Source organism: Spermophilus citellus (assembly GCF_964194105.1).
Source record: "Spermophilus citellus genome assembly, chromosome: 6".
Lineage (NCBI taxonomy): Eukaryota > Metazoa > Chordata > Mammalia > Rodentia > Sciuridae > Spermophilus > Spermophilus citellus.
In genome coordinates, this window is record NC_138187.1 from 102,959,086 (window position 1) to 103,031,174 (window position 72,089).

A 72,089-nucleotide genomic window follows, 5' to 3' on the forward strand; every position below is an offset into this window, starting at 1 on the left:
CATCCAAAGCCAAATTCGCACAAAAGCAGTCATTGTGGATGAAGTCTCTCGCCTTCCTCTGTAAGGTTCCTGACCTCCATCAAGTGAGAATAGGGATCCTTTGTGTCCAAGGAGTTCTTCAAAGCCCTGCAGAGGCTAGCCCATAGGTGCTTGGGTTTTCTCATGACTCCAGTTCACATAAAGAATCTATAGCCGGCAGTCACTAGGCCTCCAATTGGAGAAGTAGAGCAGTATTAACGGCAGGCCTATTTGATCACTCCAGGTTCACAGGAAGGGTGTCCAGTCCACCCTGACATTAGGCAAATGAGAGGCAAGGGAGCTTATTGTGGACACTGTCTTGGGCTGTGCCCCTCATGGAAACCTCCAGCCAGAGGTTATGATGAGTGTCTATATGGAAGAAGATGAGGGCCATGTGGCAGTGTTTTGGTTTGAATTGTGGTCATTGGTGTGGCAGTGGGAAGAGATGACTGGGTCCACCTGGGCTTGAACTCTGGTGTGATTCCCCTTGGAGACTGAGTTCTGGAACTGACCTCAGAGAAGTATTGCCGTGAATTGTGTTGGGATTTTAGGAGGCCACGCATGAGAGTCGCCCTTGGAAACCGAGATCTAGGCCCAGGCTGGCTTTCCACAGAGCACTGGGAATCTCAGCCCGGATATCACATGATTTTATTCTTAAAGACCTGGCAGCCCTAGTTGAGAGGCCAAACACACGTGGACCTCACAGTGTAGACCTCAAAGGGCCTGGCTTCATGTGACCTTTTGGCCACTCTTTGGGAAGCCTTGTTTGTGAGAGTTCTCCAGAGCTTTCATTGAAATGAGCTTCCTCACCATTTAATGGTTCCTGAAGGAATGGAAACCCACAGTGCCTCCAACTTCATCCTTTAAAAATGGCTAGCTAGATAAATACCATGAAAGTTTTGAAATTCGCATGACCAGGGGGCACTGGAGAACCTTTGGATGTCCTGTTGCTTATCATGAGTGTACCAGACAGTGCCTTGATTGACTGGGTTTCATGAAAATGGTGTAAAACAGAGATGCCAGTAAGTTGGGGCCTGCTGAGTAGTGGGCCTAGAGCAGTGGTGTGCAGGTGTGTGATAAAACATGTGTGGTGGGGCCATGTGGATCTGCCATTGGCTTCCAAATGGCTTGTGACTGACATGGTGCAGTGAGCAGACCCTTCTATGTAAAGGCATCTTGTTATATGGAGAGGTTTCAGGGCAATGTTCAGAATCAGGTTGCTATGGTCAAGGGGGCAAGCTCTGTGTGATAGAAGCCTGGCTGGTGCATTATCCTAGGACCCTGACCCACCACACGTGACAGAACTCCCTCCAGCACTGTGTCCCAGTTGAACTCCTTGTATTTCCTGAAGCAAATTCCAAACTCCCAGTGCAGCAGCAAGAAACACCACGAAAAGTGGAGGATGACCAAATGGCATCACAGTCCACACAGGGAGACACTTAGACCCCAGTGGCCACAGTTTACCTGCAAAGAGAGAATTCAGCACTTCTGCCTCATGTTCATTGGAAAATCAGAAACCATGTCCTCCAGGTCACACAGATGCAGACCAGGTTTGATGGTCTCACTACAAAGGAAGCTAAAGCTCCTGACAACAACATATATTTCAAGTGCTCAACCTCAGAGGCATTCTCTCACAGTCTTAGGACAGCAGAGCTCCATGTTTGTGGAGTGTTTACCCTGTCCCTTACTCATGGAAACTCCTCTACCACCTCCAAGGTTGTGAACTCCTGAGCATTTTCCATTCCACATATGTATTCACAGCTTTTCTAACTCTTCTCCTCAAATTGTGTCTTACTTATTGCGAAGGTAATGTCAAGGCATTGTTCTGGATGAGAGTGGGAAGATTTTTGTGTAGCACATACTTGCCTACACATTGGATTCATTTTCCTATTTTCCGTTCGAAAGACTGAATCCCTGACACTAACCCATAGCCTACTAGATTGTGACTACGAATGCTAATATGATGGAGAAAAATAACTCAAACAGAATAGAAATGCAGGCAGTTCAGAGGAGGCCTGGTGTATAGTTGGACTTGCCTTTTGCATTATAAAGAGTAGGTGTTATAAATCTAGTCCAATTTAATAGAAATAGTTCTCCATATGTTTTGAAAGGTAACAAATATGTGAATTCCTGTCTCCCTTTCTCTGTAGCCTATTCAGCAACGTGCATTTTTAATGCACATATAGAATCCTACCTCCTATCCCACGTACATTCTTGTGAGGTGGCTGACTTGGCAGATACAAATTGTGAGAAGAGATCACTCCTCCTAAACGCTGTTGGAACTGAAAATTCAACCTCCAGGTGAGCTTCCTACTTGAACAACATGATACATAAATACATGTTCAGTAAAATAAATATTTTTGGATCTCTGGATGATAAATATTTCATGATGAATTTCGATTGGCATATATATTTCTACTCTTTAATGTCTGTGTGTGTGTTTTGTGTGTGTGTGTGTGTGTGTGTGTGTATATATATACACATACATATATATATATATATATATATATATATATATATATATATACACACACACACACACACTCTCCAGATTTTTCAAAATCTGAAATGTATGTGTCTTATTATACACTCCCTAAATTCATTCATGTTCATATATGTGGATTTATAATCAACTTTTCACAAGATTATTCTCAGAAATATTCATCCACCTGAAATACATATTTGTTTCCTAGTGCTGAAATCCTAATATTTCTACACTAACTGACCCAGTTTAACATCAATGCAAGTAGATTCCTATGGGACATGATGTGTATCTTGACATTCATTTTTATTCAACACTGGTACATTACTATTTCTTCATTGATGCACATCATAGGATATGTATTTCATCCTCAAGTTCACAAATTTCTAGGCATTTGGTTCCCTTTCAATCACTTCCTGCTTCAGAACACATGTATTCCTCCACGTTTCTTGACTGGTCTTTTCATGAGACTTCTTTCCAAACACATTCTTTTCCATTTCCATAATCCCTTGTGAAGCAAAACTCACACCCCCTTCATGGTAAACCATAACCCTAATATCACCATTAGATGTATAACTGGTTGGAATGAATGGTTGTGTATCAATATTAGATTTCCTATATATTTTCAGATATCAATTCAATCCATTATTTAAATTGGAACCTGTTATAATATTTATTCACAGTATGGTCTGTTCATGCATTATCTCTATATTCATAGACCCAGGGTACACCTATTTGTACCCCCAAAGGCTAATTTATATGTCTTCGACATATTACTCCCAGAAATGGTGGAAGAAATACTCATGTCACCTGATCTCCATATACATTTTATCACAGTGATATTCTGGACACAAAATGCAAAGGTCACACTTATGATTGTACCAAAGCCTCATTGGAAAGTGAGCATGGATTACTGAAAACATCCTTGTCCAGGTTGCCTAATGCTCTCAAATGTCAATCCTATTGGAGACTACACATTTGTTTCTTCCTAAGATGATATATTCAACCGCAACCCTGTTGAAAATGTCTAATCCTCTCACTCACTTTATACTTTGCCTGATTTCCTCATGTCTCTATTGATATCTGCTTTCCTACATATCTTCCCCAGTTCATCATTGTGACTGACTCTTCACATGTGCTGACATTTACATTCACTCTCTAACCGACACCCTATTGCTAAAGAACTTTTGGTCCAAATTGTATACTCACTCTTCTTCCTAAACCTACCAACTATCTTCCTAATCCTACCTACTATCCCTTTTTGACTGGATGTTCTCTTCTACATTCAACCATCCAAGGTACAAGGTCGTATGCCATTGTATATCGATTTATCTGAGACATCTGTGCAGAAAGTCCTTCAAAGCTAAGTATCCCAATCAAGGGCCCAATGCCCTTCTGGCCTTCAAATCTTACTTGGATTTCTCTTTTCATCCATATATTTCACCTATATATTATTATAAATATCGCAGGTTCCCAATACCATTCTGCATCCAGCAGAGTGATTCCTCACCCAAATCAAACAGGTTCTTAACCCTAACCATACACTGTTCCCTCAATCTAACTTTACAGAAGAGCAGGGGCAGAGTTGGTCTTACAATACAGGAATGTGGGGGATCTTCCACCTGCTGAGAACCTCAAAGGTCCATGCAGAAATGATCCGTGGAGAAGATGTAGGCAGCTATGAAGGACCTGAGAGAGCAGAAGTCATCTTCCATGGCAAACAACCTGGTCAGGATGAAGGGATGTGTCTGAATGAGCCTCTCTCTTCTTAATGTAGACAAGATGGACCAAAGCAGGCCTGTGTGGAGAGCTGTTCCTTGGTGCCTATGTTTGATATTCCATTCTAACTTGTGAAAGTGTCACAGGAAGGAGGGGCAGCCTCCATCTCATGGGAGCCTTGGAAGCAACTGTTAGGACACAGTGGTTGCCAAGGCAGTGACCTCATTCAGTTCCTGAAGGAAGTGACCTCACCTCACTTCCTTGGTGATGGAACTCTCTGAACTTGGGATCCAGGAAGCCAGGCACCCAGAGCCAGTCCCAGTCCCAGTCCCAGTGGGCTCACTTGTTTGGATTTACCGAGGACAGAGTCAGTCTTTCTTGGTACCTACTGATGTGAGGATGGCCAAATGCCAGGAGAGCTCTGCAGAGGGGCCTTTCCTGAGAAAGCAGGTAGTGGCTCACCGCTGGCTCCTGACAACTTCACAGAGTTGGCCAAGGAGGCCAGATGTGAGACAGGACAGGCCCTTTCGGGGGAACATAGTATGGCCCACCAGTCAGATGACACTCTGGGTAGTCACAGACCAACTTGGAAGGAGGTGCCCTTGTGGGTGTGGGTGTGAGTTTGTGGTTTTGTCTCATGTTCTGAGAATAGGTAGGAAAGGCGGTTTGTTTGGTTTGGAGTGGACTGTTTCTAGTAAGGCTTTTGACAAGGCGAGTGTTTCTATGTTTGTGTATCCCACTGTGTCCCTGGTCGTAGACATTAGAAAAGAGAATGCCTCGATGGATGTGTCCTGTCTAGTAGAAAGCTTCCCAGCATTCATCCTGCCCAATTTATGAATGGACTGCGGCTTGCCTTATGGATGGGCAACACCTACTATCTTCCTAAGTTCCTGTTTTCTTCCTGAATTCTGGCCACTCTCCACAATAGGCTCATGGTTTTGTGTCCAAGATATGTACCACCTCCAAGCTCAGTGACATGGCCATGTACAAAATAGGTGAAAGGAATGGTGAGCATCTCAGAAAACTCAGATATCAGTGTGACCAGTAAAGTCTCCCTGGAGAAACCCTGCTTTGGGCCTTTGGCTTACCTATTGTACTGTTGCCCTGAATGTCAGGAAGGCCTTTGCCTCAGGGCACCCCTTTGTGAAGCCTGAAGAAAACAGTTTTCAAATGGAAATGAATGGGCATCACCTGTGGCTCTTTGCTTCATTGCTTTGCAAAGGGATGTGTCTGAATCAGCCTCTTGGCCCCGTGTGAGGCTGTGGCTTAGATTGTCAGCACCTGATGGAGCCAAAGAAAGATCCCATGTGTGCATCCAAAGCCAAATTCGCACAAAAGCAGTCATTGTGGATGAAGTCTCTCGCCTTCCTCTGTAAGGTTCCTGACCTCCATCAAGTGAGAATAGGGATCCTTTGTGTCAAAGGAGTTCTTCAAAGCCCTGCAGAGGCTAGCCCATAGGTGCTTGGGTTTTCTCATGACTCCAGTTCACACAAAGAATCTATACCCGGCAGTCAGTAGGCCTCCAATTGGAGAAGTAGAGCAGTATTAACGGCAGGCCTATTTGATCACTCCAGGTTCACAGGAAGGGTGTCCAGTCCACCCTGACATTAGGCAAATGAGAGGCAAGGGAGCTTATTGTGGACACTGTTTTGTTCTGTGCCCCTCATGGAAACCTCCAGCCAGAGGTTATGATGAGTGTCTATATGGAAGAAGATGAGGGCCATGTGGCAGTGTTTTGGTTTGAATTGTGGTCATTGGTGTGGCAGTGGGAAGAGATGACTGGGTCCACCTGGGCTTGAACTCTGGTGTGATTCCCCTTGGAGACTGAGTTCTGGAACTGACCTCAGAGAAGTATTGCCGTGAATTGTGTTGGGATTTTAGGAGGCCACGCATGAGAGTCGCCCTTGGAAACCGAGATCTAGGCCCAGGCTGGCTTTCCACAGAGCACTGGGAATCTCAGCCCGGATATCACATGATTTTATTCTCAAAGACCTGGCAGCCCTAGTTGAGAGGCCAAACACACGTGGACCTCACAGTGTAGACCTCAAAGGGCCTGGCTTCATGTGACCTTTTGGCCACTCTTTGGGAAGCCTTGTTTGTGAGAGTTCTCCAGAGCTTTCATTGAAATGAGCTTCCTCACCATTTAATGGTTCCTGAAGGAATGGAAACCCACAGTGCCTCCAACTTCATCCTTTAAAAATGGCTAGCTAGATAAATACCATGAAAATTTTGAAATTCGCATGACCAGGGGGCACTGGAGAACCTTTGGATGTCCTGTTGCTGATCATGAGTGTACCAGACAGTGCCTTGATTGACTGGGTTTCATGAAAATGGTGTAAAACAGAGATGCCAGTAAGTTGGGGCCTGCTGAGTAGTGGGCCTAGAGCAGTGGTGTGCAGGTGTGTGATAAAACATGTGTGGTGGGGCCATGTGGATCTGCCATTGGCTTCCAAATGGCTTGTGACTGACATGGTGCAGTGAGCAGACCCTTCTATGTAAAGGCATCTTGTTATATGGAGAGGTTTCAGGGCAATGTTCAGAATCAGGTTGCTATGGTCAAGGGGGCAAGCTCTGTGGGTTAGAAGCCTGGCTGGTGCATTCTCCTAGGACCCTGACCCACCACACGTGACAGAACTCCCTCCAGCACTGTGTCCCAGTTGAACTCCTTGTATTTCCTGAAGCAAATTCCAAACTCCCAGTGCAGCAGCAAGAAACACCACGAAAAGTGGAGGATGACCAAATGGATTCACAGTCCACACAGGGAGACACTTAGACCCCAGTGGCCACAGTTCACCTGCAAAGAGAGAATTCAGCACTTCTGCCTCATGTTCATTGGAAAATCAGAAACCATGTCCTCCAGGTCACACAGATGCAGACCAGGTTTGATGGTCTCACTACAAAGGAAGCTAAAGCTCCTGACAACAACATATATTTCAAGTGCTCAACCTCAGAGGCAGTCTCTCACAAAGTCTTAGGACAGCAGAGCTCCATGTTTGTGGAGTGTTTACCCTGTCCCTTACTCATGGAAACTCCTCTACCACCTCCAAGGTTGTGAACTCCTGAGCATTTTCCATTCCACATATGTATTCACAGCTTTTCTAACTCTTCTCCTCAAATTGTGTCTTACTTATTGCGAAGGTAATGTCAAGGCATTGTTCTGGATGAGAGTGGGAAGATTTTTGTGTAGCACATACTTGCCTACACATTGGATTCATTTTCCTATTTTCCGTTCGAAAGACTGAATCCCTGACACTAACCCATAGCCTACTAGATTGTGACTACGAATGCTAATATGATGGAGAAAAATAACTCAAACAGAATAGAAATGCAGGCAGTTCAGAGGAGGCCTGGTGTATAGTTGGACTTGCCTTTTGCATTATAAAGGGTAGGTGTTATAAATCTAGTCCAATTTAATAGAAATAGTTTTCCATGTGTTTGAAAGTTAACAAATATGTGAATTCCTGTCTCCCTTTCTCTGTAGCCTATTCAGCAACGTGCATTTTTAATGCACATATAGAATCCTACCTCCTATCCCACGTACATTCTTGTGAGGTGGCTGACTTGGCAGATACAAATTGTGAGAAGAGATCACTCCTCCTAAACGCTGTTGGAACTGAAAATTCAACCTCCAGGTGAGCTTCCTACTTGAACAACATGATACATAAATACATGTTCAGTAAAATAAATATTTTTGGATCTGTGGATGATAAATATTTCATGATGAATTTCGATTGGCATATATATTTCTACTCTTTAATGTCTGTGTGTGTGTTTTGTGTGTGTGTGTGTGTGTGTGTGTATATACACATACATACATACATACATACACACTATATATATATATATATATATATATATATATATATATATATATATATACACACACACACACACACTCTCCAGATTTTTCAAAATCTGAAATGTATGTGTCTTATTATACACTCCCTAAATTCATTCATGTTCATATATGTGGATTTATAATCAACTTTTCACAAGATTATTCTCAGAAATATTCATCCACCTGAAATACATATTTGTTTCCTAGTGCTGAAATCCTAATATTTCTACAGTAACTGACCCAGTTTAACATCAATGCAAGTAGATTCCTATGGGACATGATGTGTATCTTGACATTCATTTTTATTCAACACTGGTACATTACTATTTCTTCATTGATGCACATCATAGGATATGTATTTCATCCTCAAGTTCACAAATTTCTAGGCATTTGGTTCCCTCTCAATCACTTCCTTCTTCAGAACACATGTATTCCTCCACGTTTCTTGACTGGTCTTTTCATGAGACTTCTTTCCAAACACATTCTTTTCCATTTCCATAATCCCTTGTGAAGCAAAACTCACACCCCCTTCATGGTAAACCATAACCCTAATATCACCATTAGATGTATAACTGGTTGGAATGAATGGTTGTGTATCAATATTAGATTTCCTATATATTTTCAGATATCAATTCAGTCCATTATTTAAATTGGAACCTGTTATAATATTTATTCACAGTATGGTCTATTCATGCATTATCTCTATATTCATAGACCCAGGGTACACCTATTTGTACCCCCAAAGGCTAATTTATATGTCTTTGACATATTACTCCCAGAAATGGTGGAAGAAATACTCATGTCACCTGATCTCCATATACATTTTATCACAGTGATATTCTGGACACAAAATGCAAAGGTCACACTTATGATTGTACCAAAGCCTCATTGGAAAGTGAGCATGGATTACTAAAAACATCCTTGTCCAGGTTGCCTAATGCTCTCAAATGTCAATCCTATTGGAGACTACACATTTGTTTCTTCCTAAGATGATATATTCAACCGCAACCCTGTTGAAAATGTCTAATCCTCTCACTCACTTTATACTTTGCCTGATTTCCTCATGTCTCTATTGATATCTGCTTTCGTACATATCTTCCCCAGTTCATCATTGTGACTGACTCTTCACATGTGCTGACATTTACATTCACTCTCTAACCGACACCCTATTGCTAAAGAACTTTTGGTCCAAATTGTATACTCACTCTTCTTCCTAAACCTACCAACTATCTTCCTAATCCTACCTACTATCCCTTTTTGACTGGATGTTCTCTTCTACATTCAATCATCCAAGGTACAAGGTCCTATGCCATTGTATATCGATTTATCTGAGACATCTGTGCAGAAAGTCCTTCAAAGCTAAGTATCCCAATCAAGGGCCCAATGCCCTTCTGGCCTTCAAATCTTACTTGGATTTCTCTTTTCATCCATATATTTCTCCTATATATTATTATAAATATCACAGGTTCCCAATACCATTCTGCATCCAGCAGAGTGATTCCTCACCCAAATCAAACAGGTTCTTAACCCTAACCATACACTGTTCCCTCAATCTAACTTTACAGAAGAGCAGGGGCAGAGTTGGTCTTACAATACAGGAATGTGGGGGATCTTCCACCTGCTGAGAACCTCAAAGGTCCATGCAGAAATGATCCCTGGAGAAGATGTAGGCAGCTATGAAGGACCTGAGAGAGCAGAAGTCATCTTCCATGGCAAACAACCTGGTCAGGATGAAGGGATGTGTCTGAATGAGCCTCTCTCTTCTTAATGTAGACAAGATGGACCAAAGCAGGCCTGTGTGGAGAGCTGTTCCTTGGTGCCTATGGTTGATATTCCATTCTAACTTGTGAAAGTGTCACAGGAAGGAGGGGCAGCCTCCATCTCATGGGAGCCTTGGAAGCAACTGTTAGGACACAGTGGTTGCCAAGGCAGTGACCTCATTCAGTTCCTGAAGGAAGTGACCTCACCTCACTTCCTTGGTGATGGAACTCTCTGAACTTGGGATCCAGGAAGCCAGGCACCCAGAGCCAGTCCCAGTCCCAGTCCCAGTGGGCTCACTTGTTTGGATTTACCGAGGACAGAGTCAGTCTTTCTTGGTACCTACTGATGTGAGGATGGCCAAATGGCAGGAGAGCTCTGCAGAGGGGCCTTTCCTGAGAAAGCAGGTAGTGGCTCACCGCTGGCTCCTGACAACTTCACAGAGTTGGCCAAGGAGGCCAGATGTGAGACAGGACAGGCCCTTTCGGGGGAACATAGTATGGCCCACCAGTCAGATGACACTCTGGGTAGTCACAGACCAACTTGGAAGGAGGTGCCCTTGTGGGTGTGGGTGTGAGTTTGTGGTTTTGTCTCATGTTCTGAGAATAGGTAGGAAAGGCGGTTTGTTTGGTTTGGAGTGGACTGTTTCTAGTAAGGCTTTTGACAAGGCGAGTGTTTCTATGTTTGTGTATCCCACTGTGTCCCTGGTCGTAGACATTAGAAAAGAGAATGCCTCGATGGATGTGTCCTGTCTAGTAGAAAGCTTCCCAGCATTCATCCTGCCCAATTTATGAATGGACTGCGGCTTGCCTTATGGATGGGCAACACCTACTATCTTCCTAAGTTCCTGTTTTCTTCCTGAATTCTGGCCACTCTCCAGAATAGGCTCATGGTTTTGTGTCCAAGATATGTACCACCTCCAAGCTCGGTGACATGGCCATGTACTGGATAGTTGAAAGGAATGGTGAGCATCTCAGAAAACTCAGATATCAGTGTGACCAGTAAAGTCTCCCTGGAGAAACCCTGCTTTGGGCCTTTGGCTTACCTATTGTGCTGTTGCCCTGAATGTCAGGAAGGCCTTTGCCTCAGGGCACCCCTTTGTGAAGCCTGAAGAAAACAGTTTTCAAATGGAAATGAATGGGCATCACCTGTGGCTCTTTGCTTCATTGCTTTGCAAAGGGATGTGTCTGAATCAGCCTCTTGGCCCCGTGTGAGGCTGTGGCTTAGATTGTCAGCACCTGATGGATCCAAAGAAAGATCCCATGTGTGCATCCAAAGCCAAATTGGCCCAAAAGCAGTCATTGTGGATGAAGTCTCTCGCCTTCCTCTGTAAGGTTCCTGACCTCCATCAAGTGAGAATAGGGATCCTTTGTGTCAAAGGAGTTCTTCAAAGCCCTGCAGAGGCTAGCCCATAGGTGCTTGGGTTTTCTCATGACTCCAGTTCACACAAAGAATCTATAGCCGGCAGTCAGTAGGCCTCCAATTGGAGAAGTAGAGCAGTATTAACGGCAGGCCTATTTGATCACTCCAGGTTCACAGGAAGGGTGTCCAGTCCACCCTGACATTAGGCAAATGAGAGGCAAGGGAGCTTATTGTGGACACTGTCTTGGGCTGTGCCCCTCATGGAAACCTCCAGCCAGAGGTTATGATGAGTGTCTCTATGGAAGAAGATGAGGGCCATGTGGCAGTGTTTTGGTTTGAATTGTGGTCATTGGTGTGGCAGTGGGAAGAGATGACTGGGTCCACCTGGGCTTGAACTCTGGTGTGATTCCCCTTGGAGACTGAGTTCTGGAACTGACCTCAGAGAAGTATTGCCGTGAATTGTGTTGGGATTTTAGGAGGCCACGCATGAGAGTCGCCCTTGGAAACCGAGACCTAGGCCCAGGCTGGCTTTCCACAGAGCACTGGGAATCTCAGCCCGGATATCACATGATTTTATTCTTAAAGACCTGGCAGCCCTAGTTGAGAGGCCAAACACACGTGGACCTCACAGTGTAGACCTCAATGGGCCTGGCTTCATGTGACCTTTTGGCCACTCTTTGGGAAGCCTTTTTTGTGAGAGTTCTCCAGAGCTTTCATTGAAATGAGCTTCCTCACCATTTAATGGTTCCTGAAGGAATGGAAACCCACAGTGCCTCCAACTTCATCCTTTAAAAATGTCTAGCTAGATAAATACCATGAAATTTTTGAAATTCGCATGACCAGGGGGCACTGGAGAACCTTTTGATGTCCTGTTGCTGATCATGAGTGTACCAGACAGTGCCTTGATTGACTGGGTTTCATGGAAATGGTGTAAAACAGAGATGCCAGTAAGTTGGGGCCTGCTGAGTAGTGGGCCTAGAGCAGTGGTGTGCAGGTGTGTGATAAAACATGTGTGGTGGGGCCATGTGGATCTGCCATTGGCTTCCAAATGGCTTGTGACTGACATGGTGCAGTGAGCAGACCCTTCTATGTAAAGGCATCTTGTTATATGGAGAGGTTTCAGGGCAATGTTCAGAATCAGGTTGCTGTGGTCAAGGGGGCAAGCTCTGTGGGATAGAAGCCTGGCTGGTGCATTCTCCTAGGACCCTGACCCACCACACGTGACAGAACTCCCTCCAGCACTGTGTCCCAGTTGAACTCCTTGTATTTCCTGAAGCAAATTCCAAACTCCCAGTGCAGCAGCAAGAAACACCACGAAAAGTGGAGGATGACCAAATGGCTTCACAGTCCACACAGGGAGACACTTAGACCCCAGTGGCCACAGTTTACCTGCAAAGAGAGAATTCAGCACTTCTGCCTCATGTTCATTGGAAAATCAGAAACCATGTCCTCCAGGTCACACAGATGCAGACCAGGTTTGATGGTCTCACTACAAAGGAAGCTAAAGCTCCTGACAACAACATATATTTCAAGTGCTCAACCTCAGAGGCAGTCTCTCACAAAGTCTTAGGACAGCAGAGCTCCATGTTTATGGAGTGTTTACCCTGTCCCTTACTCATGGAAACTCCTCTACCACCTCCAAGGTTGTGAACTCCTGAGCATTTTCCATTCCACATATGTATTCACAGCTTTTCTAACTCTTCTCCTCAAATTGTGTCTTACTTATTGCGAAGGTAATGTCAAGGCATTGTTCTGGATGAGAGTGGGAAGATTTTTGTGTAGCATATATTTGCCTACACATTGGATTCATTTTCCTATTTTCCGTTCGAAATACTGAATCCCTGACACTAACCCATAGCCTACTAGATTGTGACTACGAATGCTAATATGATGGAGAAAAATAACTCAAACAGAATAGAAATGCAGGCAGTTCAGAGGAGGCCTGGTGTATAGTTGGACTTGCCTTTTGCATTATAAAGGGTAGGTGTTATAAATCTAGTCCAATTTAATAGAAATAGTTCTCCATGTGTTTTGAAAGTTAACAAATATGTGAATTCCTGTCTCCCTTTCTCTGTAGCCTATTCAGCAACGTGCATTTTTACGTGCACATATAGAATCCTACCTCCTATCCCACGTACATTCTTGTGAGGTGGCTGACTTGGCAGATACAAATTGTGAGAAGAGATCACTCCTCCTAAACGCTGTTGGAACCTAAAATTCAACCTCCAGGTGAGCTTCCTACTTGAACAACATGATACATAAATACATGTTCAGTAAAATAAATATTTTTGGATCTGTGGATGATAAATATTTCATGATGAATTTCGATTGGCATATATATTTCTACTCTTTAATGTCTGTGTGTGTGTTTTGTGTGTGTGTGTGTGTGTGTGTGTATATATACACATACATACATATATACACACTATATATATATATATATATATATATATATACACACACACACACACACACACACACACACTCTCCAGATTTTTCAAAATCTGAAATGTATGTGTCTTATTATACACTCCCTAAATTCATTCATGTTCATATATGTGGATTTATAATCAACTTTTCACAAGATTATTCTCAGAAATATTCATCCACCTGAAATACATATTTGTTTCCTAGTGCTGAAATCCTAATATTTCTACAGTAACTGACCCAGTTTAACATCAATGCAAGTAGATTCCTATGGGACATGATGTGTATCTTGATATTCATTTTTATTCAACACTGGTACATTACTATTTCTTCATTGATGCACATCATAGGATATGTATTTCATCCTCAAGTTCACAAATTTGTAGGCATTTGGTTCCCTCTCAATCACTTTCTGCTTCAGAACACATGTATTCCTCCACGTTTCTTGACTGGTCTTTTCATGAGACTTCTTTCCAAACACATTCTTTTCCATTTCCATAATCCCTTGTGAAGCAAAACTCACACCCCCTTCATGGTAAACCATAACCCTAATATCACCATTAGATGTATAACTGGTTGGAATGAATGGTTGTGTATCAATATTAGTTTTCCTATATATTTTCAGATATCAATTCAATCCATTATTTAAATTGGAACCTGTTATAATATTTATTCACAGTATGGTCTATTCATGCATTATCTCTATATTCATAGACCCAGGGTACACCTATTTGTACCCCCAAAGGCTAATTTATATGTCTTCGACATATTACTCCCAGAAATGGTGGAAGAAATACTCATGTCACCTGATCTCCATATACATTTCATCACAGTGATATTCTGGACACAAAATGCAAAGGTCACACTTATGATTGTACCAAAGCCTCATTGGAAAGTGAGCATGGATTACTAAAAACATCCTTGTCCAGGTTGCCTAATGCTCTCAAATGTCAATCCTATTGGAGACTACACATTTGTTTCTTCCTAAGATGATATATTCAACCGCAACCCTGTTGAAAATGTCTAATCCTCTCACTCACTTTATACTTTGCCTGATTTCCTCATGTCTCTATTGATATCTGCTTTCGTACATATCTTCCCCAGTTCATCATTGTGACTGACTCTTCACATGTGCTGACATTTACATTCACTCTCTAACCGACACCCTATTGCTAAAGAACTTTTGGTCCAAATTGTATACTCACTCTTCTTCCTAAACCTACCAACTATCTTCCTAATCCTACCTACTATCACTTTTTGACTGGATGTTCTCTTCTACATTCAATCATCCAAGGTACAAGGTCCTATGCCATTGTATATCGATTTATCTGAGACATCTGTGCAGAAAGTCCTTCAAAGCTAAGTATCCCAATCAAGGGCCCAATGCCCTTCTGGCCTTCAAATCTTACTTGGATTTCTCTTTTCATCCATATATTTCACCTATGTATTATTATAAATATCGCAGGTTCCCAATACCATTCTGCATCCAGCAGAGTGATTCCTCACCCAAATCAAACAGGTTCTTAACCCTAACCATACACTGTTCCCTCAATCTAACTTTACAGAAGAGCAGGGGCAGAGTTGGTCTTACAATACAGGAATGTGGGGGATCTTCCACCTGCTGAGAACCTCAAAGGTCCATGCAGAAATGATCCCTGGAGAAGATGTAGGCAGCTATGAAGGACCTGAGAGAGCAGAAGTCATCTTCCATGGCAAACAACCTGGTCAGGATGAAGGGATGTGTCTGAATGAGCCTCTCTCTTCTTAATGTAGACAAGATGGACCAAAGCAGGCCTGTGTGGAGAGCTGTTCCTTGGTGCCTATGGTTGATATTCCATTCTAACTTGTGAAAGTGTCACAGGAAGGAGGGGCAGCCTCCATCTCATGGGAGCCTTGGAAGCAACTGTTAGGACACAGTGGTTGCCAAGGCAGTGACCTCATTCAGTTCCAGAAGGAAGTGACCTCACCTCACTTCCTTGGTGATGGAACTCTCTGAACTTGGGATCCAGGAAGCCAGGCACCCAGAGCCAGTCCCAGTCCCAGTCCCAGTGGGCTCACTTGTTTGGATTTACCGAGGACAGAGTCAGTCTTTCTTGGTACCTACTGATGTGAGGATGGCCAAATGCCAGGAGAGCTCTGCAGAGGGGCCTTTCCTGAGAAAGCAGGTAGTGGCTCACCGCTGGCTCCTGACAACTTCACAGAGTTGGCCAAGGAGGCCAGATGTGAGACAGGACAGGCCCTTTCGGGGGAACATAGTATGGCCCACCAGTCAGATGACACTCTGGGTAGTCACAGACCAACTTGGAAGGAGGTGCCCTTGTGGGTGTGGTTGTGAGTTTGTGGTTTTTTCTCATGTTCTGAGAATAGGTAGGAAAGGCGGTTTGTTTGGTTTGGAGTGGACTGTTTCTAGTAAGGCTTTTGACAAGGCGAGTGTTTCTATGTTTGTGTATCCCACTGTGTCCCTGGTCGTAGACATTAGAAAAGAGAATGCCTCGATGGATGTGTCCTGTCTAGTAGAAAGCTTCCCAGCATTCATCCTGCCCAATTTATGAATGGACTGCGGCTTGCCTTATGGATGGGCAACACCTACTATCTTCCTAAGTTCCTGTTTTCTTCCTGAATTCTGGCCACTCTCCAGAATAGGCTCATGGTTTTGTGTCCAAGATATGTACCACCTCCAAGCTCAGTGACATGGCCATGTACTGGATAGTTGAAAGGAATGGTGAGCATCTCAGAAAACTCAGATATCAGTGTGACCAGTAAAGTCTCCCTGGAGAAACACTGCTTTGGGCCTTTGGCTTACCTATTGTGCTGTTGCCCTGAATGTCAGGAAGGCCTTTGCCTCAGGGCACCCCTTTGTGAAGCCTGAAGAAAACAGTTTTCAAATGGAAATGAATGGGCATCACCTGTGGCTCTTTGCTTCATTGCTTTGCAAAGGGATGTGTCTGAATCAGCCTCTTGGCCCCGTGTGAGGCTGTGGCTTAGATTGTCAGCACCTGATGGAGCCAAAGAAAGATCCCATGTGTGCATCCAAAGCCAAATTCGCACAAAAGCAGTCATTGTGGATGAAGTCTCTCGCCTTCCTCTGTAAGGTTCCTGACCTCCATCAAGTGAGAATAGGGATCCTTTGTGTCAAAGGAGTTCTTCAAAGCCCTGCAGAGGCTAGCCCATAGGTGCTTGGGTTTTCTCATGACTCCAGTTCACACAAAGAATCTATACCCGGCAGTCAGTAGGCCTCCAATTGGAGAAGTAGAGCAGTATTAACGGCAGGCCTATTTGATCACTCCAGGTTCACAGGAAGGGTGTCCAGTCCACCCTGACATTAGGCAAATGAGAGGCAAGGGAGCTTATTGTGGACACTGTTTTGTTCTGTGCCCCTCATGGAAACCTCCAGCCAGAGGTTATGATGAGTGTCTATATGGAAGAAGATGAGGGCCATGTGGCAGTGTTTTGGTTTGAATTGTGGTCATTGGTGTGGCAGTGGGAAGAGATGACTGGGTCCACCTGGGCTTGAACTCTGGTGTGATTCCCCTTGGAGACTGAGTTCTGGAACTGACCTCAGAGAAGTATTGCCGTGAATTGTGTTGGGATTTTAGGAGGCCACGCATGAGAGTCGCCCTTGGAAACCGAGATCTAGGCCCAGGCTGGCTTTCCACAGAGCACTGGGAATCTCAGCCCGGATATCACATGATTTTATTCTCAAAGACCTGGCAGCCCTAGTTGAGAGGCCAAACACACGTGGACCTCACAGTGTAGACCTCAAAGGGCCTGGCTTCATGTGACCTTTTGGCCACTCTTTGGGAAGCCTTGTTTGTGAGAGTTCTCCAGAGCTTTCATTGAAATGAGCTTCCTCACCATTTAATGGTTCCTGAAGGAATGGAAACCCACAGTGCCTCCAACTTCATCCTTTAAAAATGGCTAGCTAGATAAATACCATGAAAATTTTGAAATTCGCATGACCAGGGGGCACTGGAGAACCTTTTGATGTCCTGTTGCTGATCATGAGTGTACCAGACAGTGCCTTGATTGACTGGGTTTCATGAAAATGGTGTAAAACAGAGATGCCAGTAAGTTGGGGCCTGCTGAGTAGTGGGCCTAGAGCAGTGGTGTGCAGGTGTGTGATAAAACATGTGTGGTGGGGCCATGTGGATCTGCCATTGGCTTCCAAATGGCTTGTGACTGACATGGTGCAGTGAGCAGACCCTTCTATGTAAAGGCATCTTGTTATATGGAGAGGTTTCAGGGCAATGTTCAGAATCAGGTTGCTATGGTCAAGGGGGCAAGCTCTGTGGGATAGAAGCCTGGCTGGTGCATTCTCCTAGGACCCTGACCCACCACACGTGACAGAACTCCCTCCAGCACTGTGTCCCAGTTGAACTCCTTGTATTTCCTGAAGCAAATTCCAAACTCCCAGTGCAGCAGCAAGAAACACCACGAAAAGTGGAGGATGACCAAATGGATTCACAGTCCACACAGGGAGACACTTAGACCCCAGTGGCCACAGTTCACCTGCAAAGAGAGAATTCAGCACTTCTGCCTCATGTTCATTGGAAAATCAGAAACCATGTCCTCCAGGTCACACAGATGCAGACCAGGTTTGATGGTCTCACTACAAAGGAAGCTAAAGCTCCTGACAACAACATATATTTCAAGTGCTCAACCTCAGAGGCAGTCTCTCACAAAGTCTTAGGACAGCAGAGCTCCATGTTTGTGGAGTGTTTACCCTGTCCCTTACTCATGGAAACTCCTCTACCACCACCAAGGTTGTGAACTCCTGAGCATTTTCCATTCCACATATGTATTCACAGCTTTTCTAACTCTTCTCCTCAAATTGTGTCTTACTTATTGCGAAGGTAATGTCAAGGCATTGTTCTGGATGAGAGTGGGAAGATTTTTGTGTAGCACATACTTGCCTACACATTGGATTCATTTTCCTATTTTCCGTTCGAAAGACTGAATCCCTGACACTAACCCATAGCCTACTAGATTGTGACTACGAATGCTAATATGATGGAGAAAAATAACTCAAACAGAATAGAAATGCAGGCAGTTCAGAGGAGGCCTGGTGTATAGTTGGACTTGCCTTTTGCATTATAAAGGGTAGGTGTTATAAATCTAGTCCAATTTAATAGAAATAGTTTTCCATGTGTTTGAAAGTTAACAAATATGTGAATTCCTGTCTCCCTTTCTCTGTAGCCTATTCAGCAACGTGCATTTTTAATGCACATATAGAATCCTACCTCCTATCCCACGTACATTCTTGTGAGGTGGCTGACTTGGCAGATACAAATTGTGAGAAGAGATCACTCCTCCTAAACGCTGTTGGAACTGAAAATTCAACCTCCAGGTGAGCTTCCTACTTGAACAACATGATACATAAATACATGTTCAGTAAAATAAATATTTTTGGATCTGTGGATGATAAATATTTCATGATGAATTTCGATTGGCATATATATTTCTACTCTTTAATGTCTGTGTGTGTGTTTTGTGTGTGTGTGTGTGTGTGTGTGTGTATATACACATACATACATACATACATACACACTATATATATATATATATATATATATATATATATATATATATATATATATATATACACACACACACACACACACACTCTCCAGATTTTTCAAAATCTGAAATGTATGTGTCTTATTATACACTCCCTAAATTCATTCATGTTCATATATGTGGATTTATAATCAACTTTTCACAAGATTATTCTCAGAAATATTCATCCACCTGAAATACATATTTGTTTCCTAGTGCTGAAATCCTAATATTTCTACAGTAACTGACCCAGTTTAACATCAATGCAAGTAGATTCCTATGGGACATGATGTGTATCTTGACATTCATTTTTATTCAACACTGGTACATTACTATTTCTTCATTGATGCACATCATAGGATATGTATTTCATCCTCAAGTTCACAAATTTCTAGGCATTTGGTTCCCTCTCAATCACTTCCTTCTTCAGAACACATGTATTCCTCCACGTTTCTTGACTGGTCTTTTCATGAGACTTCTTTCCAAACACATTCTTTTCCATTTCCATAATCCCTTGTGAAGCAAAACTCACACCCCCTTCATGGTAAACCATAACCCTAATATCACCATTAGATGTATAACTGGTTGGAATGAATGGTTGTGTATCAATATTAGATTTCCTATATATTTTCAGATATCAATTCAGTCCATTATTTAAATTGGAACCTGTTATAATATTTATTCACAGTATGGTCTATTCATGCATTATCTCTATATTCATAGACCCAGGGTACACCTATTTGTACCCCCAAAGGCTAATTTATATGTCTTTGACATATTACTCCCAGAAATGGTGGAAGAAATACTCATGTCACCTGATCTCCATATACATTTTATCACAGTGATATTCTGGACACAAAATGCAAAGGTCACACTTATGATTGTACCAAAGCCTCATTGGAAAGTGAGCATGGATTACTAAAAACATCCTTTTCCAGGTTGCCTAATGCTCTCAAATGTCAATCCTATTGGAGACTACACATTTGTTTCTTCCTAAGATGATATATTCAACCGCAACCCTGTTGAAAATGTCTAATCCTCTCACTCACTTTATACTTTGCCTGATTTCCTCATGTCTCTATTGATATCTGCTTTCGTACATATCTTCCCCAGTTCATCATTGTGACTGACTCTTCACATGTGCTGACATTTACATTCACTCTCTAACCGACACCCTATTGCTAAAGAACTTTTGGTCCAAATTGTATACTCACTCTTCTTCCTAAACCTACCAACTATCTTCCTAATCCTACCTACTATCCCTTTTTGACTGGATGTTCTCTTCTACATTCAATCATCCAAGGTACAAGGTCCTATGCCATTGTATATCGATTTATCTGAGACATCTGTGCAGAAAGTCCTTCAAAGCTAAGTATCCCAATCAAGGGCCCAATGCCCTTCTGGCCTTCAAATCTTACTTGGATTTCTCTTTTCATCCATATATTTCACCTATATATTATTATAAATATCACAGGTTCCCAATACCATTCTGCATCCAGCAGAGTGATTCCTCACCCAAATCAAACAGGTTCTTAACCCTAACCATACACTGTTCCCTCAATCTAACTTTACAGAAGAGCAGGGGCAGAGTTGGTCTTACAATACAGGAATGTGGGGGATCTTCCACCTGCTGAGAACCTCAAAGGTCCATGCAGAAATGATCCCTGGAGAAGATGTAGGCAGCTATGAAGGACCTGAGAGAGCAGAAGTCATCTTCCATGGCAAACAACCTGGTCAGGATGAAGGGATGTGTCTGAATGAGCCTCTCTCTTCTTAATGTAGACAAGATGGACCAAAGCAGGCCTGTGTGGAGAGCTGTTCCTTGGTGCCTATGGTTGATATTCCATTCTAACTTGTGAAAGTGTCACAGGAAGGAGGGGCAGCCTCCATCTCATGGGAGCCTTGGAAGCAACTGTTAGGACACAGTGGTTGCCAAGGCAGTGACCTCATTCAGTTCCTGAAGGAAGTGACCTCACCTCACTTCCTTGGTGATGGAACTCTCTGAACTTGGGATCCAGGAAGCCAGGCACCCAGAGCCAGTCCCAGTCCCAGTCCCAGTGGGCTCACTTGTTTGGATTTACCGAGGACAGAGTCAGTCTTTCTTGGTACCTACTGATGTGAGGATGGCCAAATGGCAGGAGAGCTCTGCAGAGGGGCCTTTCCTGAGAAAGCAGGTAGTGGCTCACCGCTGGCTCCTGACAACTTCACAGAGTTGGCCAAGGAGGCCAGATGTGAGACAGGACAGGCCCTTTCGGGGGAACATAGTATGGCCCACCAGTCAGATGACACTCTGGGTAGTCACAGACCAACTTGGAAGGAGGTGCCCTTGTGGGTGTGGGTGTGAGTTTGTGGTTTTGTCTCATGTTCTGAGAATAGGTAGGAAAGGCGGTTTGTTTGGTTTGGAGTGGACTGTTTCTAGTAAGGCTTTTGACAAGGCGAGTGTTTCTATGTTTGTGTATCCCACTGTGTCCCTGGTCGTAGACATTAGAAAAGAGAATGCCTCGATGGATGTGTCCTGTCTAGTAGAAAGCTTCCCAGCATTCATCCTGCCCAATTTATGAATGGACTGTGGCTTGCCTTATGGATGGGCAACACCTACTATCTTCCTAAGTTCCTGTTTTCTTCCTGAATTCTGGCCACTCTCCAGAATAGGCTCATGGTTTTGTGTCCAAGATATATACCACCTCCAAGCTCGGTGACATGGCCATGTACTGGATAGTTGAAAGGAATGGTGAGCATCTCAGAAAACTCAGATATCAGTGTGACCAGTAAAGTCTCCCTGGAGAAACCCTGCTTTGGGCCTTTGGCTTACCTATTGTGCTGTTGCCCTGAATGTCAGGAAGGCCTTTGCCTCAGGGCACCCCTTTGTGAAGCCTGAAGAAAACAGTTTTCAAATGGAAATGAATGGGCATCACCTGTGGCTCTTTGCTTCATTGCTTTGCAAAGGGATGTGTCTGAATCAGCCTCTTGGCCCCGTGTGAGGCTGTGGCTTAGATTGTCAGCACCTGATGGATCCAAAGAAAGATTCCATGTGTGCATCCAAAGCCAAATTGGCCCAAAAGCAGTCATTGTGGATGAAGTCTCTCGCCTTCCTCTGTAAGGTTCCTGACCTCCATCAAGTGAGAATAGGGATCCTTTGTGTCAAAGGAGTTCTTCAAAGCCCTGCAGAGGCTAGCCCATAGGTGCTTGGGTTTTCTCATGACTCCAGTTCACACAAAGAATCTATACCTGGCAGTCAGTAGGCCTCCAATTGGAGAAGTTGAGCAGTATTAACGGCAGGCCTATTTGATCACTCCAGGTTCACAGGAAGGGTGTCCAGTCCACCCTGACATTAGGCAAATGAGAGGCAAGGGAGCTTATTGTGGACACTGTCTTGGGCTGTGCCCCTCATGGAAACCTCCAGCCAGAGGTTATGATGAGTGTCTATATGGAAGAAGATGAGGGCCATGTGGCAGTGTTTTGGTTTGAATTGTGGTCATTGGTGTGGCAGTGGGAAGAGATGACTGGGTCCACCTGGGCTTGAACTCTGGTGTGATTCCCCTTGGAGACTGAGTTCTGGAACTGACCTCAGAGAAGTATTGCCGTGAATTGTGTTGGGATTTTAGGAGGCCACACATGAGAGTCGCCCTTGGAAACCGAGATCTAGGCCCAGGCTGGTTTTCCACAGAGCACTGGGAATCTCAGCCCGGATATCACATGATTTTATTCTTAAAGACCTGGCAGCCCTAGTTGAGAGTCCAAACACACGTGGACCTCACAGTGTAGACCTCAATGGGCCTGGCTTCATGTGACCTTTTGGCCACTCTTTGGGAAGCCTTGTTTGTGAGAGTTCTCCAGAGCTTTCATTGAAATGAGCTTCCTCACCATTTAATGGTTCCTGAAGGAATGGAAACCCACAGTGCCTCCAACTTCATCATTTAAAAATGGCTAGCTAGATAAATACCATGAAATTTTTTGAAATTCGCATGACCAGGGGGCACTGGAGAACCTTTGGATGTCCTGTTGCTGATCATGAGTATACCAGACAGTGCCTTGATTGACTGGGTTTCATGAAAATGGTGTAAAACAGAGATGCCAGTAAGTTGGGGCCTGCTGAGTAGTGGGCCTAGAGCAGTGGTGTGCAGGTGTGTGATAAAACATGTGTGGTGGGGCCATGTGGATCTGCCATTGGCTTCCAAATGGCTTGTGACTGACATGGTGCAGAGAGCAGACCCTTCTATGTAAAGGCATCTTGTTATATGGAGAGGTTTCAGGGCAATGTTCAGAATCAGGTTGCTGTGGTCAAGGGGGCAAGCTCTGTGGGATAGAAGCCTGGCTGGTGCATTCTCCTAGGACCCTGACCCACCACACGTGACAGAACTCCCTCCAGCACTGTGTCCCAGTTGAACTCCTTGTATTTCCTGAAGCAAATTCCAAACTCCCAGTGCAGCAGCAAGAAACACCACGAAAAGTGGAGGATGACCAAATGGCTTCACAGTCCACACAGGGAGACACTTAGACCCCAGTGGCCACAGTTTACCTGCAAAGAGAGAATTCAGCACTTCTGCCTCATGTTCATTGGAAAATCAGAAACCATGTCCTCCAGGACACACAGATGCAGACCAGGTTTGATGGTCTCACTACAAAGGAAGCTAAAGCTCCTGACAACAACATATATTTCAAGTGCTCAACCTCAGAGGCAGTCTCTCACAAAGTCTTAGGACAGCAGAGCTCCATGTTTGTGGAGTGTTTACCCTGTCCCTTACTCATGGAAACTCCTCTACCACCTCCAAGGTTGTGAACTCCTGAGCATTTTCCATTCCACATATGTATTCACAGCTTTTCTAACTCTTCTCCTCAAATTGTGTCTTACTTATTGCGAAGGTAAAGTCAAGGCATTGTACTAGATGAGAGTGGGAAGATTTTTGTGTAGCACATATTTGCCTACACATTGGATTCATTTTCCTATTTTCCGTTCGAAAGACTGAATCCCTGACACTAACCCATAGCCTACTAGATTGTGACTACGAATGCTAATATGATGGAGAAAAATAACTCAAACAGAATAGAAATGCAGGCAGTTCAGAGGAGGCCTGGTGTATAGTTGGACTTGCCTTTTGCATTATAAAGGGTAGGTGTTATAAATCTAGTCCAATTTAATAGAAATAGTTCTCCATGTGTTTTGAAAGTTAACAAATATGTGATTTCCTGTCTCCCTTTCTCTGTAGCCTATTCAGCAACGTGCATTTTTACATGCACATATAGAATCCTACCTCCTATCCCACGTACATTCTTGTGAGGTGGCTGAATTGGCAGATACAAATTGTGAGAAGAGATCACTCCTCCTAAAAGCTGTTGGAACTGAAAATTCAACCTCCAGGTGAGCTTCCTACTTGAACAACACGATACATAAATACATGTTCAGTAAAATAAATATTTTTGGATCTGTGGATGATAAATATTTCATGATGAATTTCGATTGGCATATATATTTCTACTCTTTAATGTCTGTGTGTGTGTTTTGTGTGTGTGTGTGTCTGTGTGTGTGTATATATATACACATACATACATACATACACACTATATATATATACATATATATATATATATACACACACACACACACACACACACACACACTCTCCAGATTTTTCAAAATCTGAAATGTATGTGTCTTATTATACACTCAATAAATTCATTCATGTTCATATATGTGGATTTATAATCAACTTTTCACAAGATTATTCTCCGAAATATTCATCCACCTGAAATACATATTTGTTTCCTAGTGCTGAAATCCTAATATTTCTACAGTAACTGACCCAGTTTAACATCAATGCAAGTAGATTCCTATGGGACATGATGTGTATCTTGACATTCATTTTTATTCAACACTGGTACATTACTATTTCTTCATTGATGCACATCATAGGATATGTATTTCATCCTCAAGTTCACAAATTTCTAGGCATTTGGTTCCCTTTCAATCACTTCCTGCTTCAGAACACATGTATTCCTCCACGTTTCTTGACTGGTCTTTTCATGAGACTTCTTTCCAAACACATTCTTTTCCATTTCCATAATCCCTTGTGAAGCAAAACTCACACCCCCTTCATGGTAAACCATAACCCTAATATCACCATTAGATGTATAACTGGTTGGAATGAATGGTTGTGTATCAATATTAGATTTCCTATATATTTTCAGATATCAATTCAATCCATTATTTAAATTGGAACCTGTTATAATATTTATTCACAGTATGGTCTATTCATGCATTATCTCTATATTCATAGACCCAGGGTACACCTATTTGTACCCACAAAGGCTAATTTATATGTCTTCGACATATTACTCCCAGAAATGTTGGAAGAAATACTCATGTCACCTGATCTCCATATCCATTTTATCACAGTGATATTCTGGACACAAAATGCAAAGGTCACACTTATGATTGTACCAAAGCCTCATTGGAAAGTGAGCATGGATTACTAAAAACATCCTTGTCCAGGTTGCCTAATGCTCTCAAATGTCAATCCTATTGGAGACTACACATTTGTTTCTTCCTAAGATGATATATTCAACCACAACCCTGTTGAAAATGTCTAATCCTCTCACTCACTTTATACTTTGCCTGATTTCCTCATGTCTCTATTGATATCTGCTTTCCTACATATCTTCCCCAGTTCATCATTGTGACTGACTCTTCCATGTGCTGACATTTACATTCACTCTCTAACCGACACCCTATTGCTAAAGAACTTTTGGTCCAAATTGTATACTCACTCTTCTTCCTAAACCTACCAACTATCTTCCTAATCCTACCTACTATCCCTTTTTGACTGGATGTTCTCTTCTACATTCAATCATCCAAGGTACAAGGTCCTATGCCATTGTATATCGATTTATCTGAGACATCTGTGCAGAAAGTCCTTCAAAGTTAAGTATCCCAATCAAGGGCCCAATGCCCTTCTGGACTTCAAATCTTACTTGGATTTCTCTTTTCATCCATATATTTCACCTATATATTATTATAAATATCACAGGTTCCCAATACCATTCTGCATCCAGCAGAGTGATTCCTCACCCAAATCAAACAGGTTCTTAACCCTAACCATACACTGTTCCCTCAATCTAACTTTACAGAAGAGCAGGGGCAGAGTTGGTCTTACAATACAGGAATGTGGGGGATCTTTCACCTGCTGAGAACCTGAAAGGTCCATGCAGAAATGATCCCTGGAGAAGATGTAGGCAGCTATGAAGGACCTGAGAGAGCAGAAGTCATCTTCCATGGCAAACAACCTGGTCAGGATGAAGGGATGTGTCTGAATGAGCCTCTCTCTTCTTAATGTAGACAAGATGGACCAAAGCAGGCCTGTGTGGAGAGCTGTTCCTTGGTGCCTATGGTTGATATTCCATTCTAACTTGTGAAAGTGTCACAGGAAGGAGGGGCAGCCTCCATCTCATGGGAGCCTTGGAAGCAACTGTTAGGACACAGTGGTTGCCAAGGCAGTGACCTCATTCAGTTCCTGAAGGAAGTGACCTCACCTCACTTCCTTGGTGATGGAACTCTCTGAACTTGGGATCCAGGAAGCCAGGCACCCAGAGCCAGTCCCAGTCCCAGTCCCAGTGGGCTCACTTGTTTGGATTTACCGAGGACAGAGTCAGTCTTTCTTGGTACCTACTGATGTGAGGATGGCCAAATGCCAGGAGAGCTCTGCAGAGGGGCCTTTCCTGAGAAAGCAGGTAGTGGCTCACCGCTGGCTCCTGACAACTTCACAGAGTTGGCCAAGGAGGCCAGATGTGAGACAGGACAGGCCCTTTCGGGGGAACATAGTATGGCCCACCAGTCAGATGACACTCTGGGTAGTCACAGACCAACTTGGAAGGAGGTGCCCTTGTGGGTGTGGGTGTGAGTTTGTGGTTTTGTCTCATGTTCTGAGAATAGGTAGGAAAGGCGGTTTGTTTGGTTTGGAGTGGACTGTTTCTAGTAAGGCTTTTGACAAGGCGAGTGTTTCTATGTTTGTGTATCCCACTGTGTCCCTGGTCGTAGACATTAGAAAAGAGAATGCCTCGATGGATGTGTCCTGTCTAGTAGAAAGCTTCCCAGCATTCATCCTGCCCAATTTATGAATGGACTGCGGCTTGCCTTATGGATGGGCAACACCTACTATCTTCCTAAGTTCCTGTTTTCTTCCTGAATTCTGGCCACTCTCCAGAATAGGCTCATGGTTTTGTGTCCAAGATATGTACCACCTCCAAGCTCGGTGACATGGCCATGTACTGGATAGTTGAAAGGAATGGTGAGCATCTCAGAAAACTCAGATATCAGTGTGACCAGTAAAGTCTCCCTGGAGAAACCCTGCTTTGGGCCTTTGGCTTACCTATTGTGCTGTTGCCCTGAATGTCAGGAAGGCCTTTGCCTCAGGGCACCCCTTTGTGAAGCCTGAAGAAAACAGTTTTCAAATGGAAATGAATGGGCATCACCTGTGGCTCTTTGCTTCATTGCTTTGCAAAGGGATGTGTCTGAATCAGCCTCTTGGCCCCGTGTGAGGCTGTGGCTTAGATTGTCAGCACCTGATGGATCCAAAGAAAGATCCCATGTGTGCATCCAAAGCCAAATTGGCACAAAAGCAGTCATTGTGGATGAAGTCTCTCGCCTTCCTCTGTAAGGTTCCTGACCTCCATCAAGTGAGAATAGGGATCCTTTGTGTCAAAGGAGTTCTTCAAAGCCCTGCAGAGGCTAGCCCATAGGTGCTTGGGTTTTCTCATGACTCCAGTTCACACAAAGAATCTATACCCGGCAGTCAGTAGGCCTCCAATTGGAGAAGTTGAGCAGTATTAACGGCAGGCCTATTTGATCACTCCAGGTTCACAGGAAGGGTGTCCAGTCCACCCTGACATTAGGCAAATGAGAGGCAAGGGAGCTTATTGTGGACACTGTCTTGGGCTGTGCCCCTCATGGAAACCTCCAGCCAGAGGTTATGATGAGTGTCTATATGGAAGAAGATGAGGGCCATGTGGCAGTGTTTTGGTTTGAATTGTGGTCATTGGTGTGGCAGTGGGAAGAGATGACTGGGTCCACCTGGGCTTGAACTCTGGTGTGATTCCCCTTGGAGACTGAGTTCTGGAACTGACCTCAGAGAAGTATTGCCGTGAATTGTGTTGGGATTTTAGGAGGCCACGCATGAGAGTCGCCCTTGGAAACCGAGATCTAGGCCCAGGCTGGTTTTCCACAGAGCACTGGGAATCTCAGCCCGGATATCACATGATTTTATTCTTAAAGACCTGGAAGCCCTAGTTGAGAGTCCAAACACACGTGGACCTCACAGTGTAGACCTCAATGGGCCTGGCTTCATGTGACCTTTTGGCCAATCTTTGGGAAGCCTTGTTTGTGAGAGTTCTCCAGAGCTTTCATTGAAATGAGCTTCCTCACCATTTAATGGTTCCTGAAGGAATGGAAACCCACAGTGCCTCCAACTTCATCCTTTAAAAATGGCTAGCTAGATAAATACCATGAAAGATTTGAAATTCGCATGACCAGGTGGCACTGGAGAACCTTTGGATGTCCTGTTGCTGATCATGAGTGTACCAGACAGTGCCTTGATTGACTGGGTTTCATGAAAATGGTGTAAAACAGAGATGCCAGTAAGTTGGGGCCTGCTGAGTAGTGGGCCTAGAGCAGTGGTGTGCAGGTGTGTGATAAAACATGTGTGGTGGGGCCATGTGGATCTGCCATTGGCTTCCAAATGGCTTGTGACTGACATGGTGCAGAGAGCAGACCCTTCTATGTAAAGGCATCTTGTTATATGGAGAGGTTTCAGGGCAATGTTCAGAATCAGGTTGCTGTGGTCAAGGGGGCAAGCTCTGTGGGATAGAAGCCTGGCTGGTGCATTCTCCTAGGACCCTGACCCACCACACGTGACAGAACTCCCTCCAGCACTGTGTCCCAGTTGAACTCCTTGTATTTCCTGAAGCAAATTCCAAACTCCCAGTGCAGCAGCAAGAAACACCACGAAAAGTGGAGGATGACCAAATGGCTTCACAGTCCACACAGGGAGACACTTAGACCCCAGTGGCCGCAGTTTACCTGCAAAGAGAGAATTCAGCACTTCTGCCTCATGTTCATTGGAAAATCAGAAACCATGTCCTCCAGGTCACACAGATGCAGACCAGGTTTGATGGTCTCACTACAAAGGAAGCTAAAGCTCCTGACAACAACATATATTTCAAGTGCTCAACCTCAGAGGCAGTCTCTCACAAAGTCTTAGGACAGCAGAGCTCCATGTTTGTGGAGTGTTTACCCTGTCCCTTACTCATGGAAACTCCTCTACCACCTCCAAGGTTGTGAACTCCTGAGCATTTTCCATTCCACATATGTATTCACAGCTTTTCTAACTATTCTCCTCAAATTGTGTCTTACTTATTGCGAAGGTAATGTCAAGGCATTGTTCTGGATGAGAGTGGGAAGATTTTTGTGTAGCACATATTTGCCTACACATTGGATTCATTTTCCTATTTTCCGTTCGAAATACTGAATCCCTGACACTAACCCATAGCCTACTAGATTGTGACTACGAATGCTAATATGATGGAGAAAAATAACTCAAACAGAATAGAAATGCAGGCAGTTCAGAGGAGGCCTGGTGTATAGTTGGACTTGCCTTTTGCATTATAAACGGTAGGTGTTATAAATCTAGTCCAATTTAATAGAAATAGTTCTCCATGTGTTTTGAAAGTTAACAAATATGTGAATTCCTGTCTCCCTTTCTCTGTAGCCTATTCAGCAACGTGCATTTTTAATGCACATATAGAATCCTACCTCCTATCCCACGTACATTCTCGTGAGGTGGCTGACTTGGCAGATACAAATTGTGAGAAGAGATCACTCCTCCTAAACGCTGTTGGAACTGAAAATTCAACCTCCAGGTGAGCTTCCTACTTGAACAACATGATACATAAATACATGTTCAGTAAAATAAATATTTTTGGATCTGTGGATGATAAATATTTCATGATGAATTTCGATTGGCATATATATTTCTACTCTTTAATGTCTGTGTGTGTATTTTGTGTGTGTGTGTGTGTGTGTGTGTATATACACATACATATATACACACTATATATATATATATATATATATATATATATATATATATATATACACACACACACACACACACACACACACACACTCTCCAGATTTTTCAAAATCTGAAATGTATGTGTCTTATTATACACTCACTAAATTCATTCATGTTCATATATGTGGATTTATAATCAACTTTTCACAAGATTATTCTCTGAAATATTCACCCACCTGAAATACATATTTGTTTCCCTAGTGCTGAAATTCTAATATTTCTACAGTAACTGACCCAGTTTAACATCAATGCAAGTAGATTCCTATGGGACATGATGTGTATCTTGACATTCATTTTTATTCAACACTGGTACATTACTATTTCTTCATTGATGCACATCATAGGATATGTATTTCATCCTCAAGTTCACAAATTTCTAGGCATTTGGTTCCCTTTCAATCACTTCCTGCTTCAGAACACATGTATTCCTCCACGTTTCTTGACTGGTCTTTTCATGAGACTTCTTTCCAAACACATTCTTTTCCATTTCCATAATCCCTTGTGAAGCAAACCTCACACCCCCTTCATGGTAAACCATAACCCTAATATCACCATTAGATGTATAACTGGTTGGAATGAATGGTTGTGTATCAATATTAGATTTCCTATATATTTTCAGATATCAATTCAATCCATTATTTAAATTGGAACCTGTTATAATATTTATTCACAGTATGGTCTATTCATGCATTATCTCTATATTCATAGACCCAGGGTACACCTATTTGTACCCCCAAAGGCTAATTTATATGTCTTCGACATATTACTCCCAGAAATGGTGGAAGAAATACTCATGTCACCTGATCTCCATATACATTTCATCACAGTGATATTCTGGACACAAAATGCAAAGGTCACACTTATGATTGTACCAAAGCCTCATTGGAAAGTGAGCATGGATTACTAAAAACATCCTTGTCCAGGTTGCCTAATGCTCTCAAATGTCAATCCTATTGGAGACTACACATTTGTTTCTTCCTAAGATGATATATTCAACCGCAACCCTGTTGAAAATGTCTAATCCTCTCACTCACTTTATACTTTGCCTGATTTCCTCATGTCTCTATTGATATCTGCTTTCCTACATATCTTCCCCAGTTCATCATTGTGACTGACTCTTCACATGTGCTGACATTTACATTCACTCTCTAACCGACACCCTATTGCTAAAGAACTTTTGGTCCAAATTGTATACTCACTCTTCTTCCTAAACCTACCAACTATCTTCCTAATCCTACCTACTATCACTTTTTGACTGGATGTTCTCTTCTACATTCAATCATCCAAGGTACAAGGTCCTATGCCATTGTATATCGATTTATCTGAGACATCTGTGCAGAAAATCCTTCAAAGCTAAGTATCCCAATCAAGGGCCCAACGCCCTTCTGGCCTTCAAATCTTACTTGGATTTCTCTTTTCATCCATATATTTCACCTATATATTATTATAAATATCGCAGGTTCCCAATACCATTCTGCATCCAGCAGAGTGATTCCTCACCCAAATCAAACAGGTTCTTAACCCTAACCATACACTGTTCCCTCAATCTAACTTTACAGAAGAGCAGGGGCAGAGTTGGTCTTACAATACAGGAATGTGGGGGATCTTCCACCTGCTGAGAACCTCAAAGGTCCATGCAGAAATGATCCCTGGAGAAGATGTAGGCAGCTATGAAGGACCTGAGAGAGCAGAAGTCATCTTCCATGGCAAACAACCTGGTCAGGATGAAGGGATGTGCCAGAATGAGCCTCTCTCTTCTTAATGTAGACAAGATGGACCAAAGCAGGCCTGTGTGGAGAGCTGTTCCTTGGTGCCTATGGTTGATATTCCATTCTAACTTGTGAAAGTGTCACAGGAAGGAGGGGCAGCCTCCATCTCATGGGAGCCTTGGAAGCAACTGTTAGGACACAGTGGTTGCCAAGGCAGTGACCTCATTCAGTTCCTGAAGGAAGTGACCTCACCTCACTTCCTTGGTGATGGAACTCTCTGAACTTGGGATCCAGGAAGCCAGGCACCCAGAGCCAGTCCCAGTCCCAGTCCCAGTGGGCTCACTTGTTTGGATTTACCGAGGACAGAGTCAGTCTTTCTTGGTACCTACTGATGTGAGGATGGCCAAATGCCAGGAGAGCTCTGCAGAGGGGCCTTTCCTGAGAAAGCAGGTAGTGGCTCACCGCTGGCTCCTGACAACTTCACAGAGTTGGCCAAGGAGGCCAGATGTGAGACAGGACAGGCCCTTTCGGGGGAACATAGTATGGCCCACCAGTCAGATGACACTCTGGGTAGTCACAGACCAACTTGGAAGGAGGTGCCCTTGTGGGTGTGGGTGTGAGTTTGTGGTTTTGTCTCATGTTCTGAGAATAGGTAGGAAAGGCGGTTTGTTTGGTTTGGAGTGGACTGTTTCTAGTAAGGCTTTTGACAAGGCGAGTGTTTCTATGTTTGTGTATCCCACTGTGTCCCTGGTCGTAGACATTAGAAAAGAGAATGCCTCGATGGATGTGTCCTGTCTAGTAGAAAGCTTCCCAGCATTCATCCTGCCCAATTTATGAATGGACTGCGGCTTGCCTTATGGATGGGCAACACCTACTATCTTCCTAAGTTCCTGTTTTCTTCCTGAATTCTGGCCACTCTCCAGAATAGGCTCATGGTTTTGTGTCCAAGATATGTACCACCTCCAAGCTCGGTGACATGGCCATGTACTGGATAGTTGAAAGGAGTGGTGAGCATCTCAGAAAACTCAGATATCAGTGTGACCAGTAAAGTCTCCCTGGAGAAACCCTGCTTTGGGCCTTTGGCTTACCTATTGTGCTGTTGCCCTGAATGTCAGGAAGGCCTTTGCCTCAGGGCACCCCTTTGTGAAGCCTGAAGAAAACAGTTTTCAAATGGAAATGAATGGGCATCACCTGTGGCTCTTTGCTTCATTGCTTTGCAAAGGGATGTGTCTGAATCAGCCTCTTGGCCCCGTGTGAGGCTGTGGCTTAGATTGTCAGCACCTGATGGATCCAAAGAAAGATCCCATGTGTGCATCCAAAGCCAAATTGGCACAAAAGCAGTCATTGTGGATGAAGTCTCTCGCCTTCCTCTGTAAGGTTCCTGACCTCCATCAAGTGAGAATAGGGATCCTTTGTGTCAAAGGAGTTCTTCAAAGCCCTGCAGAGGCTAGCCCATAGGTGCTTGGGTTTTCTCATGACTCCAGTTCACACAAAGAATCTATACCCGGCAGTCAGTAGGCCTCCAATTGGAGAAGTAGAGCAGTATTAACGGCAGGCCTATTTGATCACTCCAGGTTCACAGGAAGGGTGTCCAGTCCACCCTGACATTAGGCAAATGAGAGGCAAGGGAGCTTATTGTGGACACTGTCTTGGGCTGTGCCCCTCATGGAAACCTCCAGCCAGAGGTTATGATGAGTGTCTCTATGGAAGAAGATGAGGGCCATGTGGCAGTGTTTTGGTTTGAATTGTGGTCATTGGTGTGGCAGTGGGAAGAGATGACTGGGTCCACCTGGGCTTGAACTCTGGTGTGATTCCCCTTGGAGACTGAGTTCTGGAACTGACCTCAGAGAAGTATTGCCGTGAATTGTGTTGGGATTTTAGGAGGCCACGCATGAGAGTCGCCCTTGGAAACCGAGATCTAGGCCCAGGCTGGCTTTCCACAGAGCACTGGGAATCTCAGCCCGGATATCACATGATTTTATTCCTAAAGACCTGGCAGCCCTAGTTGAGAGGCCAAACACACGTGGACCTCACAGTGTAGACCTCAATGGGCCTGGCTTCATGTGACCTTTTGGCCACTCTTTGGGAAGCCTTGTTTGTGAGAGTTCTCCAGAGCTTTCATTGAAATGAGCTTCCTCACCATTTAATGGTTCCTGAAGGAATGGAAACCCACAGTGCCTCCAACTTCATCCTTTAAAAATGGCTAGCTAGATAAATACCATGAAATATTTGAAATTCGCATGACCAGGGGGCACTGGAGAACCTTTGGATGTCCTGTTGCTGATCATGAGTGTACCAGACTGTGCCTTGATTGACTGGGTTTCATGGAAATGGTGTAAAACAGAGATGCCAGTAAGTTGGGGCCTGCTGAGTAGTGGGCCTAGAGCAGTGGTGTGCAGGTGTGTGATAAAACATGTGTGGTGGGGCCATGTGGATCTGCCATTGGCTTCCAAATGGCTTGTGACTGACATGGTGCAGTGAGCAGACCCTTCTATGTAAAGGCATCTTGTTATATGGAGAGGTTTCAGGGCAATGTTCAGAATCAGGTTGCTGTGGTCAAGGGGGCAAGCTCTGTGGGATAGAAGCCTGGCTGGTGCATTCTCCTAGGACCCTGACCCACCACACATGACAGAACTCCCTCCAGCACTGTGTCCCAGTTGAACTCCTTGTATTTCCTGAAGCAAATTCCAAACTCCCAGTGCAGCAGCAAGAAACACCACGAAAAGTGGAGGATGACCAAATGGCTTCACAGTCCACACAGGGAGACACTTAGACCCCAGTGGCCACAGTTTACCTGCAAAGAGAGAATTCAGCACTTCTGCCTCATGTTCATTGGAAAATCAGAAACCATGTCCTCCAGGTCACACAGATGCAGACCAGTTTTGATGGTCTCACTACAAAGGAAGCTAAAGCTCCTGACAACAACATATATTTCAAGTGCTCAACCTCAGAGGCAGTCTCTCACAAAGTCTTAGGACAGCAGAGCTCCATGTTTGTGGAGTGTTTACCCTGTCCCTTACTCATGGAAACTCCTCTACCACCTCCAAGGTTGTGAACTCCTGAGCATTTTCCATTCCACATATGTATTCACAGCTTTTCTAACTCTTCTCCTCAAATTGTGTCTTACTTATTGCGAAGGTAATGTCAAGGCATTGTTCTGGATGAGAGTGGGAAGATTTTTGTGTAGCACATATTTGCATACACATTGGATTCATTTTCCTATTTTCCGTTCGAAAGACTGAATCCCTGACACTAACCCATAGCCTACTAGATTGTGACTACGAATGCTAATATGATGGAGAAAAATAACTCAAACAGAATAGAAATGCAGGCAGTTCAGAGGAGGCCTGGTGTATAGTGGGACTTGCCTTTTGCATTATAAAGGGTAGGTGTTATAAATCTAGTCCAATTTAATAGAAATAGTTCTCCATGTGTTTTGAAAGTTAACAAATATGTGAATTCCTGTCTCCCTTTCTCTGTAGCCTATTCAGCAACGTGCATTTTTAATGCACATATAGAATCCTACCTCCTATCCCACGTACATTCTTGTGAGGTGGCTGACTTGGCAGATACAAATTGTGAGAAGAGATCACTCCTCCTAAACGCTGTTGGAACTGAAATTTCAACCTCCAGGTGAGCTTCCTACTTCAACAACATGATACATAAATACATGTTCAGTAAAATAAATATTTTTGGATCTGTGGATGATAAATATTTCATGATGAATTTCGATTGGCATATATATTTCTACTCTTTAATGTCTGTGTGTGTGTTTTGTGTATGTGTGTGTGTGTGTGTGTGTGTATACACATACATACATATATACACACTATATATATATATATATATATATATATATACACACACACACACACACACACACACACACACACTCTCCAGATTTTTCAAAATCTGAAATGTATGTGTCTTATTATACACTCACTAAATTCATTCATGTTCATATATGTGGATTTATAATCAACTTTTCACAAGATTATTCTCTGAAATATTCATCCACCTGAAATACATATTTGTTTCCCTAGTGCTGAAATTCTAATATTTCTACAGTAACTGACCCTGTTTAACATCAATGCAAGTAGATTCCTATGGGACATGATGTGTATCTTGACATTCATTTTTATTCAACACTGGTACATTACTATTTCTTCATTGATGCACATCATAGGATATGTATTTCATCCTCGAGTTCACAAATTTCTAGGCATTTGGTTCCCTTTCAATCACTTCCTGCTTCAGAACACATGTATTCCTCCACGTTTCTTGACTGGTCTTTTCATGAGACTTCTTTCCAAACACATTCTTTTCCATTTCCATAATCCCTTGTGAAGCAAAACTCACACCCCCTTCATGGTAAACCATAACCCTAATATCACCATTAGATGTATAACTGGTTGGAATGAATGGTTGTGTATCAATATTAGATTTCCTATATATTTTCAGATATCAATTCAATCCATTATTTAAATTGGAACCTGTTATAATATTTATTCACAGTATGGTCTATTCATGCATTATCTCTATATTCATAGACCCAGGGTACACCTATTTGTACCCACAAAGGCTAATTTATATGTCTTCGACATATTACTCCCAGAAATGGTGGAAGAAATACTCATGTCACCTGATCTCCATATCCATTTTATCACAGTGATATTCTGGACACAAAATGCAAAGGTCACACTTATGATTGTACCAAAGCCTCATTGGAAAGTGAGCATGGATTACTAAAAACATCCTTGTCCAGGTTGCCTAATGCTCTCAAATGTCAATCCTATTGGAGACTACACATTTGTTTCTTCCTAAGATGATATATTCAACCGCAACCCTGTTGAAAATGTCTAATCCTCTCACTCACTTTATACTTTGCCTGATTTCCTCATGTCTCTATTGATATCTGCTTTCCTACATATCTTCCCCAGTTCATCATTGTGACTGACTCTTCACATGTGCTGACATTTACATTCACTCTCTAACCGACACCCTATTGCTAAAGAACTTTTGGTCCAAATTGTATACTCACTCTTCTTCCTAAACCTACCAACTATCTTCCTAATCCTACCTACTATCCCTTTTTGACTGGATGTTCTCTTCTACATTCAATCATCCAAGGTACAAGGTCCTATGCCATTGTATATCGATTTATCTGAGACATCTGTGCAGAAAGTCCTTCAAAGCTAAGTATCCCAATCAAGGGCCCAATGCCCTTCTGGCCTTCAAATCTTACTTGGATTTCTCTTTTCATCCATATATTTCACCTATATATTATTATAAATATCACAGGTTCCCAATACCATTCTGCATCCAGCAGAGTGATTCCTCACCCAAATCAAACAGGTTCTTAACCCTAACCATACACTGTTCCCTCAATCTAACTTTACAGAAGAGCAGGGGCAGAGTTGGTCTTACAATACAGGACTGTGGGGGATCTTCCACCTGCTGAGAACCTCAAAGGTCCATGCAGAAATGATCCCTGGAGAAGATGTAGGCAGCTATGAAGGACCTGAGAGAGCAGAAGTCATCTTCCATGGCAAACAACCTGGTCAGGATGAAGGGATGTGTCTGAATGAGCCTCTCTCTTCTTAATGTAGACAAGATGGACCAAAGCAGGCCTGTGTGGAGAGCTGTTCCTTGGTGCCTATGGTTGATATTCCATTCTAACTTGTGAAAGTGTCACAGGAAGGAGGGGCAGCCTCCATCTCATGGGAGCCTTGGAAGCAACTGTTAGGACACAGTGGTTGCCAAGGCAGTGACCTCATTCAGTTCCTGAAGGAAGTGACCTCACCTCACTTCCTTGGTGATGGAACTCTCTGAACTTGGGATCCAGGAAGCCAGGCACCCAGAGCCAGTCCCAGTCCCAGTCCCAGTGGGCTCACTTGTTTGGATTTACCGAGGACAGAGTCAGTCTTTCTTGGTACCTACTGATGTGAGGATGGCCAAATGCCAGGAGAGCTCTGCAGAGGGGCCTTTCCTGAGAAAGCAGGTAGTGGCTCACCGCTGGCTCCTGACAACTTCACAGAGTTGGCCAAGGAGGCCAGATGTGAGACAGGACAGGCCCTTTCGGGGGAACATAGTATGGCCCACCAGTCAGATGACACTCTGGGTAGTCACAGACCAACTTGGAAGGAGGTGCCCTTGTGGGTGTGGGTGTGAGTTTGTGGTTTTGTCTCATGTTCTGAGAATAGGTAGGAAAGGCGGTTTGTTTGGTTTGGAGTGGACTGTTTCTAGTAAGGCTTTTGACAAGGCGAGTGTTTCTATGTTTGTGTATCCCACTGTGTCCCTGGTCGTAGACATTAGAAAAGAGAATGCCTCGATGGATGTGTCCTGTCTAGTAGAAAGCTTCCCAGCATTCATCCTGCCCAATTTATGAATGGACTGCGGCTTGCCTTATGGATGGGCAACACCTACTATCTTCCTAAGTTCCTGTTTTCTTCCTGAATTCTGGCCACTCTCCAGAATAGGCTCATGGTTTTGTGTCCAAGATATGTACCACCTCCAAGCTCGGTGACATGGCCATGTACTGGATAGTTGAAAGGAATGGTGAGCATCTCAGAAAACTCAGATATCAGTGTGACCAGTAAAGTCTCCCTGGAGAAACCCTGCTTTGGGCCTTTGGCTTACCTATTGTGCTGTTGCCCTGAATGTCAGGAAGGCCTTTGCCTCAGGGCACCCCTTTGTGAAGCCTGAAGAAAACAGTTTTCAAATGGAAATGAATGGGCATCACCTGTGGCTCTTTGCTTCATTGCTTTGCAAAGGGATGTGTCTGAATCAGCCTCTTGGCCCCGTGTGAGGCTGTGGCTTAGATTGTCAGCACCTGATGGATCCAAAGAAAGATCCCATGTGTGCATCCAAAGCCAAATTGGCACAAAAGCAGTCATTGTGGATGAAGTCTCTCGCCTTCCTCTGTAAGGTTCCTGACCTCCATCAAGTGAGAATAGGGATCCTTTGTGTCAAAGGAGTTCTTCAAAGCCCTGCAGAGGCTAGCCCATAGGTGCTTGGGTTTTCTCATGACTCCAGTTCACACAAAGAATCTATAGCCGGCAGTCAGTAGGCCTCCAATTGGAGAAGTAGAGCAGTATTAACGGCAGGCCTATTTGATCACTCCAGGTTCACAGGAAGGGTGTCCAGTCCACCCTGACATTAGGCAAATGAGAGGCAAGGGAGCTTATTGTGGACACTGTCTTGGGCTGTGCCCCTCATGGAAACCTCCAGCCAGAGGTTATGATGAGTGTCTCTATGGAAGAAGATGAGGGCCATGTGGCAGTGTTTTGGTTTGAATTGTGGTCATTGGTGTGGCAGTGGGAAGAGATGACTGGGTCCACCTGGGCTTGAACTCTGGTGTGATTCCCCTTGGAGACTGAGTTCTGGAACTGACCTCAGAGAAGTATTGCCGTGAATTGTGTTGGGATTTTAGGAGGCCACGCATGAGAGTCGCCCTTGGAAACCGAGATCTAGGCCCAGGCTGGCTTTCCACAGAGCACTGGGAATCTCAGCCCGGATATCACATGATTTTATTCTTAAAGACCTGGCAGCCCTAGTTGAGAGGCCAAACACACGTGGACCTCACAGTGTAGACCTCAATGGGCCTGGCTTCATGTGACCATTTGGCCACTCTTTGGGAAGCCTTGTTTGTGAGAGTTCTCCAGAGCTTTCATTGAAATGAGCTTCCTCACCATTTAATGGTTCCTGAAGGAATGGAAACCCACAGTGCCTCCAACTTCATCCTTTAAAAATGGCTAGCTAGATAAATACCATGGAATTTTTGAAATTCGCATGACCAGGGGGCACTGGAGAACCTTTGGATGTCCTGTTGCTGATCATGAGTGTACCAGACAGTGCCTTGATTGACTGGGTTTCATGGAAATGGTGTAAAACAGAGATGCCAGTAAGTTGGGGCCTGCTGAGTAGTGGGCCTAGAGCAGTGGTGTGCAGGTGTGTGATAAAACATGTGTGGTGGGGCCATGTGGATCTGCCATTGGCTTCCAAATGGCTTGTGACTGACATGGTGCAGTGAGCAGACCCTTCTATGTAAAGGCATCTTGTTATATGGAGAGGTTTCAGGGCAATGTTCAGAATCAGGTTGCTGTGGTCAAGGGGGCAAGCTCTGTGGGATAGAAGCCTGGCTGGTGCATTCTCCTAGGACCCTGACCCACCACACGTGACAGAACTCCCTCCAGCACTGTGTCCCAGTTGAACTCCTTGTATTTCCTGAAGCAAATTCCAAACTCCCAGTGCAGCAGCAAGAAACACCACGAAAAGTGGAGGATGACCAAATGGATTCACAGTCCACACAGGGAGACACTTAGACCCCAGTGGCCACAGTTTACCTGCAAAGAGAGAATTCAGCACTTCTGCCTCATGTTCATTGGAAAATCAGAAACCATGTCCTCCAGGTCACACAGATGCAGACCAGGTTTGATGGTCTCACTACAAAGGAAGCTAAAGCTCCTGACAACAACATATATTTCAAGTGCTCAACCTCAGAGGCAGTCTCTCACAAAGTCTTAGGACAGCAGAGCTCCATGTTTGTGGAGTGTTTACCCTGTCCCTTACTCATGGAAACTCCTCTACCACCTCCAAGGTTGTGAACTCCTGAGCATTTTCCATTCCACATATGTATTCACAGCTTTTCTAACTCTTCTCCTCAAATTGTGTGTTACTTATTGCGAAGGTAATGTCAAGGCATTGTTCTGGATGAGAGTGGGAAGATTTTTGTGTAGCACATATTTGCCTACACATTGGATTCATTTTCCTATTTTCCGTTCGAAAGACTGAATCCCTGACACTAACCCATAGCCTACTAGATTGTGACTACGAATGCTAATATGATGGAGAAAAATAACTCAAACAGAATAGAAATGCAGGCAGTTCAGAGGAGGCCTGGTGTATAGTTGGACTTGCCTTTTGCATTATAAAGGGTAGGTGTTATAAATCTAGTCCAATTTAATAGAAATAGTTCTCCATGTGTTTTGAAAGTTAACAAATATGTGAATTCCTGTCTCCCTTTCTCTGTAGCCTATTCAGCAACGTGCATTTTTACATGCACATATAGAATCCTACCTCCTATCCCACGTACCTTCTTGTGAGGTGGCTGACTTGGCAGATACAAATTGTGAGAAGAGATCACTCCTCCTAAACGCTGTTGGAACTGAAAATTCAACCTCCAGGTGAGCTTCCTACTTGAACAACACGATACATAAATACATGTTCAGTAAAATAAATATTTTTTGATCTGTGGATGATAAATATTTCATGATGAATTTCGATTGGCATATATATTTCTACTCTTTAATGTCTGTGTGTGTGTTTTGTGTGTGTGTGTGTGTCTGTGTGTGTTTATATATATACACATACATACATACATACACACTATATATATATATATATATATATATATATATATATATATATATATATATATACACACACACACACACACACACACACACTCTCCAGATTTTTCAAAATCTGAAATGTATGTGTCTTATTATACACTCCCTAAATTCATTCATGTTCATATATGTGGATTTATAATCAACTTTTCACAAGATTATTCTCCGAAATATTCATCCACCTGAAATACATATTTGTTTCCTAGTGCTGAAATCCTAATATTTCTACAGTAGCTGACCCAGTTTAACATCAATGCAAGTAGATTTCTATGGGACATGATGTGTATCTTGACATTCATTTTTATTCAACACTGGTACATTACTATTTCTTCATTGATGCACATCATAGGATATGTATTTCATCCTCAAGTTCACAAATTTCTAGGCATTTGGTTCCCTCTCAATCACTTCCTGCTTCAGAACACATGTATTCCTCCACGTTTCTTGACTGGTCTTTTCATGAGACTTCTTTCCAAACACATTCTTTTCCATTTCCATAATCCCTTGTGAAGCAAAACTCACACCCCCTTCATGGTAAACCATAACCCTAATATCACCATTAGATGTATAACTGGTTGGAATGAATGGTTGGTTATCAATATTAGATTTCCTATATATTTTCAGATATCAATTCAATCCATTATTTAAATTGGAACCTGTTATAATATTTATTCACAGTATGGTCTATTCATGCATTATCTCTATATTCATAGACCCAGGGTACACCTATTTGTACCCCCAAAGGCTAATTTATATGTCTTCGACATATTACTCCCAGAAATGGTGGAAGAAATACTCATGTCACCTGATCTCCATATACATTTTATCACAGTGATATTCTGGACACAAAATGCAAAGGTCACACTTATGATTGTACCAAAGCCTCATTGGAAAGTGAGCATGGATTACTAAAAACATCCTTGTCCAGGTTGCCTAATGCTCTCAAATGTCAATCCTATTGGAGACTACACATTTGTTTCTTCCTAAGATGATATATTCAACCGCAACCCTGTTGAAAATGTCTAATCCTCTCACTCACTTTATACTTTGCCTGATTTCCTCATGTCTCTATTGATATCTGCTTTCCTACATATCTTCCCCAGTTCATCATTGTGACTGACTCTTCACATGTGCTGACATTTACATTCACTCTCTAACCGACACCCTATTGCTAAAGAACTTTTGGTCCAAATTGTATACTCACTCTTCTTCCTAAACCTACCAACTATCTTCCTAATCCTACCTACTATCCCTTTTTGACTGGATGTTCTCTTCTACATTCAATCATCCAAGGTACAAGGTCCTATGCCATTGTATATCGATTTATCTGAGACATCTGTGCAGAACGTCCTTCAAAGCTAAGTATCCCAATCAAGGGCCCAATGCCCTTCTGGACTTCATATCTTACTTGGATTTCTCTTTTCATCCATATATTTCACCTATATATTATTATAAATATCGCAGGTTCCCAATACCATTCTGCATCCAGCAGAGTGATTCCTCACCCAAATCAAACAGGTTCTTAACCCTAACCATACACTGTTCCCTCAATCTAACTTTACAGAAGAGCAGGGGCAGAGTTGGTCTTACAATACAGGAATGTGGGGGATCTTCCACCTGCTGAGAACCTCAAAGGTCCATGCAGAAATGATCCCTGGAGAAGATGTAGGCAGCTATGAAGGACCTGAGAGAGCAGAAGTCATCTTCCATGGCAAACAACCTGGTCAGGATGAAGGGATGTGTCTGAATGAGCCTCTCTCTTCTTAATGTAGACAAGATGGACCAAAGCAGGCCTGTGTGGAGAGCTGTTCCTTGGTGCCTATGGTTGATATTCCATTCTAACTTGTGAAAGTGTCAGAGGAAGGAGGGGCAGCCTCCATCTCATGGGAGCCTTGGAAGCAACTGTTAGGACACAGTGGTTGCCAAGGCAGTGACCTCATTCAGTTCCTGAAGGAAGTGACCTCACCTCACTTCCTTGGTGATGGAACTCTCTGAACTTGGGATCCAGGAAGCCAGGCACCCAGAGCCAGTCCCAGTCCCAGTCCCAGTGGGCTCACTTGTTTGGATTTACCGAGGACAGAGTCAGTCTTTCTTGGTACCTACTGATGTGAGGATGGCCAAATGCCCCGAGAGCTCTGCAGAGGGGCCTTTCCTGAGAAAGCAGGTAGTGGCTCACCGCTGGCTCCTGACAACTTCACAGAGTTGGCCAAGGAGGCCAGATGTGAGACAGGACAGGCCCTTTCGGGGGAACATAGTATGGCCCACCAGTCAGATGACACTCTGGGTAGTCACAGACCAACTTGGAAGGAGGTGCCCTTGTGGGTGTGGGTGTGAGTTTGTGGTTTTGTCTCATGTTCTGAGAATAGGTAGGAAAGGCGGTTTGTTTGGTTTGGAGTGGACTGTTTCTAGTAAGGCTTTTGACAAAGCGAGTGTTTCTATGTTTGTGTATCCCACTGTGTCCCTGGTCGTAGACATTAGAAAAGAGAATGCCTCGATGGATGTGTCCTGTCTAGTAGAAAGCTTCCCAGCATTCATCCTGCCCAATTTATGAATGGACTGCGGCTTGCCCTATGGATGGGCAACACCTACTATCTTCCTAAGTTCCTGTTTTCTTCCTGAATTCTGGCCACTCTCCAGAATAGGCTCATGGTTTTGTGTCCAAGATATGTACCACCTCCAAGCTCGCTGACATGGCCATGTACTGGATAGTTGAAAGGAATGGTGAGCATCTCAGAAAACTCAGATATCAGTGTGACCAGTAAAGTCTCCCTGGAGAAACCCTGCTTTGGGCCTTTGTCTTACCTATTGTGCTGTTGCCCTGAATGTCAGGAAGGCCTTTGCCTCAGGGCACCCCTTTGTGAAGCCTGAAGAAAACAGTTTTCAAATGGAAATGAATGGGCATCACCTGTGGCTCTTTGCTTCATTGCTTTGCAAAGGGATGTGTCTGAATCAGCCTCTTGGCCCCGTGTGAGGCTGTGGCTTAGATTGTCAGCACCTGATGGATCCAAAGAAAGATCCCATGTGTGCATCCAAAGCCAAATTGGCACAAAAGCAGTCATTGTGAATGAAGTCTCTCGCCTTCCTCTGTAAGGTTCCTGACCTCCATCAAGTGAGAATAGGGATCCTTTGTGTCAAAGGAGTTCTTCAAAGCCCTGCAGAGGCTAGCCCATAGGTGCTTGGGTTTTCTCATGACTCCAGTTCACACAAAGAATCTATAGCCGGCAGTCAGTAGGCCTCCAATTGGAGAAGTAGAGCAGTATTAACGGCAGGCCTATTTGATCACTCCAGGTTCACAGGAAGGGTGTCCAGTCCACCCTGACATTAGGCAAATGAGAGGCAAGGGAGCTTATTGTGGACACTGTCTTGGGCTGTGCCCCTCATGGAAACCTCCAGCCAGAGGTTATGATGAGTGTCTATATGGAAGAAGATGAGGGCCATGTGGCAGTGTTTTGGTTTGAATTGTGGTCATTGGTGTGGCAGTGGGAAGAGATGACTGGGTCCACCTGGGCTTGAACTCTGGTGTGATTCCCCTTGGAGACTGAGTTCTGGAACTGACCTCAGAGAAGTATTGCCGTGAATTGTGTTGGGATTTTAGGAGGCCACACATGAGAGTCGCCCTTGGAAACCGAGATCTAGGCCCAGGCTGGCTTTCCACAGAGCACTGGGAATCTCAGCCCGGATATCACATGATTTTATTCTTAAAGACCTGGCAGCCCTAGTTGAGAGGCCAAACACACGTGGACCTCACAGTGTAGACCTCAATGGGCCTGGCTTCATGTGACCATTTGGCCACTCTTTGGGAAGCCTTGTTTGTGAGAGTTCTCCAGAGCTTTCTTTGAAATGAGCTTCCTAACCATATAATGGTTCCTGAAGGAATGGAAACCCACAGTGCCTCCAACTTCATCCTTTAAAAATGGCTAGCTAGATAAATACCATGAAATTTTTGAAATTCGCATGACCAGGTGGCACTGGAGAACCTTTGGATGTCCTGTTGCTGATCATGAGTGTACCAGACAGTGCCTTGATTGACTGGGTTTCATGAAAATGGTGTAAAACAGAGATGCCAGTAAGTTGGGGCCTGCTGAGTAGTGGGCCTAGAGCAGTGGTGTGCAGGTGTGTGATAAAACATGTGTGGTGGGGCCATGTGGATCTGCCATTGGCTTCCAAATGGCTTGTGACTGACATGGTGCAGTGAGCAGACCCTTCTATGTAAAGGCATCTTGTTATATGGAGAGGTTTCAGGGCAATGTTCAGAATCAGGTTGCTGTGGTCAAGGGGGCAAGCTCTGTGGGATAGAAGCCTGGCTGGTGCATTCTCCTAGGACCCTGACCCACCACACGTGACAGAACTCCCTCCAGCACTGTGTCCCAGTTGAACTCCTTGTATTTCCTGAAGCAAATTCCAAACTCCCAGTGCAGCAGCAAGAAACACCACGAAAAGTGGAGGATGACCAAATGGCTTCACAGTCCACACAGGGAGACACTTAGACCCCAGTGGCCACAGTTTACCTGCAAAGAGAGAATTCAGCACTTCTGCCTCATGTTCATTGGAAAATCAGAAACCATGTCCTCCAGGACACACAGATGCAGACCAGGTTTGATGGTCTCACTACAAAGGAAGCTAAAGCTCCTGACAACAACATATATTTCAAGTGCTCAACCTCAGAGGCAGTCTCTCACAAAGTCTTAGGACAGCAGAGCTCCATGTTTGTGGAGTGTTTACCCTGTCCCTTACTCATGGAAACTCCTCTACCACCTCCAAGGTTGTGAACTCCTGAGCATTTTCCATTCCACATATGTATTCACAGCTTTTCTAACTCTTCTCCTCAAATTGTGTCTTACTTATTGCGAAGGTAATGTCAAGGCATTGTTCTGGATGAGAGTGGGAAGATTTTTGTGTAGCACATATTTGCCTACACATTGGATTCATTTTCCTATTTTCCGTTCGAAATACTGAATCCCTGACACTAACCCATAGCCTACTAGATTGTGACTACGAATGCTAATATGATGAGAAAAATAACTCAAACAGAATAGAAATGCAGGCAGTTCAGAGGAGGCCTGGTGTATAGTTGGACTTGCCTTTTGCATTATAAAGGGTAGGTGTTATAAATCTAGTCCAATTTAATAGAAATAGTTCTCCATGTGTTTTGAAAGTTAACAAATATGTGAATTCCTGTCTCCCTTTCTCTGTAGCCTATTCAGCAACGTGCATTTTTACATGCACATATAGAATCCTACCTCCTATCCCACGTACCTTCTTGTGAGGTGGCTGACTTGGCAGATACAAATTGTGAGAAGAGATCACTCCTCCTAAACGCTGTTGGAACTGAAAATTCAACCTCCAGGTGAGCTTCCTACTTGAACAACATGATACATAAATACATGTTCAGTAAAATAAATATTTTTGGATCTGTGGATGATAAATATTTCATGATGAATTACGATTGGCATATATATTATATATTTCTACTCCTTAATGTCTGTGTGTGTGTTTTTTTTGTGTGTGTGTGTGTGTGTGTGTATATATATATATACACATACATACATACATACACACTATATATATATATATATATATATATATATATACACACACACACACACACACACACACACTCTCCAGATTTTTCAAAATCTGAAATGTATGTGTCTTATTATACACTCCCTAAATTCATTCATGTTCATATATGTGGATTTATAATCAACTTTTCACAAGATTATTCTCAGAAATATTCATCCACCTGAAATACATATTTGTTTCCTAGTGCGGAAATACTAATATTTCTACAGTAACTGACCCAGTTTAAAATCAATGCAAGTAGATTTCTATGGGACATGATGTGTATCTTGACATTCATTTTTATTCAACACTGGTACATTACTATTTCTTCATTGATGCACATCATAGGATATGTATTTCATCCTCAAGTTCACAAATTTGTAGGCATTTGGTTCCCTTTCAATCACTTCCTGCTTCAGAACACATGTATTCCTCCACGTTTCTTGACTGGTCTTTTCATGAGACTTCTTTCCAAACACATTCTTTTCCATTTCCATAATCCCTTGTGAAGCAAAACTCACACCCCCTTCATGGTAAACCATAACCCTAATATCACCATTAGATGTATAACTGGTTGGAATGAATGGTTGTGTATCAATATTAGATTTCCTATATATTTTCAGATATCAATTCAATCCATTATTTAAATTGGAACCTGTTATAATATTTATTCACAGTATGGTCTATTCATGCATTATCTCTATATTCATAGACCCAGGGTACACCTGTTTCTACCCCCAAAGGCTAATTTATATGTCTTCGACATATTACTCCCAGAAATGGTGGAAGAAATACTCATGTCACCTGATCTCCATATCCATTTTATCACAGTGATATTCTGGACACAAAATGCAAAGGTCACACTTATGATTGTACCAAAGCCTCATTGGAAAGTGAGCATGGATTACTAAAAACATCCTTGTCCAGGTTGCCTAATGCTCTCAAATGTCAATCCTATTGGAGACTACACATTTGTTTCTTCCTAAGATGATATATTCAACCGCAACCCTGTTGAAAATGTCTAATCCTCTCACTCACTTTATACTTTGCCTGATTTCCTCATGTCTCTATTGATATCTGCTTTCCTACATATCTTCCCCAGTTCATCATTGTGACTGACTCTTCACATGTGCTGACATTTACATTCACTCTCTAACCGACACCCTATTGCTAAAGAACTTTTGGTCCAAATTGTATACTCACTCTTCTTCCTAAACCTACCAACTATCTTCCTAATCCTACCTACTATCCCTTTTTGACTGGATGTTCTCTTCTACATTCAATCATCCAAGGTACAAGGTCCTATGCCATTGTATACCGATTTATCTGAGACATCTGTGCAGAACGTCCTTCAAAGCTAAGTATCCCAATCAAGGGCCCAATGCCCTTCTGGACTTCAAATCTTACTTGGATTTCTCTTTTCATCCATATATTTCACCTATATATTATTATAAATATCGCAGGTTCCCAATACCATTCTGCATCCAGCAGAGTGATTCCTCACCCAAATCAAACAGGTTCTTAACCCTAACCATACACTGTTCCCTCAATCTAACTTTACAGAAGAGCAGGGGCAGAGTTGGTCTTACAATACAGGACTGTGGGGGATCTTCCACCTGCTGAGAACCTCAAAGGTCCATGCAGAAATGATCCCTGGAGAAGATGTAGGCAGCTATGAAGGACCGGAGAGAGCAGAAGTCATCTTCCATGGCAAACAATCTGGTCAGGATGAAGGGATGTGTCTGAATGAGCCTCTCTCTTCTTAATGTAGACAAGATGGACCAAAGCAGGCCTGTGTGGAGAGCTGTTCCTTGGTGCCTATGGTTGATATTCCATTCTAACTTGTGAAAGTGTCAGAGGAAGGAGGGGCAGCCTCCATCTCATGGGAGCCTTGGAAGCAACTGTTAGGACACAGTGGTTGCCAAGGCAGTGACCTCATTCAGTTCCTGAAGGAAGTGACCTCACCTCACTTCCTTGGTGATGGAACTCTCTGAACTTGGGATCCAGGAAGCCAGGCACCCAGAGCCAGTCCCAGTCCCAGTCCCAGTGGGCTCACTTGTTTGGATTTACCGAGGACAGAGTCAGTCTTTCTTGGTACCTACTGATGTGAGGATGGCCAAATGCCCCGAGAGCTCTGCAGAGGGGCCTTTCCTGAGAAAGCAGGTAGTGGCTCACCGCTGGCTCCTGACAACTTCACAGAGTTGGCCAAGGAGGCCAGATGTGAGACAGGACAGGCCCTTTCGGGGGAACATAGTATGGCCCACCAGTCAGATGACACTCTGGGTAGTCACAGACCAACTTGGAAGGAGGTGCCCTTGTGGGTGTGGGTGTGAGTTTGTGGTTTTGTCTCATGTTCTGAGAATAGGTAGGAAAGGCGGTTTGTTTGGTTTGGAGTGGACTGTTTCTAGTAAGGCTTTTGACAAGGTGAGTGTTTCTATGTTTGTGTATCCCACTGTGTCCCTGGTCGTAGACATTAGAAAAGAGAATGCCTCGATGGATGTGTCCTGTCTAGTAGAAAGCTTCCCAGCATTCATCCTGCCCAATTTATGAATGGACTGCGGCTTGCCTTATGGATGGGCAACACCTACTATCTTCCTAAGTTCCTGTTTTCTTCCTGAATTCTGGCCACTCTCCAGAATAGGCTCATGGTTTTGTGTCCAAGATATGTACCACCTCCAAGCTCGGTGACATGGCCATGTACTGGATAGTTGAAAGGAATGGTGAGCATCTCAGAAAACTTAGATATCAGTGTGACCAGTAAAGTCTCCCTGGAGAAACCCTGCTTTGGGCCTTTGGCTTACCTATTGTGCTGTTGCCCTGAATGTCAGGAAGGCCTTTGCCTCAGGGCACCCCTTTGTGAAGCCTGAAGAAAACAGTTTTCAAATGGAAATGAATGGGCATCACCTGTGGCTCTTTGCTTCATTGCTTTGCAAAGGGATGTGTCTGAATCAGCCTCTTGGCCCCGTGTGAGGCTGTGGCTTAGATTGTCAGCACCTGATGGATCCAAAGAAAGATCCCATGTGTGCATCCAAAGCCAAATTGGCACAAAAGCAGTCATTGTGGATGAAGTCTCTCGCCTTCCTCTGTAAGGTTCCTGACCTCCATCAAGTGAGAATAGGGATCCTTTGTGTCAAAGGAGTTCTTCAAAGCCCTGCAGAGGCTAGCCCATAGGTGCTTGGGTTTTCTCATGACTCCAGTTCACACAAAGAATCTATAGCCGGCAGTCAGTAGGCCTCCAATTGGAGAAGTAGAGCAGTATTAACGGCAGGCCTATTTGATCACTCCAGGTTCACAGGAAGGGTGTCCAGTCCACCCTGACATTAGGCAAATGAGAGGCAAGGGAGCTTATTGTGGACACTGTCTTGGGCTGTGCCCCTCATGGAAACCTCCAGCCAGAGGTTATGATGAGTGTCTATATGGAAGAAGATGAGGGCCATGTGGCAGTGTTTTGGTTTGAATTGTGGTCATTGGTGTGGCAGTGGGAAGAGATGACTGGGTCCACCTGGGCTTGAACTCTGGTGTGATTCCCCTTGGAGACTGAGTTCTGGAACTGACCTCAGAGAAGTATTGCCGTGAATTGTGTTGGGATTTTAGGAGGCCACGCATGAGAGTCGCCCTTGGAAACCGAGATCTAGGCCCAGGCTGGCTTTCCACAGAGCACTGGGAATCTCAGCCCGGATATCACATGATTTTATTCTTAAAGACCTGGCAGCCCTAGTTGAGAGGCCAAACACACGTGGACCTCACAGTGTAGACCTCAATGGGCCTGGCTTCATGTGACCATTTGGCCACTCTTTGGGAAGCCTTGTTTGTGAGAGTTCTCCAGAGCTTTCTTTGAAATGAGCTTCCTCACCATATAATGGTTCCTGAAGGAATGGAAACCCACAGTGCCTCCAACTTCATCCTTTAAAAATGGCTAGCTAGATAAATACCATGAAATTTTTGAAATTCGCATGACCAGGTGGCACTGGAGAACCTTTGGATGTCCTGTTGCTGATCATGAGTGTACCAGACAGTGCCTTGATTGACTGGGTTTCATGAAAATGGTGTAAAACAGAGATGCCAGTAAGTTGGGGCCTGCTGAGTAGTGGGCCTAGAGCAGTGGTGTGCAGGTGTGTGATAAAACATGTGTGGTGGGGCCATGTGGATCTGCCATTGGCTTCCAAATGGCTTGTGACTGACATGGTGCAGTGAGCAGACCCTTCTATGTAAAGGCATCTTGTTATATGGAGAGGTTTCAGGGCAATGTTCAGAATCAGGTTGCTGTGGTCAAGGGGGCAAGCTCTGTTGGATAGAAGCCTGGCTTGTGCATTCTCCTAGGACCCTGACCCACCACACGTGACAGAACTCCCTCCAGCACTGTGTCCCAGTTGAACTCCTTGTATTTCCTGAAGCAAATTCCAAACTCCCAGTGCAGCAGCAAGAAACACCACGAAAAGTGGAGGATGACCAAATGGCTTCACAGTCCACACAGGGAGACACTTAGACCCCAGTGGCCACAGTTTACCTGCAAAGAGAGAATTCAGCACTTCTGCCTCATGTTCATTGGAAAATCAGAAACCATGTCCTCCAGGTCACACAGATGCAGACCAGGTTTGATGGTCTCACTACAAAGGAAGCTAAAGCTCCTGACAACAACATATATTTCAAGTGCTCTACCTCAGAGGCAGTCTCTCACAGAGTCTTAGGACAGCAGAGCTCCATGTTTGTGGAGTGTTTACCCTGTCCCTTACTCATGGAAACTCCTCTACCACCTCCAAGGTTGTGAACTCCTGAGCATTTTCCATTCCACATATGTATTCACAGCTTTTCTAACTCTTCTCCTCAAATTGTGTCTTACTTATTGCGAAGGTAATGTCAAGGCATTGTTCTGGATGAGAGTGGGAAGATTTTTGTGTAGCACATATTTGCCTACACATTGGATTCATTTTCCTATTTTCCGTTCGAAAGACTGAATCCCTGACACTAACCCATAGCCTACTAGATTGTGACTACGAATGCTAATATGATGGAGAAAAATAACTCAAACAGAATAGAAATGCAGGCAGTTCAGAGGAGGCCTGGTGTATAGTTGGACTTGCCTTTTGCATTATAAAGGGTAGGTGTTATAAATCTAGTCCAATTTAATAGAAATAGTTCTCCATGTGTTTTGAAAGTTAACAAATATGTGAATTCCTGTCTCCCTTTCTCTGTAGCCTATTCAGCAACGTGCATTTTTACATGCACATATAGAATCCTACCTCCTATCCCACGTACATTCTTGTGAGGTGGCTGAATTGGCAGATACAAATTGTGAGAAGAGATCACTCCTCCTAAAGGCTATTGGAACTGAAAATTCAACCTCCAGGTGAGCTTCCTACTTCAACAACACGAAACATAAATACATGTTTAGTAAAATAAATATTTTTGGATCTGTGGATGATAAATATTTCATGATGAATTTCGATTGGCATATATATTTCTACTCTTTAATGTCTGTGTGTGTGTTTTGTGTGTGTGTGTGTGTGTGTGTGTATATACACATACATACATACATACACACTATATATATATATATATATATATATATATATATATATATATATATATATATATACACACACACACACACACACACACACACACACACACTCTCCAGATTTTTCAAAATCTGAAATATATGTGTCTTATTATACACTCCCTAAATTCATTCATGTTCATATATGTGGATTTATAATCAACTTTTCACAAGATTATTCTCCGAAATATTCATCCACCTGAAATACATATTTGTTTCCTAGTGCTGAAATCCTAATATTTCTACAGTAACTGACCCAGTTTAACATCAATGCAAGTAGATTCCTATGGGACATGATGTGTATCTTGACATTCATTTTTTATTCAACACTGGTATATTACTATTTCTTCATTGATGCACATCATAGGATATGTATTTCATCCTCAAGTTCACAAATTTCTAGGCATTTGGTTCCCTTTCAATCACTTCCTGCTTCAGAACACATGTATTCCTCCACGTTTCTTGACTGGTCTTTTCATGAGACTTCTTTCCAAACACATTCTTTTCCATTTCCATAATACCTTGTGAAGCAAAACTCACACCCCCTTCATGGTAAACCATAACCCTAATATCACCATTAGATGTATAACTGGTTGGAATGAATGGTTGTGTATCAATATTAGATTTCCTATATATTTTCAGATATCAATTCAATCCATTATTTAAATTGGAACCTGTTATAATATTTATTCACAGTATGGTCTATTCATGCATTATCTCTATATTCATAGACCCAGGGTACACCTATTTGTACCCCCAAAGGCTAATTTATATGTCTTCGACATATTACTCCCAGAAATGGTGGAAGAAATACTCATGTCACCTGATCTCCATATACATTTTATCACAGTGATATTCTGGACACAAAATGCAAAGGTCACACTTATGATTGTACCAAAGCCTCATTGGAAAGTGAGCATGGATTACTAAAAACATCCTTGTCCAGGTTGCCTAATGCTCTCAAATGTCAATCCTATTGGAGACTACACATTTGTTTCTTCCTAAGATGATATATTCAACCGCAACCCTGTTGAAAATGTCTAATCCTCTCACTCACTTTATACTTTGCCTGATTTCCTCATGTCTCTATTGATATCTGCTTTCCTACATATCTTCCCCAGTTCATCATTGTGACTGACTCTTCACATGTGCTGACATTTACATTCACTCTCAAACCGACACCCTATTGCTAAAGAACTTTTGGTCCAAATTGTATACTCACTCTTCTTCCTAAACCTACCAACTATCTTCCTAATCCTACCTACTATCCCTTTTTGACTGGATGTTCTCTTCTACATTCAATCATCCAAGGTACAAGGACCTATGCCATTGTATACCGATTTATCTGAGACATCTGTGCAGAACGTCCTTCAAAGCTAAGTATCCCAATCAAGGGCCCAATGCCCTTCTGGCCTTCAAATCTTACTTGGATTTCTCTTTTCATCCATATATTTCACCTATATATTATTATAAATATCGCAGGTTCCCAATACCATTCTGCATCCAGCAGAGTGATTCCTCACCCAAATCAAACAGGTTCTTAACCCTAACCATACACTGTTCCCTCAATCTAACTTTACAGAAGAGCAGGTGCAGAGTTGGTCTTACAATACAGGAATGTGGGGGATCTTCCACCTGCTGAGAACCTCAAAGGTCCATGCAGAAATGATCCCTGGAGAAGATGTAGGCAGCTATGAAGGACCTGAGAGAGCAGAAGTCATCTTCCATGGCAAACAACCTGGTCAGGATGAAGGGATGTGTCGGAATGAGCCTCTCTCTTCTTAATGTAGACAAGATGGACCAAAGCAGGCCTGTGTGGAGAGCTGTTCCTTGGTGCCTATGGTTGATATTCCATTCAAACTTGTGAAAGTGTCACAGGAAGGAGGGGCAGCCTCCATCTCATGGGAGCCTTGGAAGCAACTGTTAGGACACAGTGGTTGCCAAGGCAGTGACCTCATTCAGTTCCTGAAGGAAGTGACCTCACCTCACTTCCTTGGTGATGGAACTCTCTGAACTTGGGATCCAGGAAGCCAGGCACCCAGAGCCAGTCCCAGTCCCAGTCCCAGTGGGCTCACTTGTTTGGATTTACCGAGGACAGAGTCAGTCTTTCTTGGTACCTGCTGATGTGAGGATGGCCAAATGCCCCGAGAGCTCTGCAGAGGGGCCTTTCCTGAGAAAGCAGGTAGTGGCTCACCGCTGGCTCCTGACAACTTCACAGAGTTGGCCAAGGAGGCCAGAAGTGAGACAGGACAGGCCCTTTTGGGGGAACATAGTATGGCCCACCAGTCAGATGACACTCTGGGTAGTCACAGACCAACTTGGAAGGAGGTGCCCTTGTGGGTGTGGGTGTGAGTTTGTGGTTTTGTCTCATGTTCTGAGAATAGGTAGGAAAGGCGGTTTGTTTGGTTTGGAGTGGACTGTTTCTAGTAAGGCTTTTGACAAGGCGAGTGTTTCTATGTTTGTGTATCCCACTGTGTCCCTGGTCGTAGACATTAGAAAAGAGAATGCCTCGATGGATGTGTCCTGTCTAGTAGAAAGCTTCCCAGCATTCATCCTGCCCAATTTATGAATGGACTGCGGCTTGCCTTATGGATGGGCAACACCTACTATCTTCCTAAGTTCCTGTTTTCTTCCTGAATTCTGGCCACTCTCCAGAATAGGCTCATGGTTTTGTGTCCAAGATATGTACCACCTCCAAGCTCGGTGACATGGCCATGTACTGGATAGTTGAAAGGAGTGGTGAGCATCTCAGAAAACTCAGATATCAGTGTGACCAGTAAAGTCTCCCTGGAGAAACCCTGCTTTGGGCCTTTGGCTTACCTATTGTGCTGTTGCCCTGAATGTCAGGAAGGCCTTTGCCTCAGGGCACCCCTTTGTGAAGCCTGAAGAAAACAGTTTTCAAATGGAAATGAATGGGCATCACCTGTGGCTCTTTGCTTCATTGCTTTGCAAAGGGATGTGTCTGAATCAGCCTCTTGGCCCCGTGTGAGGCTGTGGCTTAGATTGTCAGCACCTGATGGATCCAAAGAAAGATTCCATGTGTGCATCCAAAGCCAAATTGGCACAAAAGCAGTCATTGTGGATGAAGTCTCTCGCCTTCCTCTGTAAGGTTCCTGACCTCCATCAAGTGAGAATAGGGATCCTTTGTGTCAAAGGAGTTCTTCAAAGCCCTGCAGAGGCTAGCCCATAGGTGCTTGGGTTTTCTCATGACTCCAGTTCACACAAAGAATCTATAGCCGGCAGTCAGTAGGCCTCCAATTGGAGAAGTAGAGCAGTATTAACGGCAGGCCTATTTGATCACTCCAGGTTCACAGGAAGGGTGTCCAGTCCACCCTGACATTAGGCAAATGAGAGGCAAGGGAGCTTATTGTGGACACTGTCTTGGGCTGTGCCCCTCATGGAAACCTCCAGCCAGAGGTTATGATGAGTGTCTATATGGAAGAAGATGAGGGCCATGTGGCAGTGTTTTGGTTTGAATTGTGGTCATTGGTGTGGCAGTGGGAAGAGATGACTGGGTCCACCTGGGCTTGAACTCTGGTGTGATTCCCCTTGGAGACTGAGTTCTGGAACTGACCTCAGAGAAGTATTGCCGTGAATTGTGTTGGGATTTTAGGAGGCCACGCATGAGAGTCGCCCTTGGAAACCGAGATCTAGGCCCAGGCTGGCTTTCCACAGAGCACTGGGAATCTCAGCCCGGATATCACATGATTTTATTCTTAAAGACCTGGCAGCCCTAGTTGAGAGGCCAAACACACGTGGACCTCACAGTGTAGACCTCAATGGGCCTGGCTTCATGTGACCATTTGGCCACTCTTTGGGAAGCCTTGTTTGTGAGAGTTCTCCAGAGCTTTCTTTGAAATGAGCTTCCTCACCATATAATGGTTCCTGAAGGAATGGAAACCCACAGTGCCTCCAACTTCATCCTTTAAAAATGGCTAGCTAGATAAATACCATGAAATTTTTGAAATTCGCATGACCAGGTGGTACTGGAGAACCTTTGGATGTCCTGTTGCTGATCATGAGTGTACCAGACAGTGCCTTGATTGACTGGGTTTCATGAAAATGGTGTAAAACAGAGATGCCAGTAAGTTGGGGCCTGCTGAGTAGTGGGCCTAGAGCAGTGGTGTGCAGGTGTGTGATAAAACATGTGTGGTGGGGCCATGTGGATCTGCCATTGGCTTCCAAATGGCTTGTGACTGACATGGTGCAGTGAGCAGACCCTTCTATGTAAAGGCATCTTGTTATATGGAGAGGTTTCAGGGCAATGTTAAGAATCAGGTTGCTGTGGTCAAGGGGGCAAGCTCTGTGGGATAGAAGCCTGGCTGGTGCATTCTCCTAGGACCCTGACCCACCACACGTGACAGAACTCCCTCCAGCACTGTGTCCCAGTTGAACTCCTTGTATTTCCTGAAGCAAATTCCAAACTCCCAGTGCAGCAGCAAGAAACACCACGAAAAGTGGAGGATGACCAAATGGCTTCACAGTCCACACAGGGAGACACTTAGACCCCAGTGGCCACAGTTACCTGCAAAGAGAGAATTCAGCACTTCTGCCTCATGTTCATTGGAAAATCAGAAACCATGTCCTCCAGGTCACACAGATGCAGACCAGGTTTGATGGTCTCACTACAAAGGAAGCTAAAGTCCTGACAACAACATATATTTCAAGTGCTCAACCTCAGAGGCAGTCTCTCAGAAAGTCTTAGGACAGCAGAGCTCCATGTTTGTGGAGTGTTTAACCTGTCCCTTACTCATGGAAACTCCTCTACCACCTCCAAGGTTGTGAACTCCTGAGCATTTTCCATTCCACATATGTATTCACAGCTTTTCTAACTCTTCTCCTCAAATTGTGTCTTACTTATTGCGAAGGTAATGTCAAGGCATTGTTCTGGATGAGAGTGGGAAGATTTTTGTGTAGCACATATTTGCCTACACATTGGATTCATTTTCCTATTTTCCGTTCGAAAGACTGAATCCCTGACACTAACCCATAGCCTACTAGATTGTGACTACGAATGCTAACATGATGGAGAAAAATAACTCAAACAGAATAGAAATGCAGGCAGTTCAGAGGAGGCCTGGTGTATAGTTGGACTTGCCTTTTGCATTATAAAGGGTAGGTGTTATAAATCTAGTCCGATTTAATAGAAATAGTTCTCCATGTGTTTTGAAAGTTAACAAATATGTGAATTCCTGTCTCCCTTTCTCTGTAGCCTATTCAGCAACGTGCATTTCTACATGCACATATAGAATCCTACCTCCTATCCCACGTACATTCTTGTGAGGTGGCTGACTTGGCAGATACAAATTGTGAGAAGAGATCACTCCTCCTAAACGCTGTTGGAACTGAAAATTCAACCTCCAGGTGAGCTTCCTACTTGAACAACATGATACATAAATACATGTTCAGTAAAATAAATATTTTTGGATATGTGGATGATAAATATTTCATGATGAATTTCGATTGGCATGTATATTTCTACTCTTTAATGTCTGTGTGTGTGTTTTGTGTGTGTGTGTGTGTGTGTGTATATATACACATACATACATACATACACACTATATATATATATATATATATATATACACACACACACACACACACACACACACACACACACACACTCTCCAGATTTTTCAAAATCTGAAATGTATGTGTCTTATTATACACTCCCTAAATTCATTCATGTTCATATATGTGGATTTATAATGAACTTTTCACAAGATTATTCTCAGAAATATTCATCCACCTGAAATACATATTTGTTTCCTAGTGCTGAAATCCTAATATTTCTACAGTAACTGACCCAGTTTAACATCAATGCAAGTAGATTCCTATGGGGCATGATGTGTATCTTGACATTCATTTTTATTCAACACTGGTACATTACTATTTCTTCATTGATGCACATCATAGGATATGTATTTCATCCTCAAGTTCACAAATTTCTAGGCATTTGGTTCCCTTTCAATCACTTCATGCTTCAGAACACATGTATTCCTCCACGTTTCTTGACTGGTCTTTTCATGAGACTTCTTTCCAAACACATTCTTTTCCATTTCCATAATCCCTTGTGAAGCAAAACTCACACCCCCTTCATGGTAAACCATAACCCTAATATAACAATTAGATGTATAACTGGTTGGAATGAGTGGTTGTGTATCAATATTAGATTTCCTATATATTTTCAGATATCAATTCTATCCATTATGTAAATTGGAACCTGTTATAATATTTATTCACAGTATGGTCTATTCATGCATTATCTCTATATTCATAGACCCAGGGTACACCTATTTGTACCCCCAAAGGCTAATTTATATGTCTTCGACATATTACTCCCAGAAATGGTGGAAGAAATACTCATGTCACCTGATCTCCATATACATTTTATCACAGTGATATTCTGGACACAAAATGCAAAGGTCACACTTATGATTGTACCAAAGCCTCATTGGAAAGTGAGCATGGATTACTAAAAACATCCTTGTCCAGGTTGCCTAATGCTCTCAAATGTCAATCCTATTGGAGACTACACATTTGTTTCTTCCTAAGATGATATATTCAACCGCAACCCTGTTGAAAATGTCTAATCCTCTCACTCACTTTATACTTTGCCTGATTTCCTCATGTCTCTATTGATATCTGCTTTCCTACATATCTTCCCCAGTTCATCATTGTGACTGACTCTTCACATGTGCTGACATTTACATTCACTCTCTAACCGACACCCTATTGCTAAAGAACTTTTGGTCCAAATTGTATACTCACTCTTCTTCCTAAACCTACCAACTATCTTCCTAATCCTACCTACTATCCCTTTTTGACTGGATGTTCTCTTCTACATTCAATCATCCAAGGTACAAGGTCCTATGCCATTGTATATCGATTTATCTGAGACATCTGTGCAGAAAGTCCTTCAAAGCTAAGTATCCCAATCAAGGGCCCAATGCCCTTCTGGCCTTCAAATCTTACTTGGATTTCTCTTTTCATCCATATATTTCACCTATGTATTATTATAAATATCGCAGGTTCCCAATACCATTCTGCATCCAGCAGAGTGATTCCTCACCCAAATCAAACAGGTTCTTAACCCTAACCATACACTGTTCCCTCAATCTAACTTTACAGAAGAGCAGGGGCAGAGTTGGTCTTACAATACAGGAATGTGGGGGATCTTCCACCTGCTGAGAACCTCAAAGGTCCATGCAGAAATGATCCCTGGAGAAGATGTAGGCAGCTATGAAGGACCTGAGAGAGCAGAAGTCATCTTCCATGGCAAACAACCTGGTCAGGATGAAGGGATGTGTCTGAATGAGCCTCTCTCTTCTTAATGTAGACAAGATGGACCAAAGCAGGCCTGTGTGGAGAGCTGTTCCTTGGTGCCTATGGTTGATATTCCATTCTAACTTGTGAAAGTGTCACAGGAAGGAGGGGCAGCCTCCATCTCATGGGAGCCTTGGAAGCAACTGTTAGGACACAGTGGTTGCCAAGGCAGTGACCTCATTCAGTTCCTGAAGGAAGTGACCTCACCTCACTTCCTTGGTGATGGAACTCTCTGAACTTGGGATCCAGAAAGCCAGGCAACCAGAGCCAGTCCCAGTCCCAGTCCCAGTGGGCTCACTTGTTTGGATTTACCGAGGACAGAGTCAGTCTTTCTTGGTACCTACTGATGTGAGGATGGCCAAATGCCAGGAGAGCTCTGCAGAGGGGCCTTTCCTGAGAAAGCAGGTAGTGGCTCACCGCTGGCTCCTGACAACTTCACAGAGTTGGCCAAGGAGGCCAGATGTGAGACAGGACAGGCCCTTTCGGGGGAACATAGTATGGCCCACCAGTCAGATGACACTCTGGGTAGTCACAGACCAACTTGGAAGGAGGTGCCCTTGTGGGTGTGGGTGTGAGTTTGTGGTTTTGTCTCATGTTCTGAGAATAGGTAGGAAAGGCGGTTTGTTTGGTTTGGAGTGGACTGTTTCTAGTAAGGCTTTTGACAAGGCAAGTGTTTCTATGTTTGTGTATCCCACTGTGTCCCTGGTCGTAGACATTAGAAAAGAGAATGCCTCGATGGATGTGTCCTGTCTAGTAGAAAGCTTCCCAGCATTCATCCTGCCCAATTTATGAATGGACTGCGGCTTGCCTTATGGATGGGCAACACCTACTATCTTCCTAAGTTCCTGTTTTCTTCCTGAATTCTGGCCACTCTCCAGAATAGGCTCATGGTTTTGTGTCCAAGATATGTACCACCTCCAAGCTCGGTGACATGGCCATGTACTGGATAGTTGAAAGGAATGGTGAGCATCTCAGAAAACTCAGATATCAGTGTGACCAGTAAAGTCTCCCTGGAGAAACCCTGCTTTGGGCCTTTGGCTTACCTATTGTGCTGTTGCCCTGAATGTCAGGAAGGCCTTTGCCTCAGGGCACCCCTTTGTGAAGCCTGAAGAAAACAGTTTTCAAATGGAAATGAATGGGCATCACCTGTGGCTCTTTGCTTCATTGCTTTGCAAAGGGATGTGTCTGAATCAGCCTCTTGGCCCCGTGTGAGGCTGTGGCTTAGATTGTCAGCACCTGATGGATCCAAAGAAAGATCCCATGTGTGCATCCAAAGCCAAATTGGCACAAAAGCAGTCATTGTGGATGAAGTCTCTCGCCTTCCTCTGTAAGGTTCCTGACCTCCATCAAGTGAGAATAGGGATCCTTTGTGTCAAAGGAGTTCTTCAAAGCCCTGCAGAGGCTAGCCCATAGGTGCTTGGGTTTTCTCATGACTCCAGTTCACACAAAGAATCTATAGCCGGCAGTCAGTAGGCCTCCAATTGGAGAAGTAGAGCAGTATTAACGGCAGGCCTATTTGATCACTCCAGGTTCACAGGAAGGGTGTCCAGTCCACCCTGACATTAGGCAAATGAGAGGCAAGGGAGCTTATTGTGGACACTGTCTTGGGCTGTGCCCCTCATGGAAACCTCCAGCCAGAGGTTATGATGAGTGTCTATATGGAAGAAGATGAGGGCCATGTGGCAGTGTTTTGGTTTGAATTGTGGTCATTGGTGTGGCAGTGGGAAGAGATGACTGGGTCCACCTGGGCTTGAACTCTGGTGTGATTCCCCTTGGAGACTGAGTTCTGGAACTGACCTCAGAGAAGTATTGCCGTGAATTGTGTTGGGATTTTAGGAGGCCACGCATGAGAGTCGCCCTTGGAAACCGAGATCTAGGCCCAGGCTGGCTTTCCACAGAGCACTGGGAATCTCAGCCCGGATATCATATGATTTTATTCTTAAAGACCTGGCAGCCCTAGTTGAGAGGCCAAACACACGTGGACCTCACAGTGTAGACCTCAATGGGCCTGGCTTCATGTGACCATTTGGCCACTCTTTGGGAAGCCTTGTTTGTGAGAGTTCTCCAGAGCTTTCATTGAAATAAGCTTCCTCAACATTTAATGGTTCCTGAAGGAATGGAAACCCACAGTGCCTCCAACTTCATCCTTTAAAAATGGCTAGCTAGATAAATACCATGAAAGTTTTGAAATTCGCATGACTAGGGGGCACTTGAGAACCTTTGGATGTCCTGTTGCTGATCATGAGTGTACCAGACAGTGCCTTGATTGACTGGGTTTCATGAAAATGGTGTAAAACAGAGATGCCAGTAAGTTGGGGCCTGCTGAGTAGTGGGGCTAGAACAGTGGTGTGCAGGTGTGTGATAAAACATGTGTGGTGGGGCCATGTGGATCTGCCATTGGCTTCCAAATGGCTTGTGACTGACATGGTGCAGTGAGCAGACCCTTGTATGTATAGGCATCTTGTTATATGGAGAGGTTTCAGGGCAATGTTCAGAATCAGGTTGCTGTGGTCAAGGGGGCAAGCTCTGTGGGATAGAAGCCTGGCTGGTGCATTCTCCTAGGACCCTGACCCACCACACGTGACAGAACTCCCTCCAGCACTGTGTCCCAGTTGAACTCCTTGTATTTCCTGAAGCAAATTCCAAACTCCCAGTGCAGCAGCAAGAAACACCACGAAAAGTGGAGGATGACCAAATGGCTTCACAGTCCACACAGGGAGACACTTAGACCCCAGTGGCCACAGTTTACCTGCAAAGAGAGAATTCAGCACTTCTGCCTCATGTTCATTGGAAAATCAGAAACCATGTCCTCCAGGTCACACAGATGCAGACCAGGTTTGATGGTCTCACTACAAAGGAAGCTAAAGCTCCTGACAACAACATATATTTCAAGTGCTCAACCTCAGAGGCACTCTCTCACAAAGTCTTAGGACAGCAGAGCTCCATGTTTGTGGAGTGTTTACCCTGTCCCTTACTCATGGAAACTCCTCTACCACCTCCAATGTTGTGAACTCCTGAGCATTTTCCATTCCACATATGTATTCACAGCTTTTCTAACTCTTCTCCTCAAATTGTGTCTTACTTATTGCGAAGGTAAAGTCAAGGCATTGTTCTGGATGAGAGTGGGAAGATTTTTGTGTAGCACATATTTGCCTACACATTGGATTCATTTTCCTATTTTCCGTTCGAAAGACTGAATCCCTGACACTAACCCATAGCCTACTAGTTTGTGACTACGAATGCTAATATGATGGAGAAAAATAACTCAAACAGAATAGAAATGCAGGCAGTTCAGAGGAGGCCTGGTGTATAGTTGGACTTGCCTTTTGCATTATAAAGGGTAGGTGTTATAAATCTAGTCCGATTTAATAGAAATAGTTCTCCATGTGTTTTGAAAGTTAACAAATATGTGAATTCCTGTCTCCCTTTCTCTGTAGCCTATTCAGCAACGTGCATTTCTACATGCACATATAGAATCCTACCTCCTATCCCACGTACATTCTTGTGAGGTGGCTGACTTGGCAGATACAAATTGTGAGAAGAGATCACTCCTCCTAAACGCTGTTGGAACTGAAAATTCAACCTCCAGGTGAGCTTCCTACTTGAACAACATGATACATAAATACATGTTCAGTAAAATAAATATTTTTGGATCTGTGGATGATAAATATTTCATGATGAATTTCGATTGGCATATATATTTCTACTCTTTAATGTCTGTGTGTGCGTTTTGTGTGTGTGTGTGTGTGTGTGTGTATATATATATACACATACATACATACATACACACTATATATATATATATATATATATATACACACACACACACACACACACACACACACACACACACTCTCCAGATTTTTCAAAATCTGAAATGTGTCTTATTATACACTCCCTAAATTCATTCATGTTCATATATGTGGATTTATAATGAACTTTTCACAAGATTATTCTCAGAAATATTCATCCACCTGAAATACATATTTGTTTCCTAGTGCTGAAATCCTAATATTTCTACAGTAACTGACCCAGTTTAACATCAATGCAAGTAGATTCCTATGGGACATGATGTGTATCTTGACATTCATTTTTATTCAACACTGGTACATTACTATTTCTTCATTGATGCACATCATAGGATATGTTTTTCATCCTCAAGTTCACAAATTTCTAGGCATTTGGTTCCCTTTCAATCACTTCATGCTTCAGAACACATGTATTCCTCCACGTTTCTTGACTGGTCTTTTCATGAGACTTCTTTCCAAACACATTCTTTTCCATTTCCATAATCCCTTGTGAAGCAAAACTCACACCCCCTTCATGGTAAACCATAACCCTAATATAACAATTAGATGTATAACTGGTTGGAATGAGTGGTTGTGTATCAATATTAGATTTCCTATATATTTTCAGATATCAATTCTATCCATTATGTAAATTGGAACCTGTTATAATATTTATTCACAGTATGGTCTATTCATGCATTATCTCTATATTCATAGACCCAGGGTACACCTATTTGTACCCCCAAAGGCTAATTTATATGTCTTCGACATATTACTCCCAGAAATGGTGGAAGAAATACTCATGTCACCTGATCTCCATATACATTTTATCACAGTGATATTCTGGACACAAAATGCAAAGGTCACACTTATGATTGTACCAAAGCCTCATTGGAAAGTGAGCATGGATTACTAAAAACATCCTTGTCCAGGTTGCCTAATGCTCTCAAATGTCAATCCTATTGGAGACTACACATTTGTTTCTTCCTAAGATGATATATTCAACCGCAACCCTGTTGAAAATGTCTAATCCTCTCACTCACTTTATACTTTGCCTGATTTCCTCATGTCTCTATTGATATCTGCTTTCCTACATATCTTCCCCAGTTCATCATTGTGACTGACTCTTCCATGTGCTGACATTTACATTCACTCTCTAACCGACACCCTATTGCTAAAGAACTTTTGGTCCAAATTGTATACTCACTCTTCTTCCTAAACCTACCAACTATCTTCCTAATCCTACCTACTATCCCTTTTTGACTGGATGTTCTCTTCTACATTCAATCATCCAAGGTACAAGGTCCTATGCCATTGTATATCGATTTATCTGAGACATCTGTGCAGAAAGTCCTTCAAAGCTAAGTATCCCAATCAAGGGCCCAATGCCCTTCTGGCCTTCAAATCTTACTTGGATTTCTCTTTTCATCCATATATTTCACCTATATATTATTATAAATATCGCAGGTTCCCAATATCATTCTGCATCCAGCAGAGTGATTCCTCACCCAAATCAAACAGGTTCTTAACCCTAACCATACACTGTTCCCTCAATCTAACTTTACAGAAGAGCAGGGGCAGAGTTGGTCTTACAATACAGGAATGTGGGGGATCTTCCACCTGCTGAGAACCTCAAAGGTCCATGCAGAAATGATCCCTGGAGAAGATGTAGGCAGCTATGAAGGACCTGAGAGAGCAGAAGTCATCTTCCATGGCAAACAACCTGGTCAGGATGAAGGGATGTGTCTGAATGAGCCTCTCTCTTCTTAATGTAGACAAGATGGACCAAAGCAGGCCTGTGTGGAGAGCTGTTCCTTGGTGCCTATGGTTGATATTCCATTCTAACTTGTGAAAGTGTCACAGGAAGGAGGGGCAGCCTCCATCTCATGGGAGCCTTGGAAGCAACTGTTAGGACACAGTGGTTGCCAAGGCAGTGACCTCATTCAGTTCCTGAAGGAAGTGACCTCACCTCACTTCCTTGGTGATGGAACTCTCTGAACTTGGGATCCAGGAAGCCAGGCACCCAGAGCCAGTCCCAGTCCCAGTCCCAGTGGGCTCACTTGTTTGGATTTACCGAGGACAGAGTCAGTCTTTCTTGGTACCTACTGATGTGAGGATGGCCAAATGCCAGGAGAGCTCTGCAGAGGGGCCTTTCCTGAGAAAGCAGGTAGTGGCTCACCGCTGGCTCCTGACAACTTCACAGAGTTGGCCAAGGAGGCCAGATGTGAGACAGGACAGGCCCTTTCGGGGGAACATAGTATGGCCCACCAGTCAGATGACACTCTGGGTAGTCACAGACCAACTTGGAAGGAGGTGCCCTTGTGGGTGTGGGTGTGAGTTTGTGGTTTTGTCTCATGTTCTGAGAATAGGTAGGAAAGGCGGTTTGTTTGGTTTGGAGTGGACTGTTTCTAGTAAGGCTTTTGACAAGGCGAGTGTTTCTATGTTTGTGTATCCCACTGTGTCCCTGGTCGTAGACATTAGAAAAGAGAATGCCTCGATGGATGTGTCCTGTCTAGTAGAAAGCTTCCCAGCATTCATCCTGCCCAATTTATGAATGGACTGCGGCTTGCCTTATGGATGGGCAACACCTACTATCTTCCTAAGTTCCTGTTTTCTTCCTGAATTCTGGCCACTCTCCAGAATAGGCTCATGGTTTTGTGTCCAAGATATGTACCACCTCCAAGCTCGGTGACATGGCCATGTACTGGATAGTTGAAAGGAATGGTGAGCATCTCAGAAAACTCAGATATCAGTGTGACCAGTAAAGTCTCCCTGGAGAAACCCTGCTTTGGGCCTTTGGCTTACCTATTGTGCTGTTGCCCTGAATGTCAGGAAGGCCTTTGCCTCAGGGCACCCCTTTGTGAAGCCTGAAGAAAACAGTTTTCAAATGGAAATGAATGGGCATCACCTGTGGCTCTTTGCTTCATTGCTTTGCAAAGGGATGTGTCTGAATCAGCCTCTTGGCCCCGTGTGAGGCTGTGGCTTAGATTGTCAGCACCTGATGGATCCAAAGAAAGATCCCATGTGTGCATCCAAAGCCAAATTGGCACAAAAGCAGTCATTGTGGATGAAGTCTCTCGCCTTCCTCTGTAAGGTTCCTGACCTCCATCAAGTGAGAATAGGGATCCTTTGTGTCAAAGGAGTTCTTCAAAGCCCTGCAGAGGCTAGCCCATAGGTGCTTGGGTTTTCTCATGACTCCAGTTCACACAAAGAATCTATAGCCGGCAGTCAGTAGGCCTCCAATTGGAGAAGTAGAGCAGTATTAACGGCAGGCCTATTTGATCACTCCAGGTTCACAGGAAGGGTGTCCAGTCCACCCTGACATTAGGCAAATGAGAGGCAAGGGAGCTTATTGTGGACACTGTCTTGGGCTGTGCCCCTCATGGAAACCTCCAGCCAGAGGTTATGATGAGTGTCTATATGGAAGAAGATGAGGGCCATGTGGCAGTGTTTTGGTTTGAATTGTGGTCATTGGTGTGGCAGTGGGAAGAGATGACTGGGTCCACCTGGGCTTGAACTCTGGTGTGATTCCCCTTGGAGACTGAGTTCTGGAACTGACCTCAGAGAAGTATTGCCGTGAATTGTGTTGGGATTTTAGGAGGCCACGCATGAGAGTCGCCCTTGGAAACCGAGATCTAGGCCCAGGCTGGCTTTCCACAGAGCACTGGGAATCTCAGCCCGGATATCATATGATTTTATTCTTAAAGACCTGGCAGCCCTAGTTGAGAGGCCAAACACACGTGGACCTCACAGTGTAGACCTCAATGGGCCTGGCTTCATGTGACCATTTGGCCACTCTTTGGGAAGCCTTGTTTGTGAGAGTTCTCCAGAGCTTTCATTGAAATGAGCTTCCTCACCATTTAATGGTTCCTGAAGGAATGGAAACCCACAGTGCCTCCAACTTCATCCTTTAAAAATGGCTAGCTAGATAAATACCATGAAAGTTTTGAAATTCGCATGACTAGGGGGCACTTGAGAACCTTTGGATGTCCTGTTGCTGATCATGAGTGTACCAGACAGTGCCTTGATTGACTGGGTTTCATGAAAATGGTGTAAAACAGAGATGCCAGTAAGTTGGGGCCTGCTGAGTAGTGGGGCTAGAACAGTGGTGTGCAGGTGTGTGATAAAACATGTGTGGTGGGGCCATGTGGATCTGCCATTGGCTTCCAAATGGCTTGTGACTGACATGGTGCAGTGAGCAGACCCTTGTATGTATAGGCATCTTGTTATATGGAGAGGTTTCAGGGCAATGTTCAGAATCAGGTTGCTGTGGTCAAGGGGGCAAGCTCTGTGGGATAGAAGCCTGGCTGGTGCATTCTCCTAGGACCCTGACCCACCACACGTGACAGAACTCCCTCCAGCACTGTGTCCCAGTTGAACTCCTTGTATTTCCTGAAGCAAATTCCAAACTCCCAGTGCAGCAGCAAGAAACACCACGAAAAGTGGAGGATGACCAAATGGCTTCACAGTCCACACAGGGAGACACTTAGACCCCAGTGGCCACAGTTTACCTGCAAAGAGAGAATTCAGCACTTCTGCCTCATGTTCATTGGAAAATCAGAAACCATGTCCTCCAGGTCACACAGATGCAGACCAGGTTTGATGGTCTCACTACAAAGGAAGCTAAAGCTCCTGACAACAACATATATTTCAAGTGCTCAACCTCAGAGGCAGTCTCTCACAAAGTCTTAGGACAGCAGAGCTCCATGTTTGTGGAGTGTTTACCCTGTCCCTTACTCATGGAAACTCCTCTACCACCTCCAATGTTGTGAACTCCTGAGCATTTTCCATTCCACATATGTATTCACAGCTTTTCTAACTCTTCTCCTCAAATTGTGTCTTACTTATTGCGAAGGTAAAGTCAAGGCATTGTTCTGGATGAGAGTGGGAAGATTTTTGTGTAGCACATATTTGCCTACACATTGGATTCATTTTCCTATTTTCCGTTCGAAAGACTGAATCCCTGACACTAACCCATAGCCTACTAGTTTGTGACTACGAATGCTAATATGATGGAGAAAAATAACTCAAACAGAATAGAAATGCAGGCAGTTCAGAGGAGGCCTGGTGTATAGTTGGACTTGCCTTTTGCATTATAAAGGGTAGGTGTTATAAATCTAGTCCGATTTAATAGAAATAGTTCTCCATGTGTTTTGAAAGTTAACAAATATGTGAATTCCTGTCTCCCTTTCTCTGTAGCCTATTCAGCAACGTGCATTTCTACATGCACATATAGAATCCTACCTCCTATCCCACGTACATTCTTGTGAGGTGGCTGACTTGGCAGATACAAATTGTGAGAAGAGATCACTCCTCCTAAACGCTGTTGGAACTGAAAATTCAACCTCCAGGTGAGCTTCCTACTTGAACAACATGATACATAAATACATGTTCAGTAAAATAAATATTTTTGGATCTGTGGATGATAAATATTTCATGATGAATTTCGATTGGCATATATATTTCTACTCTTTAATGTCTGTGTGTGCGTTTTGTGTGTGTGTGTGTGTGTGTGTGTGTATATATATATACACATACATACATACATACACACTATATATATATATATATATATATATACACACACACACACACACACACACACACACACACTCTCCAGATTTTTCAAAATCTGAAATGTATGTGTCTTATTATACACTCCCTAAATTCATTCATGTTCATATATGTGGATTTATAATGAACTTTTCACAAGATTATTCTCAGAAATATTCATCCACCTGAAATACATATTTGTTTCCTAGTGCTGAAATCCTAATATTTCTACAGTAACTGACCCAGTTTAACATCAATGCAAGTAGATTCCTATGGGACATGATGTGTATCTTGACATTCATTTTTATTCAACACTGGTACATTACTATTTCTTCATTGATGCACATCATAGGATATGTATTTCATCCTCAAGTTCACAAATTTCTAGACATTTGGTTCCCTTTCAATCACTTCATGCTTCAGAACACATGTATTCCTCCACGTTTCTTGACTGGTCTTTTCATGAGACTTCTTTCCAAACACATTCTTTTCCATTTCCATAATCCCTTGTGAAGCAAAACTCACACCCCCTTCATGGTAAACCATAACCCTAATATAACAATTAGATGTATAACTGGTTGGAATGAGTGGTTGTGTATCAATATTAGATTTCCTATATATTTTCAGATATCAATTCTATCCATTATGTAAATTGGAACCTGTTATAATATTTATTCACAGTATGGTCTATTCATGCATTATCTCTATATTCATAGACCCAGGGTACACCTATTTGTACCCCCAAAGGCTAATTTATATGTCTTCGACATATTACTCCCAGAAATGGTGGAAGAAATACTCATGTCACCTGATCTCCATATACATTTTATCACAGTGATATTCTGGACACAAAATGCAAAGGTCACACTTATGATTGTACCAAAGCCTCATTGGAAAGTGAGCATGGATTACTAAAAACATCCTTGTCCAGGTTGCCTAATGCTCTCAAATGTCAATCCTATTGGAGACTACACATTTGTTTCTTCCTAAGATGATATATTCAACCGCAACCCTGTTGAAAATGTCTAATCCTCTCACTCACTTTATACTTTGCCTGATTTCCTCATGTCTCTATTGATATCTGCTTTCCTACATATCTTCCCCAGTTCATCATTGTGACTGACTCTTCCATGTGCTGACATTTACATTCACTCTCTAACCGACACCCTATTGCTAAAGAACTTTTGGTCCAAATTGTATACTCACTCTTCTTCCTAAACCTACCAACTATCTTCCTAATCCTACCTACTATCCCTTTTTGACTGGATGTTCTCTTCTACATTCAATCATCCAAGGTACAAGGTCCTATGCCATTGTATATCGATTTATCTGAGACATCTGTGCAGAAAGTCCTTCAAAGCTAAGTATCCCAATCAAGGGCCCAATGCCCTTCTGGCCTTCAAATCTTACTTGGATTTCTCTTTTCATCCATATATTTCACCTATATATTATTATAAATATCGCAGGTTCCCAATATCATTCTGCATCCAGCAGAGTGATTCCTCACCCAAATCAAACAGGTTCTTAACCCTAACCATACACTGTTCCCTCAATCTAACTTTACAGAAGAGCAGGGGCAGAGTTGGTCTTACAATACAGGAATGTGGGGGATCTTCCACCTGCTGAGAACCTCAAAGGTCCATGCAGAAATGATCCCTGGAGAAGATGTAGGCAGCTATGAAGGACCTGAGAGAGCAGAAGTCATCTTCCATGGCAAACAACCTGGTCAGGATGAAGGGATGTGTCTGAATGAGCCTCTCTCTTCTTAATGTAGACAAGATGGACCAAAGCAGGCCTGTGTGGAGAGCTGTTCCTTGGTGCCTATGGTTGATATTCCATTCTAACTTGTGAAAGTGTCACAGGAAGGAGGGGCAGCCTCCATCTCATGGGAGCCTTGGAAGCAACTGTTAGGACACAGTGGTTGCCAAGGCAGTGACCTCATTCAGTTCCTGAAGGAAGTGACCTCACCTCACTTCCTTGGTGATGGAACTCTCTGAACTTGGGATCCAGGAAGCCAGGCACCCAGAGCCAGTCCCAGTCCCAGTCCCAGTGGGCTCACTTGTTTGGATTTACCGAGGACAGAGTCAGTCTTTCTTGGTACCTACTGATGTGAGGATGGCCAAATGCCAGGAGAGCTCTGCAGAGGGGCCTTTCCTGAGAAAGCAGGTAGTGGCTCACCGCTGGCTCCTGACAACTTCACAGAGTTGGCCAAGGAGGCCAGATGTGAGACAGGACAGGCCCTTTCGGGGGAACATAGTATGGCCCACCAGTCAGATGACACTCTGGGTAGTCACAGACCAACTTGGAAGGAGGTGCCCTTGTGGGTGTGGGTGTGAGTTTGTGGTTTTGTCTCATGTTCTGAGAATAGGTAGGAAAGGCGGTTTGTTTGGTTTGGAGTGGACTGTTTCTAGTAAGGCTTTTGACAAGGCGAGTGTTTCTATGTTTGTGTATCCCACTGTGTCCCTGGTCGTAGACATTAGAAAAGAGAATGCCTCGATGGATGTGTCCTGTCTAGTAGAAAGCTTCCCAGCATTCATCCTGCCCAATTTATGAATGGACTGCGGCTTGCCTTATGGATGGGCAACACCTACTATCTTCCTAAGTTCCTGTTTTCTTCCTGAATTCTGGCCACTCTCCAGAATAGGCTCATGGTTTTGTGTCCAAGATATGTACCACCTCCAAGCTCGGTGACATGGCCATGTACTGGATAGTTGAAAGGAATGGTGAGCATCTCAGAAAACTCAGATATCAGTGTGACCAGTAAAGTCTCCCTGGAGAAACCCTGCTTTGGGCCTTTGGCTTACCTATTGTGCTGTTGCCCTGAATGTCAGGAAGGCCTTTGCCTCAGGGCACCCCTTTGTGAAGCCTGAAGAAAACAGTTTTCAAATGGAAATGAATGGG